Source organism: Spermophilus citellus (assembly GCF_964194105.1).
Source record: "Spermophilus citellus genome assembly, chromosome: 14".
Classification (NCBI taxonomy): Eukaryota; Metazoa; Chordata; class Mammalia; order Rodentia; family Sciuridae; genus Spermophilus; species Spermophilus citellus.
Window position 1 is genome coordinate 5848845 of NC_138194.1, and position 72089 is coordinate 5920933.

The following is a 72089-nucleotide window of genomic DNA, read 5'->3' on the forward strand; positions in this document are numbered from 1 at the left end:
CCTATTATATTATTAGAAACTCTCTCATTGTGTAGAAGCTGGAGATGACTTGCTGAAGTCTGAGCTTTAGATAATGCATTGGCAAGAAGAATGATCATGGCTGGCCCAGATAGGAGAAATAAGAAAATCAAAAGTACACATTTACATCAAATGCCTCAACTCAAACACTTCTGTTGCTTACTCTTCCATCCTTTTGATGAGTTTTTATTTTCTCAAGTGTGAAAAAGGAGTCTTCTGAATAGGATTATAGTTTGTAACTTAGGCAAGAGAAAAATTCATGAGTAATCATTGCACAATGGCAGTGCAAGTGTTAAAAAAGAGTGTAATTTGCTTCCCTGATTTTTCTTCCCATTTTCTATCATGAAATATTACTACTACATGGACACAAACCAGCAAAAATATTTGATGTACAAAACTACTTAGTGTTGGGCTTGGGGTATAGCTCAATGGAAAAATGCTTCCCTAGCATGTGTAAGGCCCTGGGTTCTTATCCCTAGTACCACTAAAACAGACAAGCAAAAAAGGCTTGAGTGTATATAATTTTCATAACCAGATCAATATCACTCCTGCTATAGTTCAGATGTAAAGATAGCAATAGCTGCATTATACCAAACTTTTTATTGTAACAAAATTGGTTGCTTTGGTTGTTAAGCAAATGTTACTCATATTTATAAACATAAAGCAACTCACTCTTTGACTTCTCCCACCTTGCCCTACTCTTTTCTGCCACCAGTAATATTTTCTTAGGAAATGCTATAATAATCTACCATTAATTGAGACTATAAACACCAGCCTTTTTCCAACACCTTCAGTACGACAAAATCAGCAAAGTAGCTACCTCTCCTGCCTGACCTTTCTGGTAATTTTTAAAAGTGCCCCAAAGCCAGATGGTGCCATCCTCAATTGTGGTGCAGTAAAAGGCACCTAGATGTGTAATCAGACATCAGGGCTCTCTGTGACCTGTCTCTAGTTCTTCTTAAGTGGTTCCCTTAGTCTACCTGAAACTGTTTCCTCTGTGTGAAGAGAGAAGTCAGGTCCTACTTTACCAAGGTGTTGTGAGAACTGCATGAGACTTCATATGTAAAATTTCTAACCCTAGTCTCCTAGCAGAGTTGGTAGGTTATAAATTCATTTCAAAGGTAGCTTCTGAAATATAGATCTGGGACTACTAGAATAGGAAAATTTTTAAAGAGCAGAAAAATATATGTAGCAATTGTAACTTGTATCCCTGTATCTTTATTTCCTTATCTTTCAAATGGGGATAATGTATCCCCTTAAAAGTTGTGAAAATAAAACAATTAAAATTTTAATAAAATTAGATGATAAATAGTAAATAGTAGTAGCTCTCCATAAATATAACTTGTTATTTGTCTATGAGAAGGAGATTAGCTAGAGAGAACAGTTATCAGAACTTCCACTTACCTATTGTGTGTCCTAATCAGACACTCAAGCCTCTCAACTCTCTCTACCCCCCTCAAAGGGCCTAATCTTTAAGGAACAGAAAGAAGATGGACAAAGTCTTATAAGTTAAATTTTTTAGGATGAAAAATGTCTTTTCATATTAGAAATAGGTTAACGCTCCCGAGAAACACCTTCAGTTTCCTTACATTATCACATTTAATTCTCACAACAAACCTGTCAGGCAGGTATCAATCTTCACCTTTTAAAGGATGAAGAAACAGACTCAGAAAAACTCAGTGACTTGGGCTGGGGTTGTAGGTCAGTGGTAGAGCACTTGCCTAGCATGCGTGAGGCACTGAGTTGATTCTCAACACCACATATAAATAAATGTATAAAATAAAAGTCCATCAACAACTAAAATAAATAAATAAATAAATAATTAAAAAAAAAAAAAAACTCAGTGACTTATCCAGGACCATACAGCTACTCTTCTAATGAAACATAGTCCACTTCGTGGTTGGTTATGTCCTGAACGAGGTACTGGAGTCAAAGTTCAGCCAGAATTGTCAGGGTGCGAATCTTGCCAGTCCAATCAGAGGTGCTACTTTGGTTATGGAATTCCCATATATACCCCACCCCCAACCCGGCTCCTCACTCCCTCAAAGTACATTCTCAGGGTCCTCTTGACTCTTGCTGCTGCCAAAAGACTCCTAACTCTGGACAGGCTCAGGAACAGAGTCATGGCTCTGGACAAAACAGGGCCTTGCTTGGACAGGGCCCGGATAATTTTGTAGGCTTCTCTTTCTCCCTCCTGCTACTTGAAATGCGCCTGTAGGTGGCGCCCTGCTTCGCTTAGGGGAACTTGGAGGGCGAGGACACGGGTCACCAGCTGCCTCTCCTAAAGACCAATTTAAATAGTCCCTGGGATTGAACTCACACTGGAAGCTTGCAGACAAGAAGGTGTCGCACCACCACCACCACCACCACCCCGGGGGGTTTCTCCCTTTCCGCTTGCTCGGTTCCCCTCCCCCTCTGGGGCTGGCAGGGCGGAGGAGAGGTTAGCCTGCTCTTCCCCCGAGGTAGGGCTCGGGAGCGCGATCTCCAAGCACCGGAGGCCGCGCCGAGAGCTCTAGGGCGGTGCTTGGATCCTAGAGCCCGGGTCTTGCCCGACCGCCCCCACTCCCCTCGGTCACTCCCGTCACCCCCTTTACCCGCAGCTGTGGCGGAGGTGGAGGGATGTGGGATTGTGACCCCCGTGAGTGCTGGGCGGGGCGAGGCAGCTTTTAAAACTTCTGAAAGGCCTCGTTCAAAGCCTCGAAAGACTGAACTTGGGCCGGAAGGCGGTTTCCGCGGAAGGGCCTAAAAGGGGGCGGGGGTGCACCTGCAGGGGCAGGAGCGCGCCGCAAGGGAAGGGGGGCCGAGTCACTAGCGAGTACAGAAGCCCCGGCCGGCGCTCGCCGCCCCGCTGGGGAGAGGGAGGTAGAGGAGGTGACCCGGTGTCGCTGGCCTGGCCCAGGACCCTGCCTCCCCACGGGGCAGTCGCGGGAGGGCGAGGGTTTCTTTGGCCCGTGCCTTTCCTACAGGGTCTTCCTTTCCTCCCGGCCCTCCCTAGGAACCCACGATTAAGCAGCAAAACCGAATTTCCAGATTTTAATCCCAGCCCACTCGGGTGGGGGACTGATGAGGAACTGGGCATCGCGATGGAGGATATTCTCATTTCACAACCTAGACCCCACCCCCGAAAAAAATAAAACCTGGGGAGACTGAGAAGGAAGGGAAAAATAGAGGAGGGACCCGCGCTGGGGGAAGAAGCGAGGGCGGCAAAGGTCACAAGGTGGCGGATTGGAAAGAGGTCCCGGAGGTGTCGGGAGTAGTGGGTGTCCCTGGGCACTCCGTTTGTGCCACCTGGGGGTGGATGGGCAGAGGCCACGCGGCCGCCGCCAGCCCTGACTGCTTTGCGACAGACACCAAGTAAAGGCAGTCCGTTGCGCGGCGAGAGACTGACTAAGGGGATTTTCATTAGTACCGCATTATGAGGATCATTGTCTTCCAAAGTCCTTCCTATAGAAGCTCTTGAATAAATTAGGTAAATCATTTGCTCCATTTGTAGTTTTTGAAGAAGACATTTTTTCCCCAGATCTTCTGAAATTGAGCGCTTTTAACCAGAGAACAAATATGTGGGGCCTCCTTCCCACTTTGAGCAGTCTCAATGGGTGAGGCTTAAAGAGTGGGTTAGTGAGAACGTGGAGAAAGACATTAGTGTGGAATTGAATAAAGCTGAGTAATCTAGTCAAGGAGGAAAATAATTTAAAAGTAAACTACATAAAGTTTATTATTTTGCTTGGAGTCCTTTTCTTTGGTCTGAGAAAGTAAAATACATAAAAGTTGGGGGCGGTGTTCTTCCCATTCCCGTTCATCACACTTTTCTCAAAGTCCTTGAAAGAATGAAGTGAATTGTAAGAGGCCAACAGTGGCTGACATTACTGGCAGCAAAGTTATGGTGAGCAATTCGGTAGATTAATGAAGAGTTTGATGGCAACATCAGCTCTCAAATTTAGTGGAAAATTTATTTTTTAAGTAAAATAGGCTGGTTTTTATTATTAATCTCATACTTCAGGAGGTAGGGAACATAGAAAGAAAGAGACTGAAAGGAAAATAGAGCGTCGGAAACAAAAAGGAGAGGCAAGATTAACATTCTGGTTTTCAAGGAGTCCCAAGTCGGAGTCCTGATGCCCTGCACATTTTTTGGTAGAGTTTACTTTATAATATCAGCGGATCTGGTCTCTAAGTGTATCACAAGAAAGGACAGACACTTAAGCAAAATGTTTTTCCTTTTGTGAACTTCTGGCACTTGTTTGATGCAGTAGTTCCAACTGAAAAGGGGGTCCTCCTGCTCCTGGTGGCCTGAGCTGAATTTGCGGCTTTAAAATCAGCAGGTGTAAGGCTAGTTCCCAGCTCTGGAGCCAGGACCTGATGGATGAGAGAAACAGAGGAACCTACAGGGCAGTGAGTTCTGGGTAACTTGCCCTGGCATTTAAGCAGGCTTGGCCTGGCATGTTGAAACTCTCTCCAATGTTAGCAACGTTAATTCTGATCTCTTATAAACTTCCCCACTTTGCACCAGGTACATTTGGTATACAGAATGAAAGCAACATTTTTATCCATGAAGACTAAAATGTAGCCTTTAGAATACTCCCTATTCAAAGGTTGAAAGCCTGACAAGGGCTCAAAGGCAAGTTGTACTGCACACAGGACAACTTGCAACTTATCAGGTGCAAAAGAGCAAGAAACTTTGTAAAAGATGTAGTCACTATTCAAAGAGATAGTTTAATAAGGTACTGCATAATAGCATAGTAACCACAGAAGGACCAGAAATGCTTGGAGTACATTTGTATTTGCTAAGACCTGGTGGGGTGGAGACTCGGTACACTGGTAATTGAATATTTTTAAATTTACAGAAAGCAGTTTTATCTTCATGAAGCCAGAAGGATATACTCTCTCAGCAAAGCACTCTTGGTCATTTCCCCCTGAGTTATAGGGTCTAAGACTCTCACAAGCTTTCCTGCCTGACAAATCACTAAATTGCAAACTCTGCAACTTTTCTCTTGAGTTCCTTATACAAATCACAAACGCTCAAGGGTAAAATAATTAAGGTGGCGGATTCCCCCAGATAACATAACAGGAACAAACACACTGTCATCTACATTGGCACCAACATTCCCACTCTGGGTCCACAGGCTGCCAGCTAAAGAACAAGAGCTTATCCACTTTAAATGTGTGAGGAGCAAACTTGATTCAGGGTACAAACATATACCACAAACATAAAAGGTGAAGGGGGAGTGGAGGATGGTGGAGGATGGAGTGGTAATGCTGGGTGCTAGAAGGAAGAATTACTTAAAAAAAAAAAGTCTGGGGAATTCCAACAAGCAGTGAAAAACAGCAATGAAGGTCTGCAACCTGTCAGCTCCAGAGGCCTTCACTCCATCTCTTTAGCCTTGTGGTCCCACAATATCAAATGCTGTGGTTTCAAACTTAGAAGATGTGGTTTTTAAACTGGGATTGGGTCCTGCCTTTCCCCCTTTTCTCTTTAGCAGGCCCTTCCTGTAAGCAGATTTACTTTTCCATATATTTCTGGGAAGTCACTTTTAGGAAATCTTGCCTCTGCAAAACATTGTAAACATGGTAATATACTGCAATTTTATTTAGTCCTTGAAAGAGGCTCTGTTTTCCTGAAAGATTGAGGAACTCTGCTAAGACTGGCCCAGGAAAGTTTGGATTGACCCCACTATCCACTCTTGTGAACAGGAAAGGTGTTGCTGTTTGTTTTTCCTGTTATGTGTATGTGTTGATTTGTTTTTATTTGGCTTGAGTTTTTAATGCCTAGGAAAATTTAAATTCATGCAATACTCTCTCCAAAAAGAAAAAGAAATTAAATTTGTTCTCCTCATGACACCCTAGAACAGGATGGAAGGACAAGTTGCTGAATTGGTGGGCCCACGAATAACGTAGAAAACCAGACCTTAAAGGACAAGGTTCCCCCAGTTGGAAGTGAAAGTCGCAGAGCGAGGGGACAAAGGTTTCCCACAGGTCTGGGTTGGGGGAGGGAGGAGAGTGCAGGGAGAACTTTGAAAATTCATTGGGCAACTGATCTCCTTCTGGACAACTCGCCCGGGAACTCGGTGGGTTTCATCTTGCATGGTGAAACTTGCACGGTTTTGCTACATTGCCTCCTCCTTTCCCCAGGGATGCGCCCAGACCAGCGGTAAAGAAGGGGGCGTGGCTCGAGGTCAGCTCCCAGGCCAGAGGGCGGCGCCCAGCCATTGCGCCCCACCGCCTCCTCCAGCAACCTCTCAGTCATGACCTTGCCCAGCAGCTTCTGCGCCTCCAGCTGGGATCGTCCACCACCACCACCCCCATCCCAGCCGGTTCTTAGGGTCTGAAGTGGAAGATCCCCATGGTCTGGGTGGGTGGCGATGGAGAGCAGAAAGGAATTTATTTAAGCTCAAATTCCCCCAGAAGCCCGAATACTCCTGAGGTCTCGGGATGCTCTTGGAGGCCAAGTATGTGCAGCGCCTGGGTGCCCAGTTGCTGCGGAAAGAGACGAATGACATTCGCTAGGTTTCCCAAGTTGAACTTCTAAAAATTTTAAAATGTGGGTATCTTGGGTTTCCTTTTCGAAACTTCGAGCAGCTCTTTAGAAGGAAAGTTTTGCGCCGTGTGTGATCGTGATAGTTGGGGCGGAGGTCTCCTCCGGCTAGAATTTCGTTCCGTCCTCACAAGCGAGAAGTAGGAAGGCAAGCAGGTGGAGTAGAAGGCAGTGCACCTTTGTCTGTATTTTTATTCATTTATTTTGGAAATTGTGTTAATAAGATTGACCAAGTAGAGTCGTGCGTTCACGCGCGCACTTAAATTAAATGAACTTTTCTCTCCTAACTCTCAGCCAGACACTTTCGGGAGGAAGGAGAAAAACCCCAGAGCCTGCAACCCGCTGAGGTTGGCGTCGGAAGCCATCCCGCTAGTATCCCAGGCCAGCCGCCAGGGACAGGGCCAGTCTCTCTACCTGCCCCTGCTAAAACAGTTAATGCAACTAGGGTTTCAGAGTGCACCGAGGAAAGCCGTGGGGCATTACTCTCCTACAAGCAGTGACCTAAGCCTGCCAGCGCCTACCTTGTTCTGGAAACACCTAATCTCCACTTCCTCTATAAAGCTTAACTGCGGCTCTCCTCCAATCCCAAATTGCAAACACTAGCAGAATTTCTCCCTTAAGCATTCTATTCCTGTGACCCTTCCTAAAACTTGGTTTAAGTCTGCACTCTTGGGGGTCCTTAGGAGGGGAGAGAAATTCAGGATGCCCTGTTTACCTTTAAACTAATAATGACACAAAGGAGCACTCCGCAGATTTGAGATTGTTTTGACTTCATAATTCAATTACAGAAACTAAGCCTAAGGTAACAAGTTGTGTAGGAAAGAAAGCATCACAAGAGAAACAGGCAGAAACTGATGCCTTGGAAATTTCTCTCCAAAGTAAACCTCGGCTTCCTCCCACCTGGATAGTCATGACACTGATTAATAAGCATGCACTCAACATATAGAGTCAATGGTGCATATTTCCACTGATCTGGTCAAGTGAAATTTTTTCCAGTACCTTAACTCTTGTATGAATGGGATTGGAGTTTTGGTAAGGAATGTTCTGGCCTATTCTTAATAATAATAAAGTCTGCTGAGCTCCTTTCTTCATGCTGACATCATAAAAGCCAGATAAAATAAACTGCTTAGAGGCCTCAGCTGAAATCCAGGAGCAGTTCAAAAATTCCTCTATTATATCTGACCTTGCTTTCCCTGTGTTTACACGGGAGTAATAATAACTTCTAACATCCATTGAGTTGTTACATGTGCCATGCTCTGGTCTTACTGATTTGATAATTCATTTAATTCTGATGACAGCCCTATGAATTTGTTGCTGATATAATCCCTACTTTATAAATGCAGGAAACTGAGGCACAACTAAACTAACTAATTTGCTATGATAACTCAACTAGTGTATGTCAAAACTAGCTAGTGGTTGACTCTAGCACCTGTGCCCTCCACCACTCTCCATAAGGATGAGAAGGGTATCTAACAGTAGTCCCTGCATATGACCCTGCTTAGAGAGCTGTATTCCAGAAAAGTGTCAGGGAGTAATTAATCCTATTAATTTGGTCACTCTAGACAGCCAAACTGGCACAGAGCTCTTGTGCATTAAAAAAATTATTTTTCCCTGAATTATCAAATATTTTGATGCATTTTGTATTACAGATTATTAATAAACAAGTACATTGAAATTGTGCTAATCCCCAAATCCTTCTGGCTGATCCTTGAAAATAGTCTTTTCTTCCTTCCTCAAAAATATAATTGTAAGATTACATTGTCATTCTCAAAGATATATATATATATATATATATATATATATATATATATATATATACACACACACACACACACACACACACACACACACTTCAGAACTAGGACAATAACAGCTCTCAATATAGACACACTTTTTATTGTTAAAGATTCAGGCTTATTGGTTTCATCCCTTTTATCACCATCAGTTTAAACAGATGCCACCTGAAGAATGTTGACCTCTTTTTCTCTCTACATTATCACCCCATCATCAGTCCCTCCTAGATAGAATCATGGTGTGTATGTACAAAAACTGACCTTAGAAAGCACATCATTTATTTACCCTTTGCAATTCTGCAGATGAGCAAAGAGGACCATGGAAAAAGGACCTTCCCAAACTTACAAAGAACCCCTACTTCTAGTTTACCAAGTTCATTCCTCTTCCCCCACCCCAGACTGCCTTGAGAGTTGACAAAATGTATTTAGACTATAAAAGTATTTAGACTAAGCGCACACTTATATATTAAAAAAAAAAAAAGTTTTAACAACCTTTTTTGGCCCAAGAGATATAAAGAAGGGGCTGTCTTACTCCTTTCTTCCTTTCAGATGTGTTTCTGGAATGTCTTCACCAGATGTTGACCCAGGAACTTGCAAAAGCGGAGTCTCCCACATGTGCCTGCATTTTAAAAGCTGAGTTTTAGATTTGACCCCAATTAATGATTTTTTTTCCTGTTTAAAGAGGGGGAATTTTAGTTTTGCCTGCAAATGATCCGAGTCTTTACAGAGTCTGCGTTAACGTCAGTTGGTTTCACTCCGGGACGTGCTAGTCTCACAGTCTAGTTTTGTTCAGACTTTATTTTGCGCCAAGCTGCATCACAAGCCACTCGTCCACGCTGCAAAAGGTGGAGGCAGGGATTGGGGTGACGGGCTCTTTTGCTCTCCCCCACCCCCTTCATATACGTGAAGCAATTTGGAATCTCCACTTGGCTTTGGCGCGCGCGCGGACACACACACACACACACACACACACACACACGCACACACGTGTACCGTGCATGTGTGAGCGCCTATGGATCTGTGTATGCGCGCGTTTGTGATTTAAAGTGACAGAACCAAGAGCCGGACTGAAGCAGTGAATTACTTTGCGTGATAAATCAACTTGATTGTCTCCACGCTATGCTTTCATTATTCATTCGAGTGTTCGGTGGATACGGCGGACGTGCACTGCGGCAAAAATGTCCTCGGAGCCGCTAATTTTGTGGCCACTGCGGCGGCGGCGCGGATGAGCGAGCACGGATTGATTCTTCAAGATCGCGTCTCCTTGAGTGCAACTTGCCAAATGGAAACGAGTTGACTGCAGAAGTCTCAAAGGATGTATGTGGATTGGGTTTTGTACCTGCATTTTTGTTTTTGTTTTGTTTCGTTTTTTAATAAATAAATAATTTTTTTTTTTACCTTTGCGGGAAAGAACCAAGCTGTTGGTAGTGCAGAAAGGGAAATAAAGCTTTTCTGTTTATATATATATATGAAAATGGCCACCACCGCTTTTGCTTTTTGAGCTTTGGGGAGGCCATACCATTGCAGATATGGAGATGACGCTTTGAATCCTGTTTTTTCCTTCTCTCACTTCCTCCTTGTTGGTTCTCCGTCCTTGTGAGCTTTGCTACAGCCACCGGAGAGAAATGTTCATAGGCACTTGTGGGGATCGTTTGTCCTCACTTGCTTTTTTCTTCTGACAAGTGGTTATCATTTTTTTCCTTTAAAAACTGATCCTTTTTGTCTGTTTATCAGATTTTTAATAAAAATGTGTCCAGAATATGTTTCCTTGGTCTTCTATTTAAACAGCAAGCCACCGCAGCAGTTGAACTGCAGCGGGAGGCAATTTCTCTCCCAGATCTGATAAAGATCACCTGGTGCAGTCATAACCCAGGGGTTACAGGCACCTTCTTATTTTATTGTTTATTTATTTGGTTTGTTTTTGGGAGAGAGAGAGAGAGATGGCTAATTAACAAATTTATTGCTAGATGTGTAATGATGCCTGTAAATTTTTAAAAAGCACATCCAGAATTTTACTATAATACTATGTCCCTATTCTCTGTAGCCAAGCATAGGGATTATATCAGACTGCCAATCTACATTTAAAAAGTAGTATTATGAAGATTTGGAGGACAATTTTGACATCCCATTTTGTTTTCAGGACAAAACTTGAGTATGTTTCAGGCATAGGAAAACCTTTTTCATTCATAAACATTAGCATTGACATGTTTATCCTATGTTTTTACTTCTCCTGAAGCTGCCTACACAGCTATAGTGTTATTTGTCAAATTGAGAAGATAATTGCAGTGTCATGTGTAAGTAATGTCACAGTGTTGCATAATAATAACTTAAGCAAGGTGTCTTTGTTTACAGTGATGTAACTTTCTCAAAGTATATTTGTAGTTTTAAAGGATTTAAATACAGAGTAGATTGCAAATGAGTAGCTGCCCTAAAGAAAGCCAGCAGCGTCATCCAGATGGTTCTTTCAGTCTCATCTTAATATGTGATCCCAACCTATAGATAGTAGAAGCAAGAAGACCTCTATTTCCCTGGAAGGAGGGGAGAGATTGGAAAATAACATTTAAAACATAGTAAGTTGGTTACATTTTTGAGCCGTCGTTTCACAACCCACAATCTATAGACAGTACACAACTTCCATGTTATCATTATGTGGAAATAGAGGGGTATTATAATTTAGCCACTAGAGAAGAGACAAATGGAAGTAGGTTAACATGTAGGGCTACAGAGAGGTGGTCTACCAACTCAAGGGAAGCCAGTACTCTTCCAGGCAGCAGATATTCATTGTCCTTTTCTTCTTAAACACCCAGATTTCAGGGTTTCAAAGTTGAGTATGAGTCTAATTTATAGCTATATAAATGTGACTTATCACAATGTGTAAATTCACATAGGAACATACAAAAACTAGCAAAGAATTTTTTGTTGGGCATAAGGCAGGGCCCAGAACTTGTGGAGTGCTCCCCTATAGTTAATCTGAGTTAATACTTTTCTAAAAAAAAAAATCTTTTTTAGTTGTAGATGGACACAATAAATTTTATTTATTTATTTTAATGTGATGCTCAGGATTGAACCCAGTGACTCAAATGTTCTAGGCAAGTGCTATACCACACCTAGGCCACAACCCCAGCCCTGAGTTAATACCTTTTGTGGTATCTTCTATGTAGCCATGCTTTGCCATGACAGAGTCAGGTAACAAAATTGCCTTTTAAAAACTTTCTTGATATGGATTTTTTAAAGGGTAAGAAAATGGCAAACCAAACTTTTTATTGTAGAAAAAGTTAAGTAAAAATTTTACTGTATTGTTGCTTTAGAACTTTTTATTAAGGTAAATGAATATTTTATTTGCTGATATTTATAAATACCTGATACTACAAATATTAATTATAACATTTTATTAATTAGTTGATTTGGGTTTTGATATAAAATATCATGGTTAAAAAAAAAACTTCAGAATTCTCATATAGGGATTATTCCATCACTGAAGTGCTTGTTAATTCCAAGTTAGTATTCTTCTATTAAATTTATATATTACTCTAAAAGCTGAGGAATTTTGTGTGTATATGTGTGGTTCATGAAATTATTTTATCTACAGACTATGGAAGTCTGTTGCTGTTGTCATACACACTAAGACAACAATTTATAATAGTTAAGGTTATAATGTTACATCTGAAAAAATTAAAGCAAAAGTATTGAGCAAATTGAAACAATTAGAGTGATCAAGTAACAATGTGAAAACAATATAGACCCTTGTAAAACCATGGGTTTTATTTAACTTTACAAAAGAAAAAGAAGGAAAGGGGGATGAGTTTCATAAGCTCTTCAATACCTTTTGAGTTAAGAGCATTTAGCTCAGGAAACAACAGGTGACTGTGGGAACTTTATTCTCTACTACGAAAAATTCCCTTCTGGACATGCTACAAAAACTAAGAACAAAAACAGATTCAAACAGTATTTTAACTAACACTTGATATTGCAGTGAGTGTTTCTTTCAATTATCTGTAACATAGAGTTAAATTGTCTTCTCAATTTCCCACTTTGAGAAACTAAATTCAACAGTAATAACTATTTTAATCTGATTTGCAGCAAATATCATCCATATTACATTTTCAGAATTTACTGACATGCTGAGATTTGTGGACATAGTACTTACTGTTTATCTGATATTCAAATAAGTGTTTCAAAAAGATAGTCCTATTAATAAAAGGTTCTGGATGTGAAGGGGGACAGAGAGGTGGGTTGCAACTTTCTATTTGATGCAATGCCACATGTAATATGTTGTTACTAACCTAGCTTTATGGCAAATAATATAACCCAAACTTGCCTAAAATCACAGGCTTTAAAAGACCAGATCATCCCTTACTTGTCCTGCATCCCCAAACCTAATGTAGTACCTGGCAGACCAGCAACATTCAGTAAATGTTTTTCAAACTTGAATTTAATTGATAGTTCAATTTTTTTAAAAAAAAATTATGATGGCATAAATTTTGGTAGAGAGTAGAGCTAGTAGAAATACTTTGGCAGAGGACCAGCTTGGAAAATTCTGCTTCTATCTGCTATCTCACAACAAATTAAAATATGTTTGATTTATTGTCAACTTTATAGCTCATGCAAGGACTAGCAAACTAATAAGAATAATGTTAAAACCAGAAACATGCAGCATTCTTTGGCCTCTTTTTGAAAAAAAAAACACACTTTCTTCAATATACTATAAGCATACCAACTACATTACAAACTTTAATTTTTCAGCTTTCAATCTGACCCTGCTTGCAACCAACTGGCAGTTTCAAGCATCATCGCCAAATTTAGGCACTCTTTATAATTGGTTCTCCTTGCTCTCATTTTGGTTTTCTTTCCTTGGTAAACACAAAATAAAAACTATGCCAAGCTGACAAAATGTATTGAAAGTAAATTCCATTATTTCCAGCATTATATTATTACTGGGCAAGGCATTACTAATTAAATGAATCTTAACATCTGCAATACACCTAGGCATTATTCCTGCATATTAAAACCCAGAGTATTTTTCCAAACACCCTATTTCTGCAGTCATGTGATCTGAGATAGAAACCGACTTCTTTTCTTGACCCATTAAAAATATTGGCCTTAGAGGGATTATTCATTGTTTCCATAGGTACGAAATTCTGCTGATGCCAGCCCAACTTGTAACTTTAATAGCATAGAAAATAAGATATATAAGAGAGGAAAATAGCATCACAGTGTAATTCTATGATTTTTTAAACAGTGCATTGTATATATAAATAATAATAGATAAAGCCAGAATTAAACTACTTTTCTTATCACAATTAGGGAAAAATTCTACCTGGTCAAATATGTACTTTGTAAAGTTTTCTCATAAAATGTGAAGTATTATATTAATATGTGATTATATGAGTGTGTGTGTGTGTGTGTGTGTGTGTGTGTGTGTGTGTTACAGAGGATCCAAACCAGGGCCTCAAGCATGCTAACTAAGCACGCACATTAGCACTAAGCTATACACCCCCCCAACACAGTATTTACTTTCTAATGTTACAAAAGGATAATAAACTCCCATCAGAATTCTCTCAAGTGTTCTAATGTTGTAGTTCTAAACCATTAGCTGGCAAAGTAATGACCTGAAGATGTTAATGTATTATCAACAATAGTGAAGAGATCAGCTGAGCAGTTTACATAGTTTTGGGAGAAGTGGTGACCATGCTTTTCATGGTAAAGAGAAGTATAGTGTAGTGTTATTTATCAAGATTAAATGAGTTCAATCAAGTGTCTTTTGTTCCAGGTTAAGCTCTGGGACAGCTTGATTAACTTTCCCATTTTCAAAAAAAAAAAAAAAAAAAGGTGGGGGGGATGAGATAATGAAGGCAAGAAGGTTAGCTAGTTTGTTTCTGGACCTCCACAATCTGTCTCTACAGTGCTATCAGAGTAATTTTTCTAAACAAAAACTCCTCCTATTACTACCTTTTAAAAATCCCTTACTGATTCCCCATAATTGTCATGGTAAAATTTATGATCTTAAAATCTCATCACAAGGACCAGTATGTTCTGTTTCAAGTTCAACCTTTCAGCCTCCCAATAGCTAGCAGGCCATTTTATTTAGCTATCATTTCTTTCTTTAACTAACCATTTATTTTAACTATCACCCTAGCCTACCTCCTTCTGGTTCCCATAGCTCCTAGATAACACATATTACATATATATATATATATATATATATATATATATATATATATCTATCTTTATTTATTTATTTTTTATGTGGTGCTGAGGATCGAACCCAGGGCCTCTAATGTGCTAGGTGAGTGCTGTACTGCTGAGCCACAACCCAGCCCCATATTTATTTATCTTTGAGAAAGCAACTGCTCCAGCACTCAAATATATTTCTGAAATGAATGAATGAGCCTATATACATATAGTTCTCTTATACAGAACTATAGATCTCCAGAATTTCAAAAGATCTTGGATATCCAAGTAGTTCAAAGATATTTTTCAGAGCTGGGAGTGTGGCTTAGTGGTACAGCATTTGTCAATCATGTATGGGTCCTGGGTTCAATCCCCAGCACTACTAGAGAAGAGGAGAGTTGCAGAGATTGGGAGATTTCTCAGATGAAGAAACTGAAAGTGGTCATGATAACTCAAGATATGTTTGAAATCACACAATTAGTGGGAGTGCTGGGACCAGAATCCAAAATTCCTAATGCTCATAAAATCAAATTCATAAGCGACACAATTAATTAAAGAAATTATTCAATATTTTATCCAAAGAAAAAAAATAAGATTGTTCCTTCCTTCTCAAATTTAAAAAATAAAATTACTATGTAATCCAGCAGTTCAACTTCTGGGTCTATGCCCAAAAGCTTTGAAAGCAGGAACTCAAATAGATGTTTATGCACATCCATGTTCATAGCAGCATTATTCAAAACAACCAAAAGTTTTGGAAGCAAACTGCTTGTGTCCATTAACAGATGTTGTATAGACATGTATGGAATATTATTCAGCTGCATAAAGGAAGGAAATTTGACATATGTTATACATGAATGAGGCTTGAAGACATTTTATATTAAATGAAATATGCCAGTCACAAAAGAATAAATATTTATGATTCTACTTGCATAGGATACTGACAGTGGTAAAATTCATAGATATTGAAATATGATGATATTATCAGGCACTGGGAAGAGGAAGAGGAGGAAGCATGGAATTTTTTAATGGATACAGAATTTCAGTTTGGGAAAATGAAAAAGTTCTGGAAATGGATGGTAGTAATGGTTTTGCGACAATGTGAATCTACTCAGTGTCACAGAGTTGTACATTTAATAATTATTAAAGCAATAAATGTAGTATTATACATACTTTACCACAATTTGACAAGAAAATGTTGACATTTCCCTATGAGATCATCCAAACATTATCAGATTAGCTGGACACAGTGGTGCACACCTGTAATCCCAGCAACTTGGTGGGGGCTGAGGCAGGAGGATCACAAGGCCAGCCAGACAACTTAGGGAGACTCGGCCTCAAAATAAAAAATAAAAAGGGCTGGTGGCAGAGTGCCACTGGATTCAATTTCCAGTAGAAAACATAAAAAAATAGAACCGAACAACCCACATTATTAGATTGTATCCTATTTCCCTACCCTGATCTACATAGGCATTTTTTTTCCTGTTATGTTTCTAAGTTTATCTGTAATCCTGGTTTGAGGCACGCTACCCACTTACTCTGCTTGTTATATCAAACAAGAACCACCTCAGTTCTACAGTATCCTTTGTTAGAGTTCCTTTGCCGACTGCATCCTGGGTCACCTTATGAAGAGCTATGAGGGAAGTTTGGAAAAGAGAGTTGGAAGCCAGTGTCCATGCCAACTGGGTTGTCAAGTTCCCATTTCCTTCCTAATTTTTTTTTTTTTTTGAGGAGGGTCTAATGTGACTTAGGAATATCATCACAAATGTGTGAAGACAACCGGTGCAAGTAGCCAGTCTCCAGCAGTGCTTGCCTTTCTTTACTGCTGATTTTCTGGGCCTATAGCTATGCATGGACATTCTGGTTTAGCTCAGTGAGAGCACTAGTACCAATAGCTCAAGGCCCTTGAGCTGTAGCTGAGGGGTTCCCATCCTTCCCACTCTCTCTGGTTCTATCCTGGCTGGACTATTACACAGCAACTGAGCACTTGGTTGAATGCATCAGAGGAAGCTGGACCTGGACATGACCACAGGGTCTATGTATATACCCTGGCACTGGAAAAGGTGGTGCTGGGAGATCATGTGTCAAACTTTTTCAGACCTCAGAACATCCATGTTGCTTTTGGATAACCTTTCTAGAATTGTAAAATCATGTTATTATTGTACCTCTCCTAAGTCTTTACTTTTCCCTCTTTGAATTCATTGGCAGGAAACTCAAAGTCACAATTATTAATTAATTAATTATTTTTTGTAGTTGTTGATGGACAGCATGTCCTTATTTTGTTTGTTTATTTTTATGTGGTGCTGAGGATCAAATCCAGTGTCTCACATGTGCTACACAAGCACTCTGCCACTGAGCTAGAGCTTCAGCCCTGAAAGTCACAATTTTAAGTCAAATTTAACAAAGTATGAATCTCTTTGAATGTTGTCCTTGATGCCACTCTTTATTTTTATCTTAATAGATTGTGTGTGTGTTACACATATACTTCTACTCTAAAGCCGACAAGATACAGGCAGGATAAATATGATTAAATAACCACATTTGCTCTATATAAACCTCTACTAACAACTATTGGTGGAGCAGGCCTTTATAGAACAGAAACTTAAATGTTTTGAACAGTTTCACATTCATGATTTCTTTGAGTCCTCACAAAACTACTTGAAGCAAGCCACGCTGATTCTATTTACATTTTACAGAGAAGAAAGCCTGAGGGGATGTCAGAGAAGTTGAAGTGCCCAAGGCCACCAGGAGTAGAGAATAGGAACCCAAGTCGGCAGACAGCTCTAAGTATCTAGTCATGACTCTACTTAGGATTCTAGACTCCTGCCTTCACCTTCATTTATTTCTCCTGAAAATTATCTTTTAACTATCTAAACACATTTGGGTAAATCTTTAAGCACTAGCCTGGATTTTGTTCAAGCAATTAACTGTTTCCTCTCCTCTTTCAGATTCATTGACAGTAATTCTTTCCTTTCCCAGGCCTCTTTCTTATTTTGATACCAGAGATAGTTACTCACTCCTTTCTCATTCCTGAAAAATATCCTTTGCATGATGTAATGAAACTGGCACTGGACTGGGGATTAATTCTTTACCAGCTGTTTGGCCACGAGCTAGCTCCTTAACTCTGGTAGTTTCAGTTTTGTCATCTGTAAACTGTGGTAGCTGGAAATTTCTGAGCTCTCTTTCAGCTTTCTCCTGTAAATTGTCAACTCATACTTTGCTGCTTCTATTTCAGGCAGGATTTCCTCTTTGGCTTTCCTAGCAGCTCAGTTATAGGACATCACTTTCAGTCTTGTGCAGTTTATTGTGGTGTATACAAGATAAGAAGATGGGTCCCGGCTAAGTGTGGCGATGTACACATGGGATCCCAGCTATTCGAGAAGTTGAGGCAGGAGGATCATAAGTTCCAGGCCAGCCCCAGCAAACTTATCAAGACCCTGTCTCAAAATAAACAATAAAAAAGGGATGGGATATAGTTCAAAGGTTGAGTGGCCCCAGGATCAAAGCCCAGTGCCCAACAAACAAACAAAAACCAAGTCAATATATTTACCTTAGGCTACAATTAGAGCCAGCTAACCATCAAAATTGTACTTTTAAAAATTTGAGGCCTTGGGCTGGGGCTGTGGCTCAGCCGTAGTGCACTTGCCTGGCATGTGTGAGTCACTGGGTTCGATTTTCAGCACCACATAAAATAAAGGTCTATCAACAACTAAAAAAAAAAAATTAAAAAAAATTGAGGCCTAAACACAAGCTAAAGCATTGGAGAAGGATTCTAAATGAACTGAATATTCTATACAACCATTCACTAAGTGAATGACCTTGAGCGGCTCCCCATACTTTCCTGAGCCTCAGTTTCCTCCATTGTGTGATGAGATAGCAATGCCTGACCCAGCAGGAAGGGTACAGATGATAACATGTGCATGTCCTATGAAGGGCAAATTCAATATTTTGCTATTTATACTTAGAAATATCCTCTTATGATGATGCCATCTTGCACTGATCTTACTCCTGACCCTATTTTCTATCAGAGTGCAAGGCTGAAAAAGGTAGTCATTTGTTCATGTATTAATTCACACATTAATTCATCACCAATTAATTGAGGGTTTGATACTCACTTTGACACTTTGCTTCCAGGCATACAGGATGAATAAAATGATTGCACTTTAAAGGAGCGTATAGTCTAGTAGACAGAAAGAAATAAATAGCGGATGTGTAATGTGAACAGAGCTATTGTAGATGAATGAAAGAGCTTAGAGGGATTGACCAGTTCTTCTGGGGGAAGTTGGTAAGTAGCACTTGGCTCTTGAAAGAAGGAATGGAACAGGGAAAAACTTTTGAGGGGCTTCTGGGAAGAAGGAATCATGCAAACAAGGGAAAAAAAGAGGGATTAACATGCGTGGTGTGTTAGGAAGTGATGAAAAGCGAAAAGTGAGTCATTTACTGGAGCTGAGATGAGGGTACAGTGGGGGAGAGACTGAGCAGGAGGGAATCTGGGGAAGAAGACTGATAATAAAATCAAATGTATTATGTACCAGGTTAGGGAAAGGCCATATGATTTCTGAGAGAAAACTACTCAAAGTTATTATGAAATTGTTTTATAGTCTTGATTATTAGCTAGAGTAAAGGACAGGCTGTTGTATCAGAAACTCCAAAACAAAGTGGCTTAAATATGATTCAGACTGTAGAAGTAGCTCTGCGCCATGAGGTCATTTAGGGACTCAAGTTCCTTCCTTGTTATCATTGTCTTCTCTCCCAGGCCACTGTCCTAGTCTTCATAGTTGAAGTTAGGGCTCTAAGATGGCCTCATTGCAGCCTCTGGGAAGAGCCACAAGCACAATTTCTTCTAAGCAAGTGGCATGAAAGTTGCACTCAACAGTTCTGCTCACATTTCATTAAGAAGTTTAAAAAAAGAAAAAGGAAGAACTTACTTGCATGTTATACCATATTTTCACTGCATAAACATTGCCAATTTTAAGCCAATTTTTTTTTGTTTGCAAAAAGAGGGGTGCAACCATTATGTAAAGCTGTTTTTTTTTATTGTGCCAATGTTACTTAAGAATTATTTATTGGGGCTGGGGATGTGGCTCAAGCGGTAGTGCGCTTGCCTGGCATGCGTGCGGCCCAGGTTCGATCCTCAGCACCACATACCAACAAAGATGTTGTGTCCGCCGAGAACCAAAAAAAAAAAATATTAAAAATTCTCTCTCTCTCTCCTCTCTCTCCTCTCTCACTCTCTCTTAAAAAAAAGAATTATTTATTACTAAACTGTCTTTGGTGCAAGATTAGGATGCACAAAATACTTGTGAATACACATTAAAATTGAATAGTCCAAGTTGATGTACATCATTTCTTCCTGACAATTTAGCAAGCATCTTTCCGGTGTGAAAAAAAGAATTTGACATACATCTACATGCCACTGGTGAATGCACTTCTGATCTGTTTCCCTTTTAATTGGCATGATGAACAGAATGATATCATGTGATGATTACACAATGAAAGGTTATAAACCAAGTTTTGAATTGAAAAAAAAAAAAAACAGCGCAAGCTATGATTGTGCATTGAAATACAGTACCTAACTGCAAGGAAGCCTGGGAAATGCTGACTCTAAACTATTCATCTATATATTCAGCACTAGAGAAAGAACAGATTGGGGGTTGGGGAGTGACAATTGTCTGCCACAACTTGGTTACTTGAAGGCCTCATTAATTCCTGTGTTTAATTTTACTTGCAGTGTTTATCATTTAAATTGCTATGTTAGTCTTTTGAATGCCTGTGGTGGTCACTTTGTTTAAAAAGTGCTTTGGATGATATAGGATTTAGGCAAATCAAGAAAATGTAAAGTAATATCTCTGTGTCAAAATTGTTTAGTTTATACATTAAACAAATTGATTATTTAAAATATTGCAATTTTGAATTATTACTCTAATTCTGTAAGACTCTGATGTTCTAGTTTCCATATCAATGTCTTACAAGAGGATTATGTTTTTATTTGGGTCAACAAAGCAGAATTCCTGGAAGAGCCTACTATTTTCAAGGCATAAAGCCAACTTACATGGAAACCTGAGGCTCTCAATGGGGTTGGCAACACAAAGTCACCCTACTTGATGTGCACCTGATTTCCAAGGGCATGGTAGAGCTGAGGCTACCAGAATGAAAATTCAGAGAGTAAGAAGAATCAAAAATAATGTCAAAACAATGTAAACAATCCACAAAAGCTATTGTTTCTGGTATTATTTTAATATTATTTAATATTAGTAGGTTTAAGATTATAGAAGTGGCAATTTGTGGACTAGAGAGAACCTCTTACACTACTGACCATCCTGTACATCTGGATATTTAAATTTTGGCATGATCCAGAAATATTTCACTTCTAAATTGTTCCTGTTGATCAAAATCCCTGAAAGATAATATCAGTGTTGGATTTCCCTTGCTTCCTCACCTCTCTCCTGCCATCCACTCTTTTTTCCTTCTTTTGTTTTTATTCATTCCAGCTGTGCCATAGCGCAAGATATCCTCTTCTTTCTGTTCTCTTTGTCTCCATTACTAGAATGATCTTTCTAATTTGCAAATCTGACCTTTTACATCTCTTGGCTAAATACTTCTGATGTCTTCCCAGTCTCCCAAGTGAAAGTTTAAATAGTTCTTAAGACTCTTGCCAAGGCCTGCTTTTGTAACTTCACACTTAGTTCCTGTAAAGCAAGCTAATTCAAGTTAGGCAATATTAGAAATACATTCCTATTTTTTTTTTTTTTTTGCCCATTATATACATTGACATCACTGTTCTTTCCCAGAGAGGAATGTCCTGCTTCTCCCTTGCTCACCTGACAAGTTTATACTTCTGGCCCAACACATCATTTGCTCTTTTTTAGCCTCTATGATTATTGTCACACCTACAGAAAACCGATCATTCTATTACCATTTGTTCTTTATACATACCTAAAATGGATTTATCACATTATATTATTATTAAGCTTTGTGTCTTCTTCCATAGGACTGAAAGTTTCTTGGAGGCAGAGATAATGTTTTATTCTTCTCTATTCATTCATGGTGCCTAGAATGTGGTATTGTTATAACTACCACATATTGAGTACACTAAATACCCTAGGCATGTTACATACATTATTTTAATAATTCTCATCTTCCAGATGGGGAAGCTAAAGCTTGCAGAGATTAAATAATTTGACTAGTGTTCCATGGTATGACCAACATTAAAAAGTTAAGTTTGACTCCAAAGCCTATGTTTTTGTTGACTAGATGGAAATATAAAAGGTCACTTTGAAAATGGTGCCAACCTACCCCAGTAAATCAAGTTAATGAGCTAAAGACAATGTACTGAAAACTCGTTGTTATCAACTATGGACAAGGCCTGGCTTACTTAGCATTAGGGATTATTTAGACCATGGCAATGCAATACACAGACAACTTGATATCTCTTGCATTTCAGAGGTTCTTAACTCTTGACAAACAGCCCTCCACTCTCCCAATAAGTTGATGTTCTATTTTATAAGTGTTACATAATGGTCTCAAGTTCACAAGACCTGGTAGCAGCTGAACTAGGCCTAGAATTTTGTTACTTCGAAACACATTTTTTTTCTTTTACTTAAACAGCTATGTGCCATCAAGTGTATTTCTAGGTGAAAGTAGTATGCCAAGTGGACATGCTTAGTGAAGGACTGGATTAAATGCCACAGGCTTTGTAGAGTAAGAGAATACCTGCTTGGGTGAAAAGCAGGCCAGAAGAGCAAAGCTTGTCTAATGCCAAGGACAGCACAGTATGAAAACTCCCAGAAATGCTGATCGGTTGACTACTCGTGAAGTGCAAAACTAAAACCCAAAATGTGATTCAAAATAAAATATGAAATGTCTCTGACTTCTAATTCAACTGTCTAAATTCTTATTATTAATTAGGTCCTTTTACAAGAATATTAAGAAAATCTGACAACTTGCCAGGTTGCTTTCTATTCTTTTTGACTTATTGGATAATTTTTATCAAGTTAGCTAAACAGACATTCTTCTTGTAACTCGGTTAGTTATTCAGCAAAATGTCCTAAGCTACTTAACTGAAGCAAACACTTTTTTTTTTTAATAAAAGCAACAACACAAAGCTCAAAAGCCTGGTTGTGACGCTTTCCATTTAAAGAGATACTTTCTCCTTTTAGAGCTGTCTGTCCCTTGTTCTGCACTAATGGCTATCTTGATGATTAAAACAAACAAAAAAACTTTGACATTGAAATATCCAGATGACATGGTCTTAAAGAAAGAGTCTGGGTTAATGAAATAAGACAAACCAGTGAAAGGAAGTACTCCATGTTCCAATAATTATCTTTAATGGCCCCCGCCCCCCATGTCAAAACTCTTAACAGCTCTTCTCTTGTGGGGAGGGAGGGCTTGCCTTACACTTTGTGGAACACGGGATTTGTAAGGATATTGGCAAATTAGATGCTTGGCAGTTACAGTATGCTGTCACTGTATCTTCTGCTTTAAAGGAATGGCTTTACTCTTCAGGGAGCCCACCTAGCAATTCTATGCTCAGCCATCTGCAGAAAATAGAGCCACTGTCTTTTTTCTTTCCAAAACCCAGGGTGGATGCTTTATCTTACTGTAAGTTCTCTGTGACATTTTGCATTCTCTAGATTTAATGCACCAAAGAGGATCTTTAACTCTTGGTCTATACTAGTGCAAATAAAGGTTAAATCTCTCACTAACCACCATGAACTAGCCTAATAACTCACGAGAGGCTCTGGAAAAAGAAACCGTGAAAGCAGGTGTGCAGACTTGATTAAAACTTGCAGAACCCGCACAACCTCAGGCGAAGGTACTATATCCTCACATCTCCCAGTACTCGCTGCGGGATCCATAAGCAGGGGAACTTCCACTGCGCCAAAAACACGGTCCCGTGAGCGGGGCCTAGTAACACAGGGGCTTTTCTTCCGAACCCTGTCCCGACCCGAGCTTGCGCTGAAGGCAGGGGCTCCCATTGGCCACACGCAGTGGGGGAGGAGGAGACTGGCGGGGAGAGAGACGGGAGGAGGGGAGAAGGGGGCAGGGCCTTTTCCCTGCCCCCCTCCAGGTCCCCTCCGCAGGCAGCCGCCGCCGTGGTTACTATGCAAATTGCAGCGATTGCGGAAATAAACAAGAGGGTAGGGAGGGAACTGAGGGACTGCGGAATGGATTGCAACTTCTGCAAAGTCTCATACAATCCAAAGCACACCAGGCATAACCAGAGAGAATCTGAGACCCAGCCAGTCCAGGTTGGATCTTTTTCAGGAGAGGGAGAGGGAGGGGCGGGGGAGGGTTGAGAGGAGAAAAGAGAGAGAGGGAGAGAAAGAGAGAGAGACAGCGTGCATTGCCATTGCAAAAGACTTCTGATTTGGAGTTAAAAAAAAATTCTCCAAGAAGCCTGCAATTGGCCAACAGCGTTTAAAAAAAAACCTCTTCCGGGTTTTCAACGGTTCCAAGTTTATTTAGATATTTTTAAAATGCAAAAAAAGGGGGACTACAAATGAAGCAATTCGTCTGAGCATTTTAAAGTTTCTCACGTACTCTTTTTACATTGCAATGGTACGTGGTACATCTTAAACTTTCTATTTTACATTTATACGATATGCATTTTATAAACAATAATGGTAGAATGATTTTGCTTAATGACTAAGACTTTAAAATTTCTCTAGCTCGCATATGCACTTAAGTGATTGCTGCGTAAATGTCGATTGTGATGGTTTTGTTTTAAAGATGTAGCTTTGCGGATGGTGTTTTTGCTATGTGGATCAGAGACCGGGTTTCCTTTTTTTTTTTTTTTTTTCTTTTCGGGATTTGAAAAAATTGCTGAGCTTAACAGATTTTTTTTTTCCTCCTAGCGCTTGCTCGGTTCCAGAAAGGGGTGGGGGTAAATCCTGTGCGTGCTCTGTTCTGTAAAAGACGTCTGGCCTCAGCAGTCAACCTAACACGAAAAGAAATGTCTGGACCGGGAGAATAATTGACGATTCGATCCTCTAATCAATGAGACAACCTGAGAGATTGACAAAAGCTTTATCCAATCACAAGAAAGCTTGGGTGTACAATGGTTCGCAAGAGCCAGAGGGGGCGGGGCAGAGGAGATCTGAAGTTCTCTGCGGCTCTGAAAGGGATGGTGTGGTTCAAGCTGTCAAAGCTACAAGCTCTTCCGGATTTAGCAAGCACAATAGGAAAGCGTTTGCAAGTTTAAGAAGAAGAAAAAGCTGATTGGGGAATTTTTTGCATGAATCGTGCGCCTTCTCCTTTTCTCTTTGAGAAAGAAAACTCGGAAAAATTCTATCAGGGAAAAAATTAATTTTGCATTAGTTATTATTTTTACATTTAAGGAAGTTAGTAACTATTTTGGAAGTAGAGGTTCAACTTATTTAGGAAATGTGTGTCTAAATCTTACCTTAATTTTGGGACTGTAGTGAACTTTGGGAAGTAAGATATTGCATACTCAGCATTACAGAATTTTTCACCCTGATTCTCTTAGTAGCGTTGGCATTTCAAATCCTTTGAAGAAATGGGCAATCTTCCCTTGAACTCAAAAGAATAGTTTTAAGAGAGAATGTGTCATAGGTGGACTGAAAGCTGTTTTATAGATTTGGAAGGAAAAGGATAAGGGAGTATATTTTCTTGAATTCTGCTATTTAGGTTGTATGGTCAGTAGCATATAAAACAGTAAGACTGTTCACATTTCCTTTTGTTGTCACAACCCCTGTGGAGGGTGAAAGTGTGGGAGATTGTTGAATCCCTACCTATTAGCTGGAGTCTGGCCTCTTGTTCAAGTCCTTGATGCCAGTCCAGTAGGAACCAACTATAGCTTGTCTTGGAGACAGTAACTGGCAGCTTCTAAGATGTGTCCTTTCCCTCCTCCTCTATGAACATTATAGACACCTAATTCTATTGGAAAGTGAATGGAAAATTATATGGGTTCTTTCCTTTTTTTTTATTAAATTCCCATTTATTTCTCAAGGCTTTAGGCCTTCCAATCAAATGCAGTTTGATGTTAGAATTCACTTCGATGCTCAGTTCAGCAACATGATTCAATTTAGGTTTATATGCATATAAGAAAAGTCTGCAAGTGACCAGCAGGTTGAAACTAGAGAAAGAAAATGTTGGAAAATGCTAGTTAATAAAGTTAGTCTTGGTAAGAACTACAGAATAAATGGTGTTGTCACTTATGAATCCCAGTGCTATCTTCACTACTTTGGGCATTAAAATCTAAATCATATTAATAAGATTTCCCTATTAAGTAACCTCCAAAAGGAGAGGTATTTGAGATGTACATATAAGTAAAACCTTATTGACGTAATTTATATATCTAAGAGGATTTCACTAAAGCTGGCAAGGTAACGTTTCTGCAAATAAAACACAGTAAATGCAAGGCTGGGCTCTGTGCCAGGAAGAATATGGATAGCAGAGAGCATGACAGGAGCCTCCTTTGCGCAGAGACAATCCCATTTCAAGGCAGCCTCCTACCACTTGCAAAATAAATGATTGGAGCAGTTATTTCCAATAAGGGGTTTATCCTTCCTAACAATGGGCCATTTATATGATTGCAGTAAACTAGTTTTCATACTTCACCTGTTTCCTACCCTGCCCTGTCTAGTCTCCCTTAACCCCATCTCTGCTCTCTCATGTATCTTGGTATCTTTGTGAACTCTGGACAAGGATTTACTTTTGCAACCTGGGAAGAGAGGAGAGAGTTGGAAATGTTTTTTACCCCCAGTCTGCCCTTTGAGGAACATCTGTTTCTTTGTGTGTGTGTTTAAATTTATGCCTGTTGGAGAGAAAGTTACCAGAAGCCTTTCTGTAACTGTAACTCTTCTACTGTATTTTTCTCAGTCTAGTTTCCAAAGGCTGTAGTTGGAACTGTGCTTTGTAGTGTATCCCCCGCCTTCCACCCCCCTCCCGCGCGGGGGAGCTGGCGGAGATAGGAGAGAAAGCAGGAGCGGATGTGAAGGGCTTTGGTGCTGAACTTGGATCCAGCCCTTGCCTAGAGGGCGCAAACAATCGTCCCATATCCAAAAGTCTTACGAAGGGCGCCAAAAGTTACTTAATATTGCTAACCGCAGAAAGCTGGAAATCGCGGGCATATCCACTGCTGCAACAAAAGAAGTTTTTAAAGTGGAAATATCAGCATTAAATTACTTTCCCCCATTAAAAAAAAAAACAGGGCGACGTGCCAGTCCTTTTTTGAAAAAAAAAATCTTTTTTTCTTTGAGACTCAATCAAAAGTAAGAATCTTTGCTGTTTTGAAAAGAGGCATTAGTGTCTTTTAATACACCCCCCCCTCCAAAAAAAAAAAAAAGATTTTAATCTGCTCTGGAAGAGAGCTTCCCAAGAGTACACACTAACTTCTCACTGTGCCTCAGTTACATGTTGGGACCGTCAGCCAGAAACTTCTATCTAGGAAACTTGGAGTGCGTTTTAGTTATAGATCCCAGCAAATGTTTTCGTGGCCAGGGATGTTCTCTGTAACTGGACTTGGCTTTTAGGACGTTTCTCCCTTACTGAAAACCACGAGGAACCAAGGAAATGCAGTTGATTAGTATGGAAAAATGAACTTTCCAATTAAAGATTGAAATTATTTTCCTTCACTACTTTATAAATAATCTGAGAGATTTTCAAGGATATTCAGGAGGAGAGGTGTGTGTGGGGGTGGAGAATTGTTTCTGAGTATTGGGGAATTATTTTAGCAGCAAAGCAACTAGAGAACAAGCATAAAATAACTTTAGACAGATGCAGAATTATTTCAGAGGATTTTATTTAGAGCAAGAAACACATTTCTTGCTCCTTCACAAAAAAAAAAAAAAAAAAAAAAAAGAAGAAGAAGAAGAAGAAAGAAAATTGCCTCAATGAAAGTGGCCTTACACATCATTCACCCTCATTTGCCTAGTGGGAATTTCCTCTTTTCAGAGTCTCTCTAGCTATGTCACCTCTACCAAGGAACAGATTCCCCTGTCTGTGTGCCAGTGTCCGATTCAATGTGATACCTTCCTCTTTCCTTTTGGAATTTTGAGGAGGGTTGGCAAATGCATCAGGCAGCAAACTGTCTTAGGGCCAGAAGAAGGAGAAGATGGGATGGAGTTTTGGAAGAGGCAGGTATGTATGTATGTGTGTGTGTATATATATATATACACACACACATACATACATACATTTTTTTTTCCAGGAGAGAGGAGAGCCTAGAGAGAAAATATGAAGTTAAAAAAAAAAAAAAACTGGAAAAGCAGGCTTATTGGCAACTTGCCAAACCCTAAAAACCATCCCCCTTTTCTGCCAAAACAATACTTTAGCAAACCTAAAATAATTGCAGGAAGCTCTTTTCCATTTTAAGAACTATTACCTGGGGGAGGGAAAAAGGGGATTAAAAAAGGCACCCTTCCAGTTATGTCCCAGGTAAATGGACCATAAGGATAACCCATGTCCATTTTCTGGGCATACTGTTTGTAGATCAGAATATATCCCTTCCCTACGGGGATATTCTTTCATATATATTTTTCCTCCTAAACAGAAAGAAAAAACGATGTCCCAGCTAAACCACTGTTGGTTCTGAACGTGACAGAACTTTTTGTATGGCATCTGTGTTCAAACCCACTAGTTACAGAGTCCTGGGAGGGGGAACGCTCATTAATCTCCGCCTTCCTCTCTCCAGACCCCCCCCCACCATCTCCAATCCGGTGGTGAATCTTCTGTGTGAAATTATTCCTCACCACCCCCGCTTCTGAATGCCATAGGACTGAAGCTGCCCAAAGTTTGCAGGATTTTGTGCATAATTACCTCTGCCGACGAATCTATTCCCACAGAAAGCTTCGCTGGAGAGATTACAATGCTTTGAGCCCTACCGCATTTCAGAGGGGAAAAAAGTTACCTAGGAGGTCTGATTTTTAAAAGAAATTTGCATACATGCAAATATGTCGCCCAGCCTCCTCCTCGGTGCTCTTCGTGCCCACACAGTGGCCCAGGGGGTGCAGGGCGACCTGGCAAAGTTGCCCAAATCCTCCACCGAGGTCCGCGAAGGTCTGAGGCGGGGGGTGGGGGGATGGGGATGAGGAAAAGTAGTTTTGTTTGCTTAAGCACATCCTGTGGCAGCCTATAGCTGCCCGGGAGTGCAGACTGTAACTGCTCCTCACTGTGTTACCCAGTAATGCGCTGAGCGGGGAAGGGGGGGCAAGGGGGGCAGAGAGAGAGAGAGAGAGAGAGAGAGAGAGAGAGAGAGAGAGAGAGAGAGAGAGAGAGAGAGAGAGAACGCGCGAGAGCGCAAGCTAGAGAGCTAGCGAGCGAGCGAGCGAGCAGGCGGGCAGCGCAAGCGGCCGCGGAGGCTGGGGACCGGGCTGGCGGCGCGGCGCTGCAGCCGCCCCTCCCCCACACCTCCCCTCCCCCACACCTCCCCTCCCCCACACCTCCCCTCCCCCACACCTCCCCTCCCCCACACCTCCCCTCCCCCACACCTCCCCCCCACACACCTCTCCCCCCCACACACCTCTCCCCCCCACACCTCCCCCCCACACACACCTCTCCCCCCCCCCCCCCCCCGCCGGCGGCGGCGCGAGCCGGCGGCGGCTGTGCGGTGCGGTGCAGAGCGGAGGCGGAGGCGGGCGCGCTGGCAGCTGGCGGGCACCCGGCTGGGCCGGCGCGGGAGTGGGAAAGGGTGCACTATGCCTTTAACGCCCTCGTATAGTAGACATGTATAGTGGAGTGTAGGGAGACTCTAGGCGGGGTTAAAGTTCAGCTCATGGAGCGGCAATAGCGCTGGCTGGCTGCTGTTGAGCCGAGTTGGAAATGTGAACGCAATAAGCAGGCTTGATTTTTTTTTCTCCCCCCTTCTCTCTCTCTCTCTCCCTCTCCCACTCTTTTCCTCTCTCCCTCTTTCTCCTCTCTCACCCACACTCACGCACACCTCCAAACCGCACACCCAGACGCACACGCACACCACACCGCCTGGCAGTTCTGTATTCTCCGCTCTGTCTCACCCAGGTAAGCAGCTGTTTGGATGCGGAGGACTGGAGCAGGGTGGGGGGGGGGTCTGGTAGTGGGGGCTTGTCTGGGTCTGGGCAGGGGGAACCGGGGACCGTCACGCAAGCTCGGCCCGGGGCATGTGTGTGCCTGTGTCTGCGCGTGTTTCTCTGTGTGTGCGCGCGTGTGCCCGTGGGGGGCTACAGCTTTAAGAAAGTAACTTTGTTTCCATGCGGGTGCATTCCTCTTGCACGGCCATTTGTGTGGGCACATGGCTAATGGCGCCCTCTTATTAATGCGTTAATTAATATCGGGGCGACCGACTGCGGAACGGCGGTGTTTTCGGACGCCCGCACGTGTTTCAGCTGGGTTGCAGCCCATGACACGCTGAAATCTGGACTCAGCGTTTCTGCTGCCCAGGGCAGGGTTCCTGTAGTTCCGCGGCGCCCGGGGAGGGGGCCGTCGACGGAGCCCACCGCGCACCCCGCAAGCTCAGGGCCGCTGCAGCCCCCGGGTGCGGGGAGACGGCGGGTGCCCTTACCCATGGCCCGCTTCCCGGAGCCCGCGCCGCCGCAGAGCTCGCACCTCCCCAAACTCTTACTTTTGTTTATTGTTTGTCAGCCTTCGGGGTCCGGTCGCGGGAGGGACGCGGGCCGCCGTCCCGGCCCCAGCCCAGACAGCGCCCCTCGGACGCGGGCGGGCGGCGGCGAGCTCTCGGCCGAGCCGGGCTGCGTGGACACGCGTCCCCCCGCACCGGCCGGTTGGAGCTTTCGTCTTCGCCCCTCTCTGTTGGCTTTATCGCTCGCTTTCCCCGAGTGAAAGTTTCGCAGCCGGGAGGAGGCCACGCTGCGCAGGGCGGCGAGCGGCAGAGGCCGCGGGCTGGGGAGCTCCGGGCCGAGTTGGGCTCCCGGCCGCGAGCCCGAGCAGCGGCCCGGGCCGGACGCGACTCCCCCCGCCGATGCCTCTGCGCTACTCCGGCTGCTCCGCGCGCAGGAAGGGGGCAACTTTTCCCCTCCGACTCAACTCGGAGCGTGGGGCTCTTGCGCCCCACCGCCCCTCCTTTCCATGCCCTCCCAGTCCATCCCTCCCTTGTCTGCACCACCCCCAGGCAAAATATTGCTACTTCGCGGCCCCAAATCTGGTCCCTTTTGAATATATTATTTATTTTCTTTGACTAAAAGGCATGAAGTCAGAGTGGTTTTGCGTTAAATTTTTCTTTTTAAAGCAAAGTGTGAGCTTTCATACTGCTTTGGTACATTGCAATCAGACCATTAATCACCTACATGAAGTTATATGTTTCAAATAAAATGTTTATTCACCACTCCCTTAAAAAAAAAAAAAAAAAAAACCTGCTACCACTTCTTGCCTTCATTCAGCAGGAGATAACGGTTTAACCGGAATACTTTGGAAGGCTAAAAAGTATCACTAGTTTTCTCTTTTCTCTCTCGATTCTGGGTTTATTTCCCACATGACAACCCTTCTTATTGCAATATCTAACAGTAATAATGCCGGCTATTTGATCTCAGAAGACTCTTAAATGCATCTTTTATGTCGAAATGGTCTGTTTGGGATTTAGGCCTAGCATTAATAATGGATAGCAGTTGCTTTTAGTTATTGTAAAAGTTTTCCCCCTTAACAAACTTTTAAAGTTCCTATTTTAGTAACTTGTGGAAGTGTGGAATGAAACTTTTCCAACCACTTCTGGCAAGGTTCACAATTGCATATGGATAAGATGCAAAGTGTAAGATAATTTGAATGAATTAAAGACTGCAGTGAAAATGCTGAGATTCGAAGGCTGAAGTTCTAGCTGGCAAAAGTTTGCAACACATAGAACTTTTAGATAATACCAGTGTGCTGCAACAGAAAGCAAGGACCTTAACAGATACTTTACTGTCTCCTTAAGTGAGTTCTGAAGTGATAAACTTGTATTTTGGGATTGTGCATATGTGAGAATACCTGTGTATCCATGCAGGCCCAGGGTGTGTAGTCAGGTATTTGACAAAGTTGACTTCTATTGGTACCTGACCTATTATCACATTTAAGAAAGTTTTCTTTTCTTTTTTTTTCTTCCTACATATTTGGTAGCATTGATTGATGCATTCACTAGGCCTTCTTCTAAAACACCACTAATAGAAACATTTATTTGGTGTAAAAGTTTGTGGAAAAATGTACAATAAGTAGTGGATAAAGGCTCATTTATTTTATGGGAGGTTCTTTTAAAAATAATTTACAATTTATTTAATATTCTGGACTATTTATAATACTTTAGAGCTAGTTGTAGAAAGAAAAGCTTAGTAGTTTATTGCTCATTTTAAAAAAATCCAGTAAGCACAATGATGAAAGTACTCTAAGTGAAAGAACAAACTCCACTTACTTGTATATAATTTTACAAAAGTTTACCAGGAAAATACCAGACAGCTTATTTTAATCAAGGATGGGCATGTTATAACTAAAACATGTACCTGGCTATATAATGATAACCAGGACATATTTATAGGTGAACCTTTAAAAAAAAGTAGTTTCCAGAAATATCACTATTTTGTGGTTCTTAAACTTGGCTTGCTTTCAAACAGATCAACATTTAAGATGCTGATTCAAAGTAATACTGCTTTTAGAACAGGTTTTTAGGTTTGTTTTTATTGGTGGCCTGTAACATTCTCACGGACTACTTATGTAAACTATTCTTTTTGTTTTCTCTTGAATAATTTTAAATATTATATAGCTTATGGTATTTTGTTCAGCCATGTGATTTATGAGGGCATGTGATTTTTTTTAAACCAATCATTTATTTTATCCCTGGACGTTTCCTGCAAGCTAGTGACACTCTTTAGTTTGATGTTCTGGAATATTTCTAACCATGAGTCAAGAAAGATATATTTTAAAAAATTAACTAGCACTGTAATTGTACATGTGAGTAAAGTTATACAGAATATTGTGCACTTTTTTTAAAAATATTTATTATTTTTTAGTTCTCGGCAGACACAACATCTTTGTTTGTATGTGGTGCTGAGGATCGAACCCGGGCCGCACGCATGCCAGGCGAGCGCGCTACCACTTGAGCCACATCCCCAGCCCAGTATTGTGCACTTTTATTGGCACATTCTAGACACCTTTGGGGAATAATATGTTATAAATAATTTTGGTGCAAAATTGGTGACTTAGATTATTCTTAACAACTAGTTGATATAGTTGGCCTCCTTTACAGATTCTTATGATGAGATATATGGGCATTTGGTTGGCAGGTAAACAAAATGCTTCTGAACACGAATGAACAGAGTTTGTAGTTTGAAGTTTTTTGAGGAGCGTTTTAAATATGTCTTCGGACAAATAAAATGCCATATTATAATATTTATTTAAAATATTATTAGCATTAATAAAACTTTCAAGTAATGTTTTAGCATAGATATGAATTGTTTGGAGCTAAATTATTCCTTGCATTATAAAATGGGGCTGAGACTTTAAAATGAAATCCTCCCTTTGGTGAAAGCTCACTGTGTCGTTGAAGGGAGACTCCAGTAGTTCTTTGCGTAACGCCACAGAATCTTGGTCCCCAGCATGTCCTGTATATATAAGAAAATCGGTCAATGTGAAGGACTGTTTCAAACTTAAAATTTGTGTATTTAAGAACATTTCAAGGATGAGCTCAGAATTTAGTAATGTTTAAATGCTCTGTGGTTTGGCATATACCTTTAGCAGATAAACTGTGACTCGCCCCCTATTTCTTCTAAAGTATGGGAATAAGAAAGATTCTCCAACATCAGAAATTTAAAAAATGCTAATGGTTTTTGGTAAAAATAATATAATTCTTATATTTTTCTTTTTTCTCCCTTCAGTTGAAGAATGCACATGTGTTATGAAAGCTGACTACTTCTCTTCTGGATTCTTTTATTGAAAAAGAACAGTTTTCAAACTTAAACTTGAAACATAGAGCCTAAAATTCAGGCAGGGAGAAAAAAAATTAATGTCAATTATTGCAGTGATTTACTATGCATTACATTTATATATATTTGCTTTTAAAAAACCAGTCATATACGGTGCTTTGATGACTGATTATAATTTGTAAAATTTTAACATATTTGACTATTAAAATATTTTACCAGTTTACTCTCAGTTTACATTTGAATACTAAACAACTTAATAATTGCTTTAATAATAACAATATTTTACACATTATAAGTACTTGTGCATCAAAAGTATATATTTAAATCATTATAAGAAACCAAAAAAAATACATTTTACAATATTTATCTTATAGCCTTTAAAAGTCATCAAATATCTCTTTGGTTTTCTCATCCTCAATTATTTAAAAGTAAATAACTTATCTTTTGCGGGCAGTTATGTGGCAGAAAGAAGTCATATAAGGTTAGCATGGATTAGTTAATTAGAAGTTAGATGTACTCTGAAAGCTTTGTGGAGGTTACTGTATAATTTTTTCTTTATTTTTATATTTCCTAACCCAATATCAGTATAAAACCCAGCATTTTGAGTAAAACAGGAAAAACAATTTAAATGCTTTAAGTTCAATTTTATTTCCCAATTACCTGAATTTAAGAGGATTTTTCTGGAGTCTCATAAGCATGGAATATACTAGGTTCTCTGTTTCTCTATGAGAAAAAGCTGGAATAGATTTCCAAAATTAAATGATCCATTTTTTAGGCACGATCATTACTGAAGGCATTTCATAATCACATCAGCAAATTTAATGCATTTAGTTGTAACAGTACTGTCATAGTGACGAATTCTGTTTACTCTCTGGCATGTACACTATTCTTTGTCATTTTTTTCTTCTTTTTGTTTAATTCCTATATTATCAGCAATTATGTCTTGGGCATACATTTTTTCTATTTTAGCCTAATAAATATCCAATTCTTCTTTTGTGTAAGGATCTGCCCAATTTTTCTAATTTTCTGACTCAAAAATTATATGCAACTATAATATTTAAAAGAAGAATCAAGATATTACCAAAATGAATAAGAAACGGAACAGTCTGCGTGCAATATTTTTAGAGGGAAAGCCTTTGTTTTCATTGATGGTGGAGATGATTTTTGCTCCTAGACTTCCATAAACATTGACTGGCATCTAAATGTTTAGGATTTGCCAATCTGGCGGCCGGGCCCTGGCTGTACTACAAGTGGTGAGGTCAAGGCTGGGACAAAATTAGATATGCCTTTCTTGAAATAGGGTGAAGATTATATATTTTTATAAGCATTTACATGAACTTCATTTACTATCAAAGGGATTTGGGGACTAGGCCTAACAATAGAAGCTGATATGCTTTAGTGAACATATGAGAACATTAAAAAAAAATTAGCAATTTTTTCTTACCAATCATGAGAAATGATACTGATAGTTTTGTCCCCTCTCCCTTTGACTTCCCTTAGGGATTTTGTGTATGATTTAGGTAATACAATGCTTGAATTGAATTTCTAGTAAAACGAGGAATATTTTTAAGGTAATTCTCTGAAGAAAGTTGTTTTCTCTTCTTTTCAGGCTATTCATATTTTTGTTTTGGTCCCTTTCCCTAGGATGAATTTCATCCTTTCATCGAAGCACTTCTGCCCCATGTCCGAGCCTTCGCCTACACATGGTTCAACCTGCAGGCCCGAAAAGGAAAATACTTCAAAAAACATGAAAAGCGTATGTCAAAAGAAGAAGAGAGAGCCGTGAAGGATGAATTGCTAAGTGAAAAACCAGAGGTCAAGCAGAAGTGGACATCTCGACTTCTGGCAAAGTTATGGAAAGATATCCGACCTGAGTATCAAGAGGATTTTGTTCTTACAGTTACAGGGAAAAAACCTCCATGTTGTGTTCTTTCCAACCCAGACCAGAAAGGCAAGATGCGAAGAATTGACTGCCTCCGCCAGGCAGATAAAGTCTGGAGGTTGGACCTTGTTATGGTCATCTTGTTTAAAGGTATTCCGCTGGAAAGTACTGATGGCAAGCGCCTTGTAAAGTCCCCACAATGCTCTAATCCAGGGCTCTGTGTCCAACCCCATCACATAGGGGTTTCTGTTAAGGAACTCGATTTATATTTGGCATACTTTGTGCATGCAGCAGGTAAGTGCGATGGTGAGAATTTCTTCTGCTTTCTTTTATGTGTTTCTTTCTTGACCGCCTGTGTGTGTGTGTGTGTGTGTGCTCCGCCATTCTTGAGCTCTCCAACTTGCAGGCCGCTTACATAAAGCCATTATGGTTTCAGAGATAGACCAAAGTCAGAGAAGCCTGAAGGCCTGTGTCTGAGCCTTCATTCAGGTGGAAAAGCCTAGCTTTGAGAGAATTCCAAGTTCAGTTCTTTGGGTAAGTGGTGCTGTCAAGGTGTTTGTATCAGACAGGTGTGAAGTGTAAGTCACAGTTCTCGTTGAGGGGTGAGAGAAGCCTAGTGAAAAACCCTTGTAATAAATAGTGTGTTTTAACTGGCATGTGATCTATTTAAAAAGCATTTAGTTTGGTGGTGAGGCAATCTTTTTAGTTGCTTTTCTGTGGGGAATGTATTTAACCCACTGGGGCCTCTTGAACCCCCTGCCAATTAAGAAGTTAGTTGGAAGTAAGATTGCTATCAAATTGCTGATCATTTATGAAGGAAAGATAATCATATTAATACCCAAGCTTAGTAGGTTTGTATTTAGGAATTCTCAATGTCCTCTCCAATAGCTAAGGGAAACGAACCAAACTAACTCTGTAAATAAATGATGGAAGGGTTAATATTAAAAATAACCCGCCTGTACAATGCATGAAAATGCTGAGAAGTCACTATTGATAATTGAGGCAATGAGTTGTTTTGATTTTTTTTAAAAGAAATTTGTTATTGTTTTTTAAGGCATGTTTCACCTGGTCATGTTTCAGTATTTAGAACAACATTCGGGATAAAACTATTGAGGACTGGATAAAATAATGCATTTTTACTTTGTTCCTTTCATCTTGTTTTAGACAAAAGGCTCATTGTGTTATGGGAGAGCTCAGGTCTTGTGTAACTTGTTGACTTTTTATATGTACATATCGGTCTTGCTAGATTGCCTTCATGGCAGTTACTTGAGCCAGATGGAAGAAAGTAAGTTGTGGAATCCTACCAGTGGATTGTTTTGGGGTTTGTTTATTTACATACTTTGTCCATAGAGGAGAGAGAAGATAATATCTATAAAGTCAACACTGCACTGTTTAATAAAAATTTTTAAGTTCTATAAATGTTAGATGATTTTTAAAGAAGTCAGCTGATATTCTATTTGCTATTTTTTTTTCCGATATACGATTTAGAAAGAACTTTTGTTATCCATCTGTCCTTACTTAAGAAACTGGAGAAATTAATTTTGCAAGCATGTCACATCATCATTTGCATTCTGTTGGCAGGGGATAGATGAGTTTTTTAGAAGATGTGCTCTGTAAGTGTTTCAAATATTTGGGTTTTTGAAAATGTATACTTAATTATAAGAAGTGCCTGTTGCTTTTGCCATTTCTGGGTAGCAAAAATGTAAGAGCAATACTTCTCAAATGATCTCTAAACAGGAACAAATAGCCTTTCCTTAACCCTCTTTTACCCTGCTGTTAGTTTGTTTTGTTTATGACAAAAGCAAAGTTAAAAATTATTTTTATTTATTTGCATATGTAAGTGCATGAGATTGCAAAAAGTATATGTGTCACAAGGGTTTTCATGGAGCACTCTTTCAAAGTTTGTGTTTATCTTTTAGATATTTAGAAAAATGATTTATAAATTATAGTGAATTCTTTAATTGGCCAACATAGAATCTTGAGGGTGCCAACAGGTGATATAGATCATTTGTTTGATTCCTTACAAGATAACATGAAAATGAAATGCCTGTGAAGTTTTTTTATCAGCACAAGCAGTACCTGTTCTTTCGATTTAACATTTCCATTAGATTTAAAGAAATGCAACCTTTCTAAGCTATTCCCATTGCATGTGTTACCTTTCCTTGTTGATGGTTTATTATTATGCTTTTGCTTCAAATCCTTGAGCTAACGGGTTGCAATTGCCGGTTATGATACCTGGAGGGGCGAAGTTGGTGAAATGACATTTAGAAGCTTGCTTAGGAGAGTTAGCATCCTTATTGCTTATGAAAGATTTATGGACAGCAGTGTGGATCAGACTACCTTTAGGATTGGTTTTCCTGATGTATCCCAGAATCCCTCGTTATGCCTGAACACCAGCCAAATGCCTGGCCATTGGTTTCCACAAGACCGCAGTAATGGCTGCTTCTCTGTGAGAGCAACAGGAAGGTTGCAAAAGAGAATAGTAAGGGCCTTTTGTCCGAAAATATTTCAAATATGATTTAAAAGATTTAGAGACCTGTTATTTGTTGAAGGGAAGCTGCCAATACAAATATGAGGTAGATCGGTCAACTTCCATACAACCGATGTGACAAGCATCTGTTATAATACTGAAGATTTGTAAACACTAAACAATGTTTTTACCTCCTTAAAAGTTTTGAGAACTTGCCAGTATTGGCAGGAGGCAGACACTGAAACGTGCTTTGAGATACATGCCAAAACCATTGTGGCCTTTTCACCTATAGTGCACTTTTTTTTCTTTCTTTCTTTGAAAATATTGAATTTTTTCCTTCTAACCCCCTCACCCCCACCATGACTATAGAAAGGAGACCTTTTCTTCTTAAAAATATCTACAATAATCAGGGCTTTGTGCGTTGGCTGCTTGTTTGGGAAAAAAGTTGAAATCTTAAAGAATATTGGAAGCACATGCAGAATCTATCATTTTTTAAAAGCAGAAGTGATTTATTCTAAGGCTTATTGAGATGCTAAAGTATAATACCTAAACTACATTCCAAAATTTTCCCTTAAATCCAGTGGTATTAGAACTGTGTGAATTTTGTGGCTGATAAACAGTAACGTGTAATGAAATCGGAGTGATTCCATAAGCCTGAGAATTTCATCTCGTTAAAAGTATAAAAGAACAAAATCGTTTTATGCCCTTAATTTGGTCTCTATTTGAGTTGTCCTTCCCATGGATCATATGACAACTTGGAGATATTATGGTTTTGTGGCAAATGGTTTTCTTTGTGGGCGTGTAACAGTAAAGCTAATTTATGACCAGTCTTTACCAGATGATCTGTATCAGAATCTACAATATACCTGGCACGTGGCAAGGTCACAATTTAAGTTGTTAAGGTCATAACCTTAGCCACCACGCATTTGACCTTTTAGATAAAGTTAACCTTTGTTCATTAGTAGGCACTCAACCGAGAACTTTCTGGAGAGTTTTTTCTTTTTTTAAACTGCTTCTTATAACTTCTGGTAATGTAATCAGATTTTACAAAGATTCTCATTAGAGTTAGTTAAATTTTGCAAGATGTTAGACTTTTTAAGGATTCTTCTCTTGGACTGATCTATATTGCTGTATTTATGCCATAGAATGACAGTGTCACCAATTTATATTTGGTAGTTATTAGCTCTGAGGCAGCTGTGTGATGACATTTAAAAACTAAAACAAATGAAATTATATTTCATTCATCTAGAGTCTTTGCTAGTTTTCAACTGGGTTAGACTCCAAGGCTGAATCACAATGAGCCATCTTCTCTTTTTTCAGGTAAAGAATTTTCTAAGATTGGAAGTATTTTTCGTGATCTTAAAATTTACTTTGAAAGACTAGTAAGTGACCAAAACTTGTTAGGTAATTTCTGTAACTGTTAATTAGCCAAAACCAAAGCTAACTGATATTGTCCTAATGGCATTTTGGGTACTTGTTATTTTTAAGGTAGAAGGTGGAGATTACTTGTACAGTAATCTTTGCTACAGTGGTAACTGATTGCTCGGCCTACACTTGATTGTGCTTGCACCAGGAATAGCAGAGATGTTTCAGGGTCTCAGAACTTTGATACTGGTACAGTAAACCTGTACAGCAGCATTAATGATTACCATATTACCTGTACCATATTGTTCACTTAATTATGCTGTTGGGAATGCTCATTTTAAATTAGTTAGAGCATTGCTAGTTTTGCTCTGATACATATTATTCCATTTCAACCAAAAGAGAGATACTCCCATTCAGGTGCATTTTAGTTTTATTTTGGCTTCGTGATTGCCATTCCTTCATATAGTAATACAGAAAGCCGTGATATGCAGGTAGACCAGATGGTCATGTTGACAGATTGAGAATTCACTTCCTACTGCTTCAGAGCAGGTGTAAGATTAGGAGTGTCTGTGAGTGTGTGTGTGCGCGTGCGCTTCATGTGCGTGTTTGTGCACATCCAGGCTGTACCCAGAGTGCTGTTTAAGCAGTGGGAATGATTCCTTTTTTTAAAAAAGCTAGTATTTTAAATACAGAATAAGTATATGGATAAGGTTACCAGTACATATAGAATAATCATTTAAAAAATTTAATGAATCATGTTAGATTGTTATGATTATTCATAATAATTGTATGCCAACTTAATTATGGTAATGTCTTAATTTTTAGGTAACTTACTGTAGTGAGCCGTTTCTGCGGACTGCGGTCGCCATTACAAGATGGCGCTGGCTCGACTATGGTTTGTGACAAACAACTCCTTAATTGGGAGAGTTGGTGCGTGGTTTTCTAACACCCTATGAGAAAGCTCCACGTGGCAGCTTCGCATTGGGGCTTGAGATGCTTTATTAAGGCTGGTAGGAGCATTCGGGTAGGAAAGATGAAGAAGAGAGTAGAGTGGAAGAGATCTCGAGAACCTGAATAAACGACTGGAAGAAGATTCCCGGTGTTGCGTCTTCCTTGCGGGCAAGGGGGTCGCGACAAATGGTGCCGAAACCCGGGAAAATCAGAACTTTCAGTCGTCAGGAGTGGTGCACCCCTCGTCCCGTGAGTGGACCCCTCGTCCCGTGAGTGGACCCCTCGTCCCGTGAGTGGACCCCTCGTCCCGTGAGTGGACCCCTCGTCCCTGAGTGGACCCCTCGTCCCCGAGAGCGGGACCCCGTAGGCCTCATATTTTATTGCAGCTGCAATGTGTACTTTCACTTTTGTTTTCTGTGTTTTTTTTTTGTCGTCTGTGTCTTTCGTTTTCTGTGTTCCTTTTGTTGCTGTGCCATGGGTGCCGCAGCAGCAAATTAATTATGACCCTGGGATCTATGCCCAGGGACGCCCACTGCAGCCGGGAAAAGGGAACAGGAGCCCGCCCTGGCCCGGAAGCCGGAGTGTGCGGGGGTGGTCCAGAAACAGAGCAGGCTGCTGCCGCAGTAAGAGCTTGGCCAGGCGGGGAAAAATGCAAACAAAATCAGGCAAGGTGCAGTCGGCTAGGAAATCTTGGGGAACTTTTGCCCCGAGGGTGAGCGACGGACTCCGTGTTGCTTGCATCACCATGGTAACCATGGGCTGCCTGGCGGAAGAGCGACTTCCTGGTCCCACCTCCCACACTCTTGGGGGCTACCGATTGGTTCTTCCACAGTCACTCAGACAGGACTTCTAGTCCCGCCTTCCAGCCACTAACCTGTACTGCTGCGTTTCGGATTTCTACCGGAGCTACTCAGAAACTGTATTTTTTAAAAAAAAAATGCCTACCTGTAAATGCTAACGGAAGATATCTTTTTCAGACAAAATTTGATTCCACAGGTTTCTATGTTAAACTCATAAGATGATAAATTGAAGACCCTGGCGGAGTCTGTGCGCACTTATGGAGTGGATGCCGCCTTCACACTAACTCAGGTGGAAAGCATTTTTAATCAATCTCAAGTTAATCTCACAGGAGTTTCTTGTTTTGGCTTCGGGAACGCTCATTGTATTAGCCTTAAGACCAAGAATTTGACTAACTGGAAGGACCCATTGCGGTCCAGTCAGGTCTCAGGGAAGCATTCTCAGTGCTGTATTGAGCTAAGTAGCCTCAGGGGAACAATCAGGCTCAGGAACCCCCGTAAATAGCTCTGCTTTAAACATAACTACCTTGGCTATTGTCTCCGAGGTACTAATCCCAGTGCCTCCTTCTTCTAATAGTCTTTATAATGCCACTCATTTTAAGGCCTCTCCTTACTGTACCCCTAATCTTGGTTTCCCCCCAACATTTACGCCTTGTCAGGATCATTCTTGGGAGAAACGTCAAGTTGCTAAAGGTTTCTCCCTTTCCCCCTCTCTTAAGAGGTATGTTTATAACTTTAACAACAGTGCCAACTCCTCTCTTTCCAGGAACTTAAGCCTCTGTATGATCTCCTCCAAGGAGACCCTTCCCCCAGCTCAGCCAGGAATCCCACACCTGAGGCTCTACAATCATTAAGACTGATAGAGAAGGCCCTACAAGAGAATCCCACACCTGAGGCTCTACAATCATTAAGACTGATAGAGAAGGCCCTACAAGAGAATCCCACACCTGAGGCTCTACAATCATTAAGACTGATAGAGAAGGCCCTACAAGAGAATCCCACACCTGAGGCTCTACAATCATTAAGACTAATAGAGAAGGCCCTACAAGACACGCAGGTTACCCAGATAAACTACTCTATGCCCCTATCATTTATAATCCTGCCATCAAAATTAACTCCTACTACAGTGTTTTGACAAATAGGTCCCATCTATTGGGTCCATTTACCTGCTTCTAACTCTCGGGTGATAACTCCCTTTTATGAACTAGTGACAAATTTGATCTGGAAAGCCAAATATTTGGGTGATGCACTGTTTGGAAAGACTTTTGACATTCTCATTCAACCTTATACCCAGGATATGATTTTAAATTTCCAACAAGAACATGATCTTTGGTGTCTCTTCCCTTGTAATTTCAAAGGTCAAATTAATAATCACTTTCCCCGACATAAACTTCTAGAAGACCTCAAAAAATGTCCTATTATTTCTCCTAAAATTATTAAAGGGGAATCTATCCCGGGAGCTCAGACTGTTTATACAGACGGAGCAAGAGGGGGGTTTGCTGTTGTTTTTTGATGGATCTCAAGTAATTCGACACCCTGTTCCTAGACTGTCTGCCCAAATATCAGAAGTTGAGGCTCTAATTATGGCCCTTAAACTATACAATTCCATCCCACTTAATGTGTATACTGATAGTCTCTATGTTGCTAATTTAGCCTCAGTTATTGAAGCAGCCCCTTATATTGGCAGACAATTTACTATCATGGAACAATTACAAACGGATCAGCTCTTTAGCTCCATGCTAAATTCCATCTAAATGCACAATCCTTACGCTTCCGTACGGGGTGCTCACGTGATCAGACTCTACAAATTGTTTCCTTATGCCCAGTGTGTGCTCCATTCATTCATTCCCCTAGTCTAAGTGTTAATCCTAGAGGCTTACACACCAATGATGTCTGGCAAACTGATGTTACCCACTTCTGGCAAACAATAGAGGGAGAATCAGATATTACTATTCAGTTTACTTCCAATGGAAAACAGCAGCCAGATTGGACTTAAGGATATCTCTGGGGGCTGGGTGTTTGCACCCCCGGACAGTACAATCCTGGCCTGCTTTTTCGGCTTAAATTGACCACAGAACAGCCTACTGGAAGTTTAATAGGACCCAATCAGGTGCTCGGAGATCAAAAGGCCCCATCTGGACCCAAACAGCCCATAGCCCCAGCAGTAATATCTTCCCCCAGCGGTCAAACAATAACTGTGGGCTATCAAACCTTTGATTGTGCCCCTGGGCCCATACACCCTGGAACTGGAGATCGTCTTTTTGATTTGATCCAAGGAGCCTTTTTCGCTCTCAATGCCACTAGTCCTAACAGGACCCAAGATTGCTGGCTATGCTTGACCTCCAGGCCGCCCTATTATGAAGGGGTAGCAATACTGTCTAAATTATCCTCTAATACCACTGTAGATCCTAAATGTTAATCTCTACCCAGCTATAAGATTTGACAGCCATGGCCAAGTCAATTACTGCTTTGGAAAAGTCCCTCACCTCCCTCTCAGAAGTTGTGTTACAAAATAAGAGGGGACTAGATTTATTGTTCCTAAGGGAAGGAGGACTATGTGTAGCCTTAAAGGAACAGTGTTGTTTTTATGCAGATCATACTGGGGTAATCTGTGAAACTATGGAAAAGGTCACGGAAAGATTGGCTAAAAGACAAAAGGAGTTTGAAGCACAACAAGGATGGTTTGAACAGTGGTTTAAAAAACACCCCATGGTTAACTCCTTTGATATCCACTGTAATGGGACCGCTTTTCGGTCTCCTCCTTATAGCTGCTGTAGGCCCCTGCCTAGGTAAGAGAATGACACAATTTATTAAAGACCAAATTAACATTCTGACTTCTAAGCCAATACAGATCCATTATCAACGCCTGCAGACCAAGGATGATCTTGCTGAAGTTTGTCTCCGACCAATTCGAAGATGATTTTTCTACAATGATCCCTGCTTCATGCCTTCCTCCTTTTGCCCCCTTTTTCTTCTTTATTTTTACTCTATGCCTTGTTGAACCGGAACCAATTAAAGACCCAATAATGACTGGCTGAATAGATACCACTGAACGCCTTGGCAACAACAAGCTGATCTTGTAGTACCCAGAGACGGGCAACTTTCACGCTTGCACTGCAACCTAAGACAGGGGAATGGGGCCTCCCCAAAGACGGGTAAGCAGTGTAGGGGCAGTGAACGACCTAAGACAGGGGCTACTTGATTCCCTTTGACGTGCAACAAACAAAAGGGGGGGAACTGCTGGCACGGATTCCCCCCGGCCCCCAGGGCTTGGATCCAGCCCTGATTTTTGTGCATGTCAAAGAGGCCAGCTCACAAGACCTTGAAGGAGCTCACAAGGCCTTGAAAGATTTGTGGTGTCTGTTTTCATATTCAGCCAACAACGGTCATGTGGGAACGTCCTGACCTGCTTGGGTCTGATAAGGTTCCTGGTTGAAGGCTTAGTATGAGTAATGGCATTTCACCTCAAGTCTGGCTTGCACAGATTACCCGTGCCTTTCTTGTAGGGTGTTACCAACTTGTTTGTCGTTGTGTTTCTAAACAGCCACAGTTCAGCCTCGGCTATCCCCCTTCGTCCATCACGATACAGGATGCGAGGCAAGGCACTGCACTTGAGTGATCCTTGAAGTGGACCTCAAGGAGAGCATGTCCTATTGCATGCGGGTTAGACGCGTCCACGCCCCGTCCCACGAGAAAAGCGTCGGCTGATATGGTCTCAGATCTGGGGAAGGGCCCTCCTTGGGGCTGAGCCATACTATGCAGCCACTTCTGCACAGTGGGATAGGACCTCTACTCTCGCCTGTATTGTTTTTAGAAAACAAAAGGGGGAACTGTAGTGAGCCGTTTCTGCGGACTGCGGTCGCCATTACAAGATGGCGCTGGCTCGACTGTGGTTTGTGACAAACAACTCCTTAATTGGGAGAGTTGGTGCGTGGTTTTCTAACACCCTATGAGAAAGCTCCACGTGGCAGCTTCGCATTGGGGCTTGAGATGCTTTATTAAGGCTGGTAGGAGCATTCGGGTAGGAAAGATGAAGAAGAGAGTAGAGTGGAAGAGATCTCGAGAACCTGAATAAACGACTGGAAGAAGATTCCCGGTGTTGCGTCTTCCTTGCGGGCAAGGGGGTCGCGACAACTTACCACATTAGTTTAAAGAAGTATTACATATGTAGAAATATATTCAATATGTTCTGTTAGCAGGTGTGTGTGTGTGTTTATGCTCAAGTCTAGAATTATACATTATATAATTAAACTTCTTCAGTCCCTTTATGAACTCCTTAGCAGAAAGTTGATCCTATGCTTTATAGTGATAAAGTATGTTTGGAAAAGGCAGGGTAAGACTAACATTCCACGATATTTAAAATAAAGAATAAGAATTTCGTTGTATTTCAAATTCTTACTGTAAAGATAAACTCGAGGTGGATTTTGTGGCTGATGGATCTATTCAAGATACATGCGCATGTTTTAAGATTTTAAGTTTATCTTGTAATTATTAAAAAATAACACTAGCAACCAATAAGCTTGAGATAATTATGGCTTTGTATCCTTGAGTGTTTTCTGCATAACTTGAGGACAGTGACAATATCCTTTGTCTAGAATGTGGTAATAAAATCCTTCACCTAGAATGTAGTGAAAAAGATGGAAGTTCAAAGGCAGAGAGTATATAGGAATAGAGAGAAAAAGTTGTTCTGGAGTTAAGTCTTTGAATGGAGTTCAGTTCATTTATGGCTAAGAGGTTTGAGTGTATGGGTTAGAAAATTTCCCAATGCTGCTGGCATGGATTTGCCTTGTCTTCCTTTCCACCCAGTGATGAATAGCATTAATTTAAACCTATTTAAGGCTAGTGTGGGAGAAACCACAGCCTTTGTTGTGGTCAGTGCTGTACACAGTAGGACTGGGTGTTTCACTTGGTTAGGGCCTCAAGCTGCTTCTAGAGGATGCAGAACAGTCTGCCGGCTTTTTAAATCTTGCACAGAAGCAGTGGCAATTCTAATTGCTCACAAATGTCAATATAGATTATTGAAAACAATTCTGAGGATTAGAATAGAAGAAAAAAAACATAAAACACAGATTGAGTTCAGCAAATGGGCTAAACACTGGTTTATTACCATTCCAACAGTAATTTCCCCATGGTTATTTAGCGGTCAGAGCCTGTTTTAAATATATTATAAATTGTAAATCCTTTAGGGCGAGAGGGGGAGGAAGAAGTCAGGTGGAGGAGGAACAGAATGAATGAACTGGCATTCTCTGTTAAGAGAAACATAAAACCGTGAACTTAGTGGCAAACGGAGATGCTCTGAAAGTGTTTGTTTAAATAATGACTGTGAAGAGATCTCGGGCAGTGAGATGAAAAGTGGAGAATTTTATAATCCATTTTCCCATGATTTTTGTTTTATATAACTTATTTCAGACTAAAGAGATTATTTAGGGGTTCAGGACTTTCTGCAGAAATTTTTAGAAAGTTTAGCAAAAATTCTTTCAGATTTTGAGAGTCCAGTTAGTCACTTTGGGGTACATATAATCTTGGTTTGGGGGATTAGGGTTAAGGAAATTTTGTCGTTTATTATTTTCACTATTTTGATTTTTAAGTTGCAAGCTAGTAGTGCTAGCTAGCTTTTAGTTTCTTTTCTGCTAAGGTGACTGTAAGAGATATATTATTCATCAAAACTTTGGTGTCCTTAAACTTAACAGAATTTTCTTATCTGCTACTTAGACAGAAATGCCTTTTTTCTTTAAGTTTTCTTCCAAATATTAGAAAACAATTATTCATGTTTTGTTATGGTAATTGCACCATGTAAAAAGCACATTTTATCTAGTGGTATTAGTCCTCCCATTAATGTTCTAGTTAAGTAAACATGGCTTTTGAGGCAAAGAAATGGTAACTGCAACAAGTGACAACTGCAGCAGCTCTATAGCAGAGGACATTTTTGCTGTTCAGTTGGCAAATCAAGCCAAATAAGATAAAATGGAGAAAAAGAAGTTCGTTTGTGCTATGTGCTTTGACGAGGGCTGTTCTTTAAAATGTAGTGTGGGCCAACTCTGGACTGATTAGGATGATCATAATAACTGAAGATTAAAGTGGAATAGCTTTAATGTTCTTTGAGAACTTTAAATTTATTCCTCTTCATGTCTTTCAGACACTTCCCTAGTGGTAGATATTTTGGACCTAGATCAATTGAGAGTAGAGAAAAGGATATGGAAGGAAGGAAGGAAGGGAAAGAACTTTTATTGAGTGTCTATTCTGCATCTGGCACTGCACTAAGTTTTGCCATATATGTAGCTTGCTCTTTTCTTTTCCCCTCCCTCCCTCCCTCCCTCTCTCCCTCTCCTTTCCTTCCTCCCTTCACACAGTTTATGAATAAATAATGCACTCTGTATTTGAACAAATGAGAAGGGAGTCTTAGAATGGCCAGGTTACTTGTGCAGAGCAAGATTCAAACCCAAGTCTTCTGATTCCAAATAGTATGCTCTTAAAAGAATTCAAATAAATTTTGTATCCTTCTTTACAACCTCTTGCCTTGAGTTGAATATTATTTAAATGCCATCACACCCCTGTCTTTGAGTAAAAGGGAAATACACAAAATCTGAACCTTCTCATGGAGGCATTTTACTAATGAGTCTAAATCTTAGCCAAAGAAGGAGGCCTTACTTGGGTCAGGGTTAGGGTAAAAAATTCGGAGTAACTTATTCTATCTTGTTTTTAGAATGTTGAAGTTTAGTGAACGCAAGCATTATGACACAGATTTAAGATTTTTTTTTGTAAAATAATATTAGACAAATGGGTTATAGATGCTTTGAAATCTTTGAGTATTAAATCAAGCATTTTAAAAATTCATATTGCATATAATATTTTACTGTGCATATATATATTATATATACAAGAAATAAATATTTTCTTTCTGTAATGATTACCTTTTAAACTTTGTTTTGAAAGATTCCTTAGTTATGACCTTATATATAATTATTTAACAGAAAGCAAAAATCATGTTTGAGCAAAGAAATTTTACTAGTTTAAAAAATTTTAAATTTAGCATAGAAAGAAAAAAATTAAAATGGGGACAAATGCCCTTACATGATTGAGCCTTGTTTTCATTTTTAAAAACTTAGACATATTAGTTCTTAATGACTTTAGTGCAAAAACAAACACCCTTACTTGATGCAAATTTCATGATTGTAAATAGAAAAAAAATAAGCAAATGCAATTTATATTAACTAACTCTTGAACATATTAATTCTTGTAAGGCATATTTAAAAATAAGCTACTGAACTTATATTGAATCAAACAAATGGACTTTCTTTTAGGAAGTGATAAACTCTTACAGTTAGGGTTGTGAAGTGTCAGTTAATGCTGCAAAGTGAAAGCTGAAGCTTGTGAGTAAAGCGGAGATTGGAAACAAAAGAAGATTAGAATAAAACCAACAGAACTCATCCCACGTTGTCTTCTGCATCCAGGTCCGTTCTGCCCACCCTTTTTTGTCTCTGGGAAGTGCTGTGGTAGTCCCAAATAATCTATGATTTTACAAACCTAGACAGTTTTCAGAGCATATAATTTATTTAAAAATTTTAATGGCAGTGTTTGAAATGTTCTATGGGTTAAAAAAAAGTGAAATGAAATTAAAACATATTTTTAAAATGAATACTATTAAAAATTTGTATGAATGTCTGTGTAGCATCTGCCTTTGTCGGGCTGTTGTCTTTGTTGCTATGGTTTGGGTGATTTTATTTCCTTTTGTAATTTTGCCTGCTCATGATTGGGTAGTGCATTGCATTCATGCTGTTGGAGAAGATATCTGTGGTGAGTCACAGAGCTTGATCTGAGTGGGAATTTTTGGTAGGGAAAGGTATTTGCCAGTAGGTAGTAGGAACTGTGGTATTTCAATGTCGTTCTTCATTTATTTTCAAAATCAGAGACATCAGACTGAATGTCAGAATTTAAAGCCATCTCTTCCGTGTGGGTATGTACTTGTCTCTTGCCCCTGTTGGAAGCATTTACAATTCTGTGTATTTTAGTCTTAAAGGGATTATTTATTTAATTTTAAGCTCTTACATAAAATGAATAATATACGTACAGGATCCTTCATTGTCACTTTCAAATATAACATTGCCTTTCAAAGGAGCTGACATTACAAGTCCTTAGGTTGACAAATTCTCATCAACTTTGTGAAAATGTTGGCTGCAGAAGGAGTCAAGTCAAAGAAGGGCCATAGACAGATGGAATTCTAGTAATGAGATGACATCAAGCCCTTCTTCATGCCATTTTTTAGCATTCTGAATGGGTGAGGGATGTAGATGCTTAAAGAGCTTTCTATACACTGAGTAATTAAGACATTGTGCATCTGCATGTAAACCTCTGTAACATACTTTTTTTTTGTAACATAGTATTAAACAGTTGTGCAGGCTCAGAGTAGCACATTAGCAATGAAAATTGTAGATATCTATTATGCTGAGTGCAATTCATATTACATATTAAAATTGTTGATGGAAAACTGTGCATCTGAGAATATATTTTCAACATTAAGTAATTGGAGGTTAAAGATAAGTAGGTCACAAACATTTAAGATGAAGCAAGTATTCTGATAAGAATTTGGCTAAAAGCTTATTTACATGAGAAATGCTTGCATTTTTGTGTTTTTGATAAGATTTTTGCATGGATGCATATCAAATAAAAATTACTCAGTTACTAAAGTTTCTGATGGATTCATTTAATTGACTCCCCCTCCCTTCTTTTAAATGGTAGAAATTTCTCTTTTGGAGTGTACTTTCAAGTAACTTCTGAGAATGAAGTCTTTGTAAGATGCTGTTCAACAGCCTAACTATTGTTATGTACTCCTATTAGGGAAGGAAAGTCATTGCAATACTTTTATTGTATGGTTTCTTCCTATGTGACAAGAACTTTTATTAAGAATTCACTTTTTTTTTCTTCAGTGTACTTTTGGAAATCTCTCAATCAAGAATTATAATGGTTTGAAAATGATTTAAATGAACTTCTATTATTTTCCTAGCCATCTCACTATATAGACATTTCTTTAAAAATGTTTTGGAATTTATATATTTTCTAGTTGCAGTAAAATGTGGTGGGGATAAAAATTAACAAAAGAAGTGTCATCTTATTGGGCCTCAGGATATATTTTTTTTTCCTGAAAGAGGATATTGAAGGCTGAAATGTTAAGGTTGGAGAAGTAATTGTTCCAAAGATATTTGTCCTTCTTTTCAGAAAAGACGACAAACATGCAAAATGGATAAATGTGATCCTTTGTACTTTTGCCACCTACATTTTTAAACTACAGTGACTCTGATTTCTCTAGAAAGGTCAGAGGTTTCAGACAGAAAGCTTTGTAATTCTTCAAAGACAGACATTTTCAGTTTTGCTACATAAAGCCTGATTATGCATGACTTTTTATTTTATGTGCAGTTGAGCTGGGGAAGTGCTGGGATGGGAGTGGGAGTGGGAGAATAATAAGTGAAGCCATGTCTTGAGGCAGCGGAATTGGAGGTTAGACTGGAGATGGACAGGACAGGAAGATTGGTTCACATTTTTTATTCTTTACTACCAAATCACTTAGTTCAAAAGTGAGGATAGAGCAGCTTTAACAGTTAATTTTGCTTTGTAATAGAGTGTTCTGCTATAAACTCTTTAAAAACTTTGGGCCGTTCAAAGAGTTTACATATCTGGGTGCCACTTCTTAGAATCAGCTTTGAGTTTTGGAAATTGTGGACGTGGGTTATTTGGTTTTATGTAGTTTTTGTTGTTGTTTTGTTTTACTTTTTCAAGTTTGGGGAAATTTTTTATGTTGAGTAGAGGGAGAGAGTGGAGAGTGCATTACTGTCTTTATTCAGGAAACAGAGGATCAAAGAGCATTAGTAGTTCACTCAAGTCATACCATTAGTAACTGACAAAGCCAGTATTGAAGCCAAATCCCTCAGATCCCCAGAATTGTGCTCTTAAAATGTGATATTTAAATAACCTTTTCTTATACATCATTAACTCTTCATATAAATCCTACATTTTAGGTAGGTGAGAAAACAGGTAGAAGGACTTGTTATATGGGTCAAGGCATTCTGCGCTTCTGTGGCCTGGGTTTTCTTCAGAGTGTCCCCAGTATGTCAGACCCCTGCTTCTGCATTTGAACTGCATAACAGTGTTGAAAGCTCTTGTTTTCTCTGAAGTTTAAAAATGAGTGAGAATCCAGAGCTTTTTCTGTTTTGGTGTTAGATCTAGGGTCTCCTATCTTGAAGGAAACTGGGTGCACCAAACAAACTCTCATTGAAGAGTTGAGAAAGCTAAGTTCATGTGTCCCCAGAGCTGTGGAGATGGAAGATTCTTGTATGCATTGGAGAACTGTTGTAGCACACTGTCATTTGCTTCAAATCAGGATCCATGTGCTTTGGTTGGTGTTGGACTAGAAGTTTTGTTCTGGCAGCCTTTATTGATAAATTCTGCCATGTCATTAGTAGCTTAGTTTATCAAACATGTTTTCTGTTCTTACTACCTCTTAGACACTGTGATAGGTTCCAAAGATTCAGAACTGAATAACTGAGTTGATGCCATCTTAGATATAATTTCCTCAGAAATTAGGCTTTTAAAGCTTTTGATGTTCTTAAATTGGGGTCCCTTCAACTAATAGCCCATATGAAGTTTTTAAACATTTGTAGTATTACTTATTAAGTATTGCTTTTTAAAAAATAGGATATTGATATATGAGAAATTCCATCATTTGACTATAATTCTATTTAGTGTTACAGTTTTGCTTTTTACATATAAAAATATCTATTTAATGTTCAGAAAATCCAGTTGGATATGGAAAAGGATGCAGGTGCTTTCTCTTATTTAATAGCTGACCCTGGTAGCATGTTTTCTCTAAGGAAAGCTGTCAAGGCACAGAAAAGATCCATTTCTTTCTTTCTGTCTTTTTTTTAAAGGATATTCTTTTAGTAATAGTGAAGTATAAAACAGAGTTACAGGAAAACTAAACAGCAGGAGAATAAGTGAAAAACAGAAAGGAAGGGAAGACCTTGGAGAGCAGGCTGTAGTGAATTCATTTGGCATTTGGTAGTAGTTACTAAAACATAGCCAAGTTCCAGTAGTGCACCCACCTAATTATTCTCTTTTGCTCTTCTCTGAAAATAGTTAGCAATCTTGAGGCTTTTGCACTGAAGTGGATTTTAAGTTGTCAGAGGTCTTGAGCTTCTTTGCTTCTCCCTCCCCTGCCCCTTGTTAAAAGAAGGTAAGTATTACTTTGAGACAGGAAGTTGTGAGGGGTCCTGGAGAGTGTGCAAGTGTGAAGTGTATTAATGGGATGGCTGTGAGGGTCTTTTAGAAAGCCTGGGGAGGGGGCTTGATAAAGAAGGAGAAGAACCTCCACCATTGCAGGTATCATAAATGGAATACCTGAAAACAAACAAAGAACTAGTCATCCAAAGAGTGTATATTAGATTTTTCATTGTTTTCTGCTTTATCTGTTTGTTGTTCAATCAGCAGATGAAATCCGCTTCTCCAGACATTAACGTGTGTGCTTTTCTTTGGATAGAGTATAGAACAAATGATTTCCAAAAAGCAGAAAATGTGTATGTAGCATTTAAAAAGTGGTAAGGGATTGTCATAGAAACTCATTCTGAGCACTGTAAATAAAAATGGCTGGGGATTAGTCACAGTAACATGTGGGACATCATGAAACTCAAGACACACTTCTTTGTTTAACAGTCTGTAAGAAAAGTGAAGCAAACTTGATCTAGTCCATGGATGTTAGCAGTTCAGTACCTCTAGGGAAAGAGAAACTACATCACCTTCAGATTGAATAAGCCATATACAAACACCAGCGTGTACCTGGTGATTTTAGCAATATTTGACATTTCCTTTAAGAGTGTCTTATTTCCTAATTATGAAAGTTTTAAAAAGTTTAAAAGCTTTCTCTGTTTTTTTTTTTTTGCTACTAATCTTCCTCCCCCTTTGTTTTCTTGTAATTCTGAATAGTATTTTTATAGTTCTGGCTTTATTCTATTTTTGTTCATTTGCCATTTCTTTCTTTTTTTTTTTAAAGAGAGAGTGAGAGTGAGAGAGAGAATTTTTTTTAATATTTATTTTTTAGTTTTCGGTGGACACAACATCTTTGTATGTGGTGCTGAGGATCGAACCCGGGCCGCACGCATGCCAGGCGAGTGCGCTACCACTTGAGCCACATCCCTAGCCCCTGTTTCTTTATATAATATGAATAAAACTCAACATATTGATGATGTACAGACTTCACTAATGCTATGCTGTAGATTTAAATATGCTTTTTCAGGTTAGAATTGAGTCTGTAATAATGATACTGACACCCTTTTCTGTGTTTTGATCCTTTATTTTGAAGGAAATTGTTTCCAAGTATTCTCATTCTTTAACTGTCCAACATCTGGGAAAAAGATTGCTTGTCTTTAAATTTGTAATTAATTCCCATCTGCATATTCCCACCAGCGTGACATTTCAATAAACCAATGGATCTTTGGTTCTTTGAACTTTGAGAGATGGTAGCTGAAATTGGAGAGGGGGTATCAGGACTTTAGGAACTTAGTGTTATGGAACAACTTGTGGATGTGACAGGGTCCTTTAAATGCTGCCTGAGGTTGTGTGTTCTTATTTGTAACCAGGACAAGGGTAAGTGGATTTCAACACATATGGGCTGATTAAAGTGGATCAGTGACCTTTCTGGGTTGAGTTAACCAATGAACACAACTGACCTTGAAACTTAAGAGAGCATGTCCAACTACATAAATGAAGATTTTTCTGAATAGAACACACAGCTGCCATGCAGGACTTTCTATTGTAACATATGTACATATGCTTTTGCTCCTTTCCTTGTGTTATTCCTTTTACTGGGAAGGTCCTCACCCACCTTTACTTGGCCTATGCTATGTGTACTTTAAGATTCAGCTGTGTCCTCATTTCTTCAAGAAAGCTTTCTTTCATCCCAACTTGAGCTAAGGATCCTTCCCTGTGTACCCATAGCATCCATTAGCACTGTGTTAGTACTTGCCATTAGCACTTCCTGTATCATAATAGAACCGTCTACATTTATATTCCAGATTGAGCTGTGCTTTCGTTCTGAGCAGAGACTGCATTGTATTGTTTTTGGGTACCCTCCATGGGAGAGCATGGGATCTGGACTTTAGTATGTATTCCCTCAGTGTTTTGTTAAGCTGGTGACTGGAAGGAGAATGTGGGTTGAGAAAAATAAGAACTTGAGAAGCTTATAACAAATTTAAAAACCAGGTACTATACAAAGCAGTTTTTGGGGTGTTCACCTTTGGACTAAGGTTAAGCCTGTTTTTTTTTTTTCCTTTGTGAGAATGATTCTCCCTTTTAACTCTACCATATTAACTGATTTCTGTTTCTTCACCCAAATCCAGTTTCTTATTAACCCAAGCACATTATTGACATGAATAATTGTAATTCTGAAAATGAAGGATCAGTGGTGTTAGATGTTTATAGAAAACTATTTAGGCTATTTGTTTTTGCTTCTAAGATCCTGGTCTTGACTGTTTTAAAAAATAGTATTGGAGATTGAACCCAGGTGTGTTCTTCCACTGAGTTACATTCCTAGCCCTATTTTTAAAATTTGAGACATGGTCTTGCCAAGTAGCCAAGGTTGGCCTTGAACTTCTGATCGTGTTCTGCCTCAACTTCCCATTTTGCAGGGATTATAGGCATGCCACAGCACACCCAGGTTGGTCTTGATGTTTATCGGCACTTCTCATTTAGAAAATATGATCTGTGAATGATGGAGCAATAAAGCCATTGTTTCAGCTCAACTACGAGGAACTCATCTTTTTTTTTTTAAAGAGAGAGTGAGAGAGGAGAGAGAGAGAGAGAGAGAGGGAGAGAGAGAGAATTTTTAATATTTATTTTTTTTTAGTTCTCGGCGGACACAACATCTTTGTTGGTATGTGGTGCTGAGGATCGAACCCGGGCCGCACGCATGCCAGGCGAGCGCGCTACCGCTTGAGCCACATCCCCAGCCCAGGAACTCATCTTTATACCAGCTGTCAATTCCAAATGCCTACTATGTGCTAGTTTTTTTTTTACACTGCTGGAAGGGGTAATAAAGGATTCATGCTGTTGAATTTTCAGAATTAATTCTGAAAATTCTGATTAAATTACAATTCTGATTAAAAATGAAGCCATTTCCCTCAGGATAGACACTTTTTGTTGTTGTTGGTTTTGAATCACTTTTTGTCTTTCGCTTTGGGGGAAGGGTATGTCAATCATTTCCTTATCTCTAGTGGGCATTTGCAGGTTTGAATGTATAGCCTCTATTAACAGTATGGTATAGTAGGGTTACTTATCCTAAGTTGGTCAAGACCCCAGGCAGTAGTAGCAGAAAAGTAAAAGATCAAAAGTAAGATGTTGGGCTCAATTATATTTGGTTGAACCAAGTTTCCCTTCCTATTAAATGCTCTACTCTCATTAAAACTGTTAAGACCAATTTCATTAACTCCAAAATGCACCAGCATATGTAAATCTTCTTTGTTTAATTGGAGACCTATTGATTGTAGGTAACATGAGCCTCTCTAAGGAAAACAGAACCCAACCAAAGATAAGAGTTTCTTCCCCTCAACACATACAGCATTCATGATTTTATTTCTCCAGGCATGTTCATTATCAAAACCATTCCACTGCAGACTTTCCCACAAAGTGTTTCTGTCTGGCCCTGTTTTCATATCTAAAAGCTGCTACTGGTTTCAGCAAAGGATATTGGAAGCATTTTGACAAAGTATGTTTTTCTTTCTTTTTAAATGAGAACCTTAAATAGAATGAGAAATAAAAACTTATAAAATCATATGAAAATTAATTTGCTTTAAAGAGACTGAAAATAAGTCTTCTTTTGTGGCTTTATACAGTGCTAAAAGAGACCAGATTATGACCATCTTCTTTGGTGATCAATCACCAAAGATATTGCAGCAAGGCAATAAAAATAGAATGGATTTTTTTTTCACTTACATTCTAATTGGATTCCAGAGCTGTACAGGGGATGGTGTACCAGCCTGCACTTTGCAAAATGGTACAAGGCATGAGATTTTCCCACAGAGCATCCGAGAATTGTGTCATCTTAGTATGACTGTTTGAAGTAATGAGACCTGGGAATATTTGTGTTTTCTTTTTGTACGTCTTGAAATTCTGTATTTATTTTTGAAATGTAAGATTCAGGTCAAGGTCAATATATGGCTAATTACTTGTGATAAGAATCACAAAAATGATAAATATATATTTAGAAGTTGTAGATTTAAGTTATCTATAAGTTATATAGAAAACCAGCTACTAAAGAGGTAAATATCTCTATCTTTAATTTCTTAAAATTATGCTAAAATTATGAATCATATTAAGAATTTGAATTAGGAGGGTAACAAACACAAACCTGGCTCATCATTTCTTAGCTCCTTCCCAAACACAGAAGTTTATTTTAAACCAAACATAATCAAGATTTGAAATGGAATATTTGAAGACTAGATGAAGGACTGAGGTGATAGTTCAGGTGAGGCACTGGGTTCAATTATTAGCATCACATTAAAAAAGAAAAAGAAAAGAAAAAAGAAAAAGGTATTGTGTCCATCTACAATTAAAAGTATTAAAAAAAAGACTGGATGATACAGTTTAAATCAAATGCAAATTTGTATTATCATCTATTTGTCCATGCTAGAATTACCTGGGATAGGCAACATTATTTCCATTTCTTGATTTAGTGCCACCTATATGGGTGTGTTAGTGGCTTATCTGTTTTGTTCCACTGATGAGTTTGTCGACCTGTAACACTACCACTTTGTTTCAGTTGTTAATTACTTATAATAAGTCATGATATCTGGTAAAGCAAATTATTCACACATTTTTAAAGAAAAACATTTTTTTTTAGTTGTAGACAGACACAATATGTTTATGTGGAGCTGAGAATTGAACACAGTGTCTCACATGTGTGAGGCAAGTGCTCTACCACTGAGCTACAGCTACAAGGGCGCCCTCTTCACATATTTTTTTTTTCAGAAGTATTTTTAGTTGTCTTTTACTCTTCATTATTTCATGTGTATTGTAGGATCATTTTGTCAAGTTTCATGAAACATTCTGTTGGGACTTTGGCAGTGTGTTAAATCTACGGATGAGGGAAATTGACATTTTTTTTTTAAAAAACCATCGAATATCATTATCTATGAACATGGTATGTCTCCTCATTTATTTTTTAAAATATTTTAAAGTTGTAGTTGGACCCAATATCTTTATTTTATTTATTTATTTTTATGTGGTGCTCAGGATCGAACCCAGCACCTCACACGAGTGCTCTACTGCTGAGCCATAGCCCCATCCCCTCTCCATTTAGTTTGATCTTGTGTGATTACATGGATTTATTTTTCACCCAAGTCTTTTGTGGAACCTACTTTTATAAATTGTGTGTCTCAAATTATGTTTTCAATATTGTTTCTAGTATAGAAATATCATTAATTTTTGTATTGTGATCTCATATCCAGTGATATTTATGTGTTTTTGCCTACACATTCCTCTGTATTTTCTGTGTGCATAATTATATCAAATGCAGGTAATGACATTTCATTTCTATGATTCCAGTTTTTATGTTTTGAACACAGTGTCTCACATGTGCGAGGCAAGTACTCTACCACTGAGCTACAGCTACAGCCCTCTTCACACATTTTTTTCAGAAGTATTTTTAGTTGTCTTTGACCCCTCTCATTGCATTAGGGTAAGACCTCTGATTGGTGTTACAATGCCTATCTGCAACAGTGGGCAAACATGACTCTTTTTTTTAATTGTGTAAATTTTTTTTTAAATTTATGAATGATTAAATTAATGCCTTACATTTTTTATATTTATTTTTTAGTGGTAGTTGGACAGAATACCTTTATTTCACTTATTTATTTTTATGTGATGCTGAGTATCGAACCCAGGGTCTTGCACATGCCAGGTGAGCGCTCTACCACTGAGCCACAACTCCAGCCTCTTACATTTTTTTTTTTGACATACAATTCTCCAAGGTTGGCTTCCTTACTTAATAGTCAGTAGTACTGAGGGGCCTCATAAGCTAATTACTTAAATAGTAGGTTTTTTTGGGTACATTTTAATCAGGCAAGTGGCAAGATCTTACCTACTTCTATTTCCCGCTCCCATTATTCTAAGTATCTTGTAGTTTGGTTTATGTTACCAGTAGTTGAAACTTCAGAATTCTCCTATAAGAGTTACTTATGCTAAGTAATGTAGTACATATTAATTAATAGGCAAATGGTGTTCTTAAAGAATATAGTAATCTAAAATTTCAAAATCAGGCTCATTTGTATGCAGTAATGCTGTTAGGTATTCAGGGAAAAGAGGTAACATATTTGTACTGACTTGAGGTTTTTGAGATACCCTATTATGTGGATCAGTTTCTTAAATTTTGATTTGAACAAAACCCTTAAGTATCATTTTTCACAGCTTAAAATGTGTGGTTTGGATGGGTTACTTTTCTCCCTTTTTCTCATGCAATTTTTGTTAAGACTTGAATAGATTACTCCTAATCTTGTGAGCAGCCTGCAGGAAGACAACTAATAAAAGTAGAAAGCTATTAAGCAGTCAGGGGTTTATTATGCTTTAGTGTTTTGTTTAAGTCTGTTCTTAATTAGTTGATTAATGTACAAGAAGTCCTTTCCCCCCCTCCATCTCTACAGATGGCAAATGGTAGTTCCCAACTGTCATTGTTCGAAAAAAAGGTTATGGTTCAAAGTCAAAGATTCAGAGATACCACAATAATCAATCATAGGAACTTGTCTCGGAGTGCCCAGCCAGGCAAAAGTTAGGCAGAGTAGTAATATTTACTCAGAATCCCTTAGGAGCATTTGTGTGTGTGTGTGTGTGTGTGTGTGTTGATTTTATTTAGAAGAGATTATTTAATTAATTGAAATGTCTCTCAGAATTTAGTGTCAGGGATTTAAATAAACATGAAAAATAATGGTAAACAAGTTTTCTGTGGATCAGTATATCAAACATTGCTAAAATATAGTTTTTAAATGGGTGTAATACTGAAAGTATCATTTTTTAATATATTGGAATTAGCAGAACACTTTCAAAGGAATACCTTTTTTACCATTTTCATGTGAAGATGATTTATAATGGTTAAATTCCTTTTTAGAAGGAAGAATAGAATTATGTTCTGGTATTGATCCACAAAGAGGATTTGCATTTTATTCATGCTATAAAAATGCCTATAATGGAGGCATTGTGGTAATTGAATCTATACTGTGTATCACTATCAAAGTATCTTTTTAATTATTTTATGTTATATAATTTAGTAACTAATTTAAGTCATGAGAAAGGCGATGACTGCATTATATCTTTTAGATATAATGTATAGCCTTTAATATTCCTGGAGTAGATGGCAGTTAAGGACGTTCTTTAGTTGAGAGAGACACTGAGAGAGAGAAAGTGGGATGGAGAGGATTCCATTACATTCTGCACAGTATGAAACTAACTCAAAGGAGTTTTGTTAATTAAATTCAATTGCCATCCATTAGACCAGTGGAATGAGATGACTCTGCCTGGCGCTGACACAGCACAGGTGTGCAATTTGGCTAAATGGCCATTTCTAAACCATAGCACACATTTCTCTACTTGTTCTTATTTTTTTTTAAAGTGCGAGCTTTTACTCTTAAAAAGTCAAAAAGAGCAACCAGTGCTCACTAAAGGGTGAAAGTTTCATTTTTATGCAGTCTAGTGAGAAGTGACTAGTTTGTTGGCTTGGAAATTTATAGTTCATGTGGAGATTATTTGGGATAAAATGATATAAAAATATAGAGTATCTACACAAAAGAATATTATCAAAGATGTGTGTGTGAGTATATATATATGTATATACATATATATACACATATAGGTATGTATGTATACATATATATGAATATATTTATGTGTGTGTGTGTATATATATATATATATATATATATATATATATGAACCAGTATAGATAAATGTATACTTTCAAAAATCTAGTTGTCTTTTAATCTAAAGCTATTTGAGTCAATTATTCTTTGAATTTTTTTGAAGCATCCTAGAAGCTATAACTACACATTCTCTCTTTGTGTGTGTGTATATGTGTGTGTGTGTGTATGTATAATTTATAAATATACATGTATGTATGTATATTTATAAATTGGGGAAGTTATAATAATTGGAGTTATAAAAATGAAATTTAGGTGGTGGCTAAGTGTGTCTACATTTTGGCATAAATTGCTACTTTTAGAGGCTTTATATGTCAGACTGATAACTTTCTTACCACAGTGAAATGACAAGAATGCCACTCAGGCATTGGCTGAGACATAATTTTGACAGCCAGCAAGCTTTGCAGTGTTGCTGAGTGCACAGATTTCTACTTCCTGCCAAGATTAAAATTGGCAAAAACCAAAAAGGATATTAGGGATTGTCACTTTAAGAAGAAATAACATGTTAATGTTCTGCCTTTGCTTAAGAAGTGTAAGGGTGATCTCTTGAACTGTGGTCTGTTGAAATCTTTAAGTTTGCACTCAATAGAAGATTTTTGATCAGTATAAGCATCGAAAAATAAATAAAATAAGTACAAGTTCTCTAACATTTGTGGGACTAGGATTCAATGGCGTTTCACATAATAGGATATAACTGTTTTCCTTCAATATAAGAAGAATTCTTCACAAAAGCTATGAAACAGTTTTCCCCACAGTCCCTGAAGAACAAAGGCCTACTTTAAGTTTGTAGATTTGAAGACTGAATGTTTGCTTTGCTTCCTGAATTTTCTTATTTTTTCCTGTGTGAGCAGATGTTTTTTTTTTCTTTTTGTAAGTTACAAGATCTTTCCTATAACAATAACTGACGTTATTGAGAACCTACTGTGTGCTGGGTCTGTATCCAGCTTTCAAATGTTAATGTTTTTTTCTTCCTCAGGAGTTTTTATTTAAATTTAGGTGTAAAAATGAAAAAAAAATTACATCCCATGTTGTGAAAGAGTCAGACCCTGAAATCTGCTTATACTTTGCTATTTACAGTAAGTACTTTTGAAACAACTGTAGATGTTCAAATGAAAGTAGCAGTGTGGAGTGGGGAATGTGGGAACATTCATTTGTGAAGACTTTGCATTCTCCAGCTTTATAGCCAACAGAAAAGGAGATTGTTGTGCATTCTATTAAATACTGCCAGTATGATTAATTTAAAGGGTTACATTTTATTGAACCCTGGTGTAGATGCTCTTTGTCAACTCACATTCACAGCTAGTTAGAGTGTGTGTAGCATTTATCAAAACTTTCTGGAGCCCCTCTCACCTCATTAGCATCTGAATCTCTATTCAGCAGTTAATGTCCATTACTGCTAGAGTGCTCAATTCTTGTTTTCAATAAGCCAGTTGTAAAATGTCAGACTGTCACTTACAATATAAAAAACCAAAAATGATGGTATTTGTAAAAATGTTATCACCTCATAAAAACAAATTGTAAAGACATGAAAGTGATCTTGCTATGCTGGGCTTTCAGAAGTGAGTTAGTACAGCTACTTTAAATACCAGTTGTGTAGATTCCCACACTTTTCTACCAATGGAGAGGTTTACACAAGCATAATTTAAGTCACAATTACACTAATTAACATCTCATTTGCATAAATTGTTGAAGTCAAAACAACAAAGAATTGTCTAAGAAGCTTAATCCTATTTGTCCAAAATAGAAAGATTTTTTTTTTTAAAAAACTATGCTCCAAAAATTGGCAGCTTGAGTATGTCTTTAGCATGGTTGATCTGTGCCATTTTAAAAACAAGTGTTTGCAATTTCTTTAAGAATGTATTTTTCCATTCTTTTTAGAATCTTCCATCTTTTGTATACTCTCAAAATAAAAAAAACAAACATATTACACTTTGGTTCCTAAATCAGTGCAAACAAATGATTAAAATCAAGGTTGTGGTATCATTTATATGTATTTGTACAGAGTAACATGACTTGTTTGGTCTTATGATGAAGGGCTGCATGTGTGTGTGTGTCTATGTGTGTATATGTACAGATGTAGAAGTTTGTAAATGTACCAGTTTTTAAAATGTACCTGTAGTTATCAATGGTCAATTAACATTTTTGAGTATTTGCTAGTCTCTTTGAGGTTATCCAGGTATTTTCAGTATCTTCTATTTGTCTTTTTGTTGTTGAAGATTAAGGAAGATTAAGGCTATGTTAAAGGTAGCTTTTATAGAGTGGTTGGGTATGTATGTGAGAGCTCACATCTTTATCAGAAGATAGAAAAAAGTCAAAAAAACTTCCTTTCATTTTTTTACCCCCTGTGGTGCTGGGGATTGAACCAGGGCCTTGTGCATGCTAAGCATGGGCTCTACCACTGAATTATATCCCAGCCCAGAAAAAAACTTCCTTTTTAATGGCCACCCAAATGCAGTTAATTTCTTATGGGGTGACTAATAAACTATCTTTTTAAAGACTCCTTTAAAATTAGGGACATGTTTGCATTCAGTGTATTGATGAAGTTTTCATACTAACCCATAAAACAACTGTACTCACTTTTATAGGTGTGATATTTGTGCATTTCATATGCAACAGTTGTTACCAATGAGTTTGCATTAATTATATTATGCATACGGAAATAAAGTGCCACCTGCAGAATTTTTTGTTAATATTATAATTATGGATTGAGGAATTGAAATTAATTCCTTAATTTATGATAGTATTTCCAATGTTTCATTGGCCTTAAAACTGTGACAAGAAATAAGATTGGGATGACATTTCTTTTAAAAATCATGTACCTTTGGAAAGCCTTTTTTTTTTTTTTTTGAGAGGGGAGCATTGGGAATTGAACTCAGGGCCTCTCACACATGCTAGGCAAGAACTCTACCACTGAGTTAAACTCCCAGCCCCATCTTTTGAAAAAGCTTTATATGTTTGTAGGATATAGCTTATTCCTCTTTGTTACAGTTTTACTTTAAATATGTTTTAAACTGTGCTAGATCCTTTTGAATACATTATAGTAATTAGTTTAATCTTTGTAGTAACATTGTGAGTTTGTGAGCATTATTTCATTTTTACTAATAAGGAAATGAAAGTGTAACAAGGTTAAATAATTTACCATTATTAAATGGCAAAGGAAGATTAAAAGTGACTAGATGTTGAGTTGACTTTTTTGGAATTTGATTTCTACTTTGTATCACTATTGTGAAGAACAGAAAAGATTTATATTCATAATATAGGTATATGAAATTGCTTTGTAAGAGTGCAGAAGATAGATGTTATCATTGCCTCTTGTTAGTATATTTCAGTATAATTTATGTTAGGTATTTGGTCTGTGAAAATGGCAAAAGTGACTTTGGAAAAAAATTACAGTAGAATGTGTTATTTGTATTTAAAAAAGTAAACTCACATACTTAAAATAATAAAGTTTATAGTATTGGTTTTATTTTAGGAATTAAAGCTTTCTTCAAATGTTTCTTGCAAAAACAAATACAGTTTATATCTAATAGATGGGCAAAGATATCTGGAATTATATTTGAGTTGGCAGACATTTATCTAGTTTAATGAACTTGATAAGGAAGAGAGAGGGCTGGGTGTGTGGCTCAGTAGTAGAGCACTTGCCTAGCATGTTAAGGTTCTGGGTTCAATCCCTGAAATCTTCTCTTCAAATCTAGCAGAAGTACTTTCTGAAGACATGAGATAAAGGATGATTACATGAAAAATCATAAAAAGTTTCAATCAGAATCCATGAAACAGTGACAGGACGGACAATATTTAAAATATCAAGTAATTGTATGTTCTAAAATATTAAACACAGTATTAATGTAGTAGTTTTAATAACTTTTAAGTTTGAAAGCACTGGGAAAAAGATTATAGGCCACTTTATGTAAATAAATACAAAATGCAAATAACAGGTGAGCTCAAGGCTTCTTATCCATTAAATACATGGAAAGGATTTAAACTAGGTTTAATTGGCTATACCTGCACTGCCTCTCAAAAGGTTTCTCGGGGCTGAGAGAGCAGCTCAGTTGCACATGATTCCAGGATTCTTTTTTTTTTAAGAGGGGGAGAGAGAGAGAATTTTTTAATATTTATTTTCAGTTTTTCAGTGGACACAACTTCTTTATTTTATTTTTATGTGGTGCTGAGGACCAAACCCAGCACCCCGTGCATGCCAGGCAAGCACATTATCGCTTGAGCCACATCCCTAGTCCAATTCTGGGATTCTTACAATCAGCTTTCCTTAATTTCTTAAACTTTTGATTATACCAGATATGATCTTTTGAGAGAAAAATTAATCTTTACAATTCAAAATAACTTCAGGTTTGGTGAAATACTCATGGCCATGCTCATAGCATTCAGATTCATGATCACAGCCTCTTTGCTTTTCGTTGACCTGTTATTTCCATTTTTTTTTCTTCTTACTTTTCTTTGTAGAACTATTTATTGGTAATGAGATTGTTTTAAAGAATGCTGTTTTTATTCCTCTTGTTACTGTCAAGAGTGAATATTTCATAACCATTTCTCTCTCTCTCTCTCTCTCTCTCTCTCTCTCTCTCTCTGGTCAGTCTGTAAGTTTCTTTCTCTCTCTCTCTCTCTCTCTCTCTATCTCTCTCTCACACACACACACACACACACACACTAATTTTTTTTTTGTCTTCTCCAACTTTTTCTGAGTCCTAATGTCTTTTTTAAAATTTAGTGCTGATTTTCAAAATCAGTGCCTCACACATGCCAGGCAAGCACTCTACCACATAGCTACAACCCCAGCCCAGTCCAACTGTCTTGATCCGAGAATTTTAGTATGTTGGCCTGGAAAATTCTGCCATCGTAAGTCATATTCTAAGCCTTGTATACAACAACATAGATTATTTTAGAAGGAGAATTTTAAGACATTCTTTTTTATTGGGTGGGCAGCTATGGTGGATACCAGGGATTGAACTCAGGGCCACTGGGCCACTGAGCCACATCCCTAGCCCTATTTTGAATTTTTATTTAGAGACAGGGTCTCACTGAGTTGCTTAGTGCCTCACTGTTGCTGAGGCTGGCTTTGAACTCAGGATCTTACTGAATTTTAAGACATTCTTTTAGAAAATTTGCTTATAAAATATGATACATAATGTATTACAAAAATAAAGAAAAAAGCCTGTGATCAGAATCAGAAGGTTAATTATGTATTTAATAACATCAAAGAAAAAAAATGTGAGATAATTTATGCACTTGTCATATTTTTTTCCTATAATTTAGAAGATGACAACCCATGCTTATCTGTATCACTACCTTCCATCTTTCTTAAATACAGCATTGATAGTTATTTTTTTTTAATTTTCTGGGTTTCATCATCATAATGAAAGATTGTTTATTAGTCACTCCCACATACATAGTTAAGTCCTATACAGTATACTGCAAAATGTATAGATGCACACACACATGTACAAACATACACACATATGATATCAATTAATTTAAAGGATGGTATCTGTATTTATATAATTATTTAAAGATGGGATTTTACTACATTGCCCCGGCTGGACTAGAACTCCTGGGCTGAAAGAGTTTTTCTTCCTCAGTCCTCTTAGTAGCTGGGAATGATACATCCTGCACCTGGCATGTGGGATGATTGCTAATTACTAGTTCAGTCTCTTAATCCTTGTTAATATTTCACACAATATAGTTTGTGTTCCATAAACATGAATTTCTCCCTTAATCTCATCTAATTTTCTGACCTTTATCATTAGATAAAAGACTTTAATTTATTGCCTTGACTGGAGGAAAATAAGAAACCCAAACAGAATTAATCCTAATGTTTAGATTTTTATACTTATTTTATTAATATAGATTATTAAAGCAATTATATCTTTATACACCAAAGATAGCATTTTTTTTTACTGTGAAAGGGGGCAACTGGTTGCTTATATTCTTCAGAGAAAATAGAAACAAAGATTTGGTCTATATATGAAACAAAAAATGACTTAAATGTCTTCATTCAAGGGGTTAGGCATTATAATTTTTTTTAAAGAAATTGTTTTGAATCTGATTTTATTTATCATTTTTCTTTTTCCTGGATATTTAATATTTATGGTTTTCATGTTCTAAAACTTTTTTCTTATTTTACATTAGTAGAAGAAGCTGTAATTCACATTTTATGGTCACCTATATAGTAGACAAAAGAACTAAGAATTTGAAAAAAATTTCAAATCTTTAAAGGTGGGAAAAACGCTTTCTAGCTTATAGTACTCATTTTTTAAATATTTTATACACTCTTGTCTTAGTTTCTTCATTTAGTGCAATGAAAATTTTATCTTTTAAATCAAATAACATTGTATATTTACAACATTGCAAGATAGTATGTTTGGGGACAGAATAGTGTATTTGTTTATGAATCTACTGAGCATAACAGCTATATAATCTAGTACATAAAGTGCAAGAATTCTGGTTTTGTATCCTCAATATAAGCCAAGTTGGAAGCACTTAGTAGGAATTTAATGAATTCTTATTGAATGTATAAATGAAGATTTATGCCCATAGGGGATTTATAATCTGGTTGGAGATGAAATGAACCATAAACACTTGGAAAATTAAATGAAAGCAAGAAAATAATTACATAAGAATCCTGGCTTAATGAGATTAATTATATAAAGTGTTTAACAGAGTGCCTAATACATAGTAAATACTTTGAAGTGCTTATTTTCTTCTCTTTTGACTAAACACTTAAAGTTCCATAAGATGATATTTACATGTAGAGATTTGTTTTGTTTTTAAATGATAATAAATGCTCTTGAGTTTCAGAGAGATTACTATGAGCTGAGTGGGCCCAAATTTGAAAATTGGTAGAATATGAAAAGAAAAGGTGTTTGGGGAGGTTAGCAGGAAAAGGGAAAGGCAAACAGCAAGGCATGAACCTGGAAAAGTTCAGTTCTATCTGAAGATTCATTGCTTCAGTTGAAGCACAGTGTGTGAGTAGGGATTATGAAAGGTGAAGCTAGGAAGAGTAGTTTGCGACAGATTGTGGATATCCTTATTCTGCTGGGAAGAGGCTTGGTGCCACAGTCTGGCTGGGCACAAATAACCGAGCCACCACAAAGCCTTGTAAATTCAAACAGCCACTCTTTATTCCCCAACTGTCACCAGCACTGCACACACCACATGGGAACCCACTCCCTCCACTGGGCTTCGTCCAATCTCCCAGAAACCCTCCCCCCAGAACTCATGGGAACTCCAAAGTAGCAGGCGCCTGAGGCAGCAAGAGCCGCCCCATTGCCCAACAGTAAAGGTTAAATATACAATTCAATCAATCCAGCATCACAGCAATTATATACAGCTTAACTCAAATCATCATCTCAATGGTTCACTGGCATCACCTTTCATCCATTCCCTCTGGCAAATGCCAGGTGTCATTCTGACTGGGACGTGTCTCTCAACAGGCTGGAATTTATATGACATCTGATATTTTTGGTTTGTACATAGAGAACGAATGCTTTAAATATAGAAAAGTAGGCCCCTTGAAGAATGCTACTTTAAGGATTAATGTACATATCAAAAGAATTTTATTGGTTTAAAATGTGTTTAGAACCCCTTTGGAGCCATAAACAACATCATACATTATAGAAGACTTGCCATTTGCATGCCATGCTTTCTGAGACCATTTCAAATCCTCAGATTTTAACATTGTAAGATTTTTGTTCAAATCTTTACTTGCTCTGAATGTATTTCTATTGAGTCTTATGTTTCTTGTATATACTACTATTCTACATGTTAATATTCTTTTCAACTTTAGTGAATGTTTTATTTTACTTTATGAATTATTTTTGACAGGTTGGAGTATTTGGCGAATCAGTTCAATGATTGTTTTTTTTTTAATCATTTGGTGGACTTGTTCACATTCATAGCTACAAGTTATTACCAAATTTGATAATACGTTCCTTTTCAGGTTAAGAGCTATCATTTTCTTAGTCTTTACATTTTCCCTTCTTCCAATATTGTTATTAACAGTTTGGCTTTCTTTGGTGGTGATGAGGAAGACACTCTTTATGAAGAAACAGTGTGGGGTCTGGAGTTGTGGCCCACTGGTAGAGTGCTTGCCTAGCATGTGCAAGCACTGGGTTTGATCCTCAGCACCACATAAAGATAAATAAATAAAATAAAGATAGTGTGTCTAACTACAACTAAAAAAATAAATATTAAAAAAACGAAACTCAGGGTTTTAAAAAATAACATTTTTTATTAGTTGCTCAAGACAATACAATGATGTTGACATATCATACGTTTGATTCAAATAGGGTATGAATTCTCATTTTTCCACATGTAAAAATTGCAGGATCACATTGGTTATACATCCATGTGTATCCATACAGCTATCTTAGTGTCAGTTGTATTCTGCTGCCCTCCCTATCCACCCCCTCCCAGCTCCTCCCTCCCATCACCTCTCTCTACCCATTCTACTGTGACACTTATTCCTCTCTCTCTCTTTTCTTCCCTTCCCCCTCACACCTTCTTATATGTATTTTGTATAACCATCTTCCATGCAATTCCCCTTCTCCCTCCCATTCCCTCCAACCTCTTTTCCTTGTTTTGTGGTAATCTTCTTCTCATGCTCTTCCTCCCTACACTGTTTTGAGTCACCTCCCTTATATCAGAGAAGACATTCAGCATTTGTTTTTTTAGGGATTGTCTAACTTTGCTTAGCATAATCTGCTCTAATGCTACCCATTTCCCTGCAAATGCCATGATTTTGTTATTTTAGTGCTGAGTAATATTCCATTGTGTATAAATGCCACATTTTTTTTTATCCATTCATCTGTTGAAGGGCATCTAGGTTGGATCCACAATCTAGCTATTGTGAATTGTGCTGCTATGAACATTGATGTGGCTGTGTCCCTGTAGTATGCTCTTAGGTACACTTGTACATTGCTGGTGGGACTGCAAATTGGTGCAGCCAATTTGGAGGGCAGTATGGAGATTTCTTGGAAAGCTAGGAATGGAACCACCATTTGACCCAGCTATTTCCCTTCTCGGACTATACCCCCAAAATAACATTTTTTAGTAATTGCCTTTGAACTTTGAGATATAAATGAAAAACATTAGGCTAAACTCATGCATTTTTAGTCTTTGAATTAGGTCTTAGCCTCTCCCTTGCCTTCACAAAGTCATGGGTAACCATGAGTGTCATAGTCTGATATACTGAATATATTCGTAGAATTCTTCCCTTGATCAATATCTTCTTTTCTCACACTTCTTTGTGTGCCTGTATCTGTGTGTGTGTAGATGTGTATACCATATGCATCTTGTTTTGTATTTTTTCAGTGAACTTTCTAGCCCCTTGAGCAAACATCAAGAACATTTGTAAAGACTTGATATTTAAGAGAGTAAATTGTGCTGTGGGTACTGATTCGTTGGGAACCCAAGTGAACATTTATGAGATTGAAGAAACCTACTGCTGGGTGGTTATTTATATACTGTCATAAGGCAATGATATGGATATAATTAATTTAGTGATTGGGTAGTTGAGGGTTTTCTGTATGGGAAAACCAGTATTTGTTATCAGACATTTGGAGATGGCTTTGTGAAAGAGTGCACCACTCTTTCCTATAGTATTTCAGAGGTAATATGTCATCTAAAAACTTCCTAATCTTTTTTGAAAAGGAATGATAGACAAATAAATGTAAACAGTACAGGAATTTTTCTATGCTAGTTACAGAATAAATACCAGGTCAAAAGTTTTTGAAAAGAGCAACAATTCTATATTTGTCTCCAAAATTAAATAGATGTCCCATTGTATTTTATTTGTGTTTGTTTTTATATTCACTGCTTTTGCCTATAACTGTTTCTATTGTAAGTACATCTATCATATGTTATTTGTACTCATGGTGTATATGACATGTTACATCTACTGGACTGTGAATACTGTTTTATTTCTATTGTTAGTCTTTTAATCCAGTAACTGTGGCTAGTACAGAGTAGGTGCTTGATTAATATTGTGAGTTGAATGAATGTGAGTATTTGACTGTATCATTTGAATTATCATTTATTAGAACACTGTACTATCTTATCTTAGCTTTTCTTGTGGACTGGTCATGTACCCTAACTAGATTGGAAATGTGTTATGAGTAGGAACTTGATTTTGTCTTTCCTAAATTCTTCTTTATAACACTTTGGGCTGTAGTGGGTAATAGGTATTCTCAAACATGTGATTGAACTGAAATATGTTGGTAGTTTTTATTTCCTTATCAGGGGATTCCTAAAAACACAGTCATTAATAAGAAATTTGGAAGAGATTCAAAAAGCCAGTATATATACTAGTCTGCCAGCTTGTGGGCTTGTGTAAGATCCCATACTTTCATGGAGTAAAGAGTTGTGGTTCTGGGTCCTTGCTTTTGAGTGGCCTACTTGCTTTATTTTGGTCTTCTACCTGTGTCACAGATGATGTAAGTCAGTGGCTCTTCCAATGTGGTCTCAGATTAGAATATCACCTAGGTACTTGCTAAAAATGCAGACTTTCCTGCCCCCTCCAGATCTACTAAATCAGAAACTCTGAGGGTGGAGCTCAATCTGTGTTTTAATTAGTCCTCTAGGTAATTTTGATGGTGAAGTTTGATGTCACCATGTGATTTAACTATCTTTAAGAGAGAGGGCTTATGTGCTAGAGAAAACCCAACTAGCAGCCTAGATTAAAGAGCATAAGTAATTTAAAGGTTTTTAGAGGAAGTTAGGTATAGTTTACAAGAAGGCATTAAGATGTAAAGCAGGGGCTGGGATTGTGGCTCAGTGGTAGTGTGCTTGTCTAGCACATGTGAAGCACTGGGTTTGATCCTCAGCACCACATAAAATAAACAAAGGTATTATGTTCGTGTATAACTAAAAATATATATTAAGAAAGATGTAAAGCAAATTATTGAAACTTCATTGTATGCTATATTTTAGCTTAAGTAAACCATATTATGGATTTTCAAGTATTTCTTTTTATGTGTGATTTTGTGTCTAAATTGAAAGATGAGAACTTTAGTTAAGTTTTCTGTATGTTATTTTGGATATTTATAGGAGTAAATGTTCTTTTTCTCCCATAGCAGATGACTGAGAAACAACTGAAAAGTATTCAACACTTTGTGTGTTTTCTTTTTGAGTATGCTTTTTTCAGTGATGTAATTGATTTTGATCTTTTTAAAAAATATTTTTATTTGTTCTAATTAGTTATATGTGACAGCTGAATGCTTTTCAACTCATTGTACACAAATGGAGTAAAGCTCCTCTTTTCTCTTGCTATACACGATGTAGAGTCACACTGTTCATGTAATCATACATGTACATAGGGTAATAATGTCCCTCTCCTTCCAACATCCTTCCCATCCCATACTACCTCCACTTCCCTACCTCCCCTCTACCCAATCCAAAGTTCCTCCATTCTTCCCTACCACCCCAACTTCATTATAAATCATCATCTGCATAACAGAAAACATTTGGCCTTTGGTTTTTAGGGATTGGCTTATTTTGCTTAGCATGATATTCTCCAACTCCATCCATTAATCCACAAATGCCATAATTTCATTCTCCTTTAAGGCTGAGTAATATTCCATTGTGTATTCAAACCACATTTTCTTTATCCATTCATCAGTTGAATGACACTGAGGTTGGTTCCATAGGTTGACTACTGTGAGTTGAGCTGCTATAATCATTGATGTGGCTCTTTCACTGTAGTATCCTGATTTTTAGTCCTTTGGGTTTGGGTATAAATTAATTAAAATGCTTTTTAATTTTAGAGTACAAGGTAGTTAAAAATTGTGTCAAGTACATTTAAAATATTTTAGTTTATTAGATACAATGCATGCAGATAAGCCTGCTTATGTATGGAAGATTTCTATTCCTTTTACAAGTTGAGTATCCCTTATCTGAATACTTGGGAACAAAAATATTTCAAATTTCAAAATTTTTTGATTATGGAATATCTTCATAGACTTTACTGGTTGAACTGTTCTAATAGGAAAATCCAAAGTCCAAGATGTAATATGGAGTGCAGAAGGTTTCAGATTTTTGAGCATTTTGAATTTCATATTTTTGGATTAGGGAAGCTCTCTCTCTCTCTATATATCTATCTATCTATCTATCTATCTATCTATCTATCTATATATATATATATATATTCTTTTGACAAATAAGAATTTTTAAAAAATAGATCTGGCATGATGGTGCACACTTATAATCCTGGTGTGGGAAGCTGAGGAAAGAGGATGGCAAGTTTGAAGTCACCCTCAGCAACTTAGTGGTGCTATAAGCAACCTAAGTGAAACTCTGTCTCAAAATTTAAAAAAAAAAAAAAGG

General features: G+C 38.3%; 1 protein-coding gene and 1 long non-coding RNA gene across 2 annotated transcripts; one reads left to right on the top strand and one right to left on the bottom strand.

The window, feature by feature from the left end:
- Positions 1-4006: 4006 nt before the first annotated feature.
- Positions 4007-23428, bottom strand: LOC308633636. The gene is made up of 3 exons (XR_014018825.1): positions 23241-23428; positions 18624-19323; positions 4007-4371 (listed from the first exon to the last, which is right to left on the bottom strand). It is a non-coding gene; the product is annotated as an uncharacterized lncRNA (long non-coding RNA).
- Positions 23429-28424: 4996 nt separating this feature from the next.
- On the top strand, positions 28425-36779 carry LOC308633226 (nuclear factor 1-like; the record flags this gene model as incomplete). Its single annotated transcript, XM_081265754.1, has 3 exons — positions 28425-28537; positions 29430-29487; positions 34992-36779. The coding sequence occupies 3 exons, from the start codon at positions 28425-28427 to the stop codon at positions 35646-35648; spliced, it is 828 nt and encodes a 275-aa protein (XP_081121880.1). The 3' UTR covers positions 35649-36779.
- Positions 36780-72089: the final 35310 nt, after the last annotated feature.